General features: G+C 52.7%; 4 protein-coding genes across 4 annotated transcripts in view; all 4 read right to left on the reverse strand.

Moving 5' to 3' along the window:
* Window positions 1-2,498: 2,498 nt before the first annotated feature.
* Window positions 2,499-5,917, reverse strand: FEV (FEV transcription factor, ETS family member; the record flags this gene model as incomplete). Its single annotated transcript, XM_080669450.1, has 3 exons — window positions 5,842-5,917; window positions 5,035-5,109; window positions 2,499-3,085 (listed from the first exon to the last, which is right to left on the reverse strand). Exons 1-3 carry the CDS (start codon window positions 5,891-5,893, stop codon window positions 2,499-2,501), a joined length of 714 nt encoding a protein of 237 aa, XP_080525576.1. The 5' UTR covers window positions 5,894-5,917.
* A 4,810-nt stretch (window positions 5,918-10,727) lies between these two features.
* Window positions 10,728-13,668, reverse strand: CRYBA2 (crystallin beta A2; the record flags this gene model as incomplete). Its single annotated transcript, XM_080671145.1, is given in 6 exon segments — window positions 10,728-10,875; window positions 11,340-11,510; window positions 12,590-12,727; window positions 13,521-13,602; window positions 13,605-13,614; window positions 13,618-13,668. Coding segments are annotated over 6 exon segments (600 nt in total).
* Window positions 13,669-23,140: 9,472 nt separating this feature from the next.
* Window positions 23,141-52,696, reverse strand: CFAP65 (cilia and flagella associated protein 65). The gene is made up of 33 exons (XM_080671146.1): window positions 52,645-52,696; window positions 52,064-52,236; window positions 48,841-49,040; window positions 48,342-48,444; window positions 47,677-47,843; window positions 47,292-47,491; window positions 46,865-47,004; window positions 46,119-46,341; window positions 45,480-45,745; window positions 44,850-45,050; window positions 44,279-44,638; window positions 42,513-42,650; window positions 41,365-41,610; window positions 40,636-40,860; window positions 39,594-39,752; window positions 39,234-39,384; window positions 38,681-38,809; window positions 37,373-37,586; window positions 36,921-37,049; window positions 32,755-32,931; window positions 32,379-32,445; window positions 32,128-32,238; window positions 29,521-29,712; window positions 29,261-29,419; window positions 27,952-28,095; window positions 27,627-27,740; window positions 27,366-27,473; window positions 26,285-26,329; window positions 25,872-26,071; window positions 25,281-25,409; window positions 24,242-24,742; window positions 23,440-23,571; window positions 23,141-23,318 (listed from the first exon to the last, which is right to left on the reverse strand). The coding sequence occupies exons 2-33, from the start codon at window positions 52,190-52,192 to the stop codon at window positions 23,198-23,200; spliced, it is 5,580 nt and encodes a 1,859-aa protein (XP_080527272.1). The 5' UTR covers window positions 52,193-52,236; window positions 52,645-52,696; the 3' UTR covers window positions 23,141-23,197.
* Window positions 52,697-65,331: 12,635 nt separating this feature from the next.
* Window positions 65,332-68,747, reverse strand: part of IHH (Indian hedgehog signaling molecule) — a 6,302-nt gene continuing 2,886 nt past the window's right edge. Inside the window, exons 2-3 of the mRNA XM_080669438.1 lie at window positions 68,424-68,685; window positions 65,332-66,762 (exon numbers count right to left, since the gene is read on the reverse strand). Of these exons, the coding sequence (XP_080525564.1) occupies window positions 66,104-66,762; window positions 68,424-68,685 (921 nt within the window). The 3' untranslated portion in view covers window positions 65,332-66,103. The remainder of the gene's footprint in view (window positions 66,763-68,423; window positions 68,686-68,747) is intronic.

Raw genomic sequence — 68,747 nt, forward strand, 5'->3', positions numbered from 1 at the left:
GGCTGACACTCTATCCACTGAGCCAAACCAGCTAAGGCTAGTTGGGCTTTTGATTCCATTTGCACATGGACGCAAGTGGAGCTTGGGTGAATGGAGCACGTATTCCTGGAGGAGACATGGGTTTGTGTAATTCTAGGGGTTGGGGGAGGGTTTGACATTACAAGCAAGGTTGCCAAAGGCCACTGAGGACTATGGAGAAACCAATCAGAGCAAGTCACTAAGTACTCCTTCCCTGGCTCATCTGCTCCCTGGAATATATGAGCCCACCCTCCCACCCATGATGTCTACATGACATGGAACATCCACCCCAAATGCTAGGCGACTAGAGCAGACTACTGTTACATTCTAAAAGGCAGGAAATTATGACAAAGAGATATGAATAGTAGCCTCTGTATAATGGAACTGTAGGTGACTTTTTCCCATTCTTCATTACACTCTCATCAACTAATGTTTAATGGGGCCTTATGTGTGTATTTTCCAACTTTTCGATGCCGAGTGTGTGTTATTTGGAAAGCCAAAAAAATAAAATGAAACAAAAGCAAGACTCCCTGTGGACCTGGCTGGTTTCATCAGCCCTCTGGGAAGGGGCATTCAGGCTCTGGCTGTACTAACTGTCCAGCCTTCCACCTGCATTTCTCTTCCCTTCCCACAGGCTTAGGGAAATCTCCTTAACTGCCTTGTGGGAGCCCAGGCATTCTCCCACCAACCAGCGAGGAGCCTTTGGTCCAGGAAGAGATGTGCCCTTGGGAAAGAAACACCAGCACCAAGACGAAGGAGGAGCAAGGAGATGGCCTAGTTGTGCAGCTCGAGGTCCCGGCTATCACTTCAGGTACCTTCCCCGGTGTCGTTTCCATCTATGGGAACATGTTTAAGGCAGTTTTCCTGCCAATACGTTTTGTAAAAGGCGCAGAGAGAACGTAAGAGCCATGGTCCCCTTGGGAGCAGCATTCAGAAGGGCCTCTAGATGGTGAGGGAAAGGACCCAGCCAGAAGAAGGACCCACTTGACTCACTTCTCGGACTTCCTGAGGTCGAACCTGGAGTGCAGGGCTGGGGTTCCCTATTTTTCTCCCTCCTTTCTGAAGTGTCGGCGTCCTCCAGCCCTCGGTCGGGGGTTGGGGGCGGGGGGATGGTGGGGGGACACACCTGAGGCTCCAACACACCTCGCCCAGAGCAAAGCCTTCCAAGGTTTAGCTGCAAAACATGGCCCGGACTTACCCTCCTCCAACCAGCAGAGGGCGCGCGCCACTTGCAAGAAGGCGGGTACACAAGCCCTGGCTGGAAGTGGCCGGGCGAGGAAGGCAGAGGGGTCCCTCCTGAAAATGAGGCGGCAGATCCAGAGAGAACGACGGAGATGTGTGGGCAGGGCGGGGCTTGTGAATGAGGGTGAGAGAGAAGGTCTGAGTGAGGGTTAGAAGTGGATGAAATGGGAGAGACTAAGGAAAGGTTGAGTTTGTGTTGTGTGGAGATGAGGTGAAGTAGGATGGAGGTTAGGATGAGATGAGAGGCAGGTGAAGGATGGGTGAGATAGGAAACGGTGAGATGACCATGTGTGTTGGGATGAAATTGGGATAAAGGGTGAAGGTGTGGGTGGAAGGCAGGGTGAGGCAGACTGAGGTCGGCTGCAAGGTGAGTGTGTGTGTGTGTGTGTGTGTGTGTGTGTGTGGTGGGGGGGGGGTGTCTGGAACATGGCACTTCCCTCTTGGCTGGGCCCATCACCATGGGCTCCTCCCTCCCCTCCAATAGCAAGCACCCCAGCCTCTTTGCCCTCACTCTCTCCAGCTCTTCTGTGGCAGGCCTTTCTGCTCAGGCCTACGCTGAGCATCCCACTTCTTTTCTCCCTGAAACAAGGTTCTGGTGAAGCAAGGAATCGAGAGAGGAGGCAGCAGGGAACTTGGGAGCTTTAATGGGTCTGGAAGGGAATAGAAACACAACAGGCCTGTCCAGCGGAGAGAATAGAGGTGGGAGGAAGGGGCCCCAAAGCACCTAGATAAGTCATGGGGGCAGTGGCCCTGACCAAGCCTGCTGAAGTGCCCAGGAGAAGGTGGACTGTGAGAGGCCTCCACCATACTGGGGTAGGGGTAGCTCCATGGGGAAGATAAAAAATGAGAAAAGATTTGGAATTCAAAAGAGAGGGGTCATAATGGAGGGGGCTTCCAAGAGCCAGGCCTAAGCACAGGTGGAGGGAAGGAAACGACAGGGAAAGCCAGAAAACCTCCCTTCAGGGATCTGAGGTCTAGAAGAAGATGGAAGTTAGAGGAAGTTGGGGGACACAGTCACCCTCCCCTAGGAGTTGGGAGGTGGGGTGAGGGGAATCAACTGTTAAAGGAAGATTGAGACGGTTTCAGATCCCTTCCCCCGGGGCTGAGTGCGGCGAATGGAGTTAAATCTGAAGTCAAAGGAACGGTGGGGAGGCGTGGGGACTCCTCCCCAGGACGTAGATGGGATTGAGCGCGGGTCTGGGCGTCTGGGAGAGGCCTCGCGCCACCCCGCCGCTTGTCTAGTGGTAATGGCCCCCCAAGTGCGAGGCGGCGGCTACGGCGCCGAAGGGCCCGGGCGGGGGCTGCAAACCCGGGCTGGGGTAGAGCGCAGCGGTGGCGGCGGCGGTGGCGGCGGGGCCCGGGCCCGGCCAGTAGGAGAAGCCGGTGGGCGCGACGCCGGCAGAGGCGGCCATGAGGTTGAGTTTGGAGAGGCCGGGGAAGGGCAGCGGGGCCAGGCCGGCCGGCAGCTTGTAGAGTGCGCCATCCTGGGCTGCGGCAGCCGCTGCAGCGGCGGCGGCGGCGGCCTGGGCGTGCGTCGGGGGCGGCTGGCAGGCCTGCGCCAAGCCCTGGAAATCGAAGCGGTAAGCATAGCGCTTGCCGTGCACCTTGCTCATGATGTTCTTGTCGTAGTAGTAGCGCAGCGCGCGGCTCAATTTGTCGTAGTTCATGTTGGGCTTGCTCTTGCGCTCGCCCCAGCGTCGCGCCACCTCGTCTGGGTCCGTGAGCTTGAACTCGCCGTGGCCACCCTCCCACGCGATGCAGCCTGCGTTGGCACGGTCCGCCAGCAGCTCCAGCAGAAACTGCCATAGCTGGATCTGCCCACTGCCTGCGGGGAGGGGGTCGTCAGCCACAGGCGGGATGGGGGGCTGAAGGTGGGGAGAGGGGTGAGAAGAGACGGGAGACCGACCCAGCTGGAGCGGCTGGCCAGGGAGGGGCTGATCAGCAAAGCTGTCCTAGTCGTGACCGCGCTTTTCCACAATGGAAACACAACCCCCACTTAGGAGGACGAAGCCCCGCCAGCGCCTGGCTTTTTGAGAACTGGGAGCAAGGGTGAAGCATCACTTCCTCTGCATGGAGGCAGCCATGCAGCAAGACAGTGGGCTCCCTAAGGTGAGCAAGGACAGGATATCAGCCCCTGTGGCCACTTGGGCCAGAGTCCTAATTGGAGCAGAGCCTGCACAACCACCAGAGGGTAGCCTGCCCAGGTGTTTAAAATGCCACATCCCAGCTGGACCACATTCCGAGAGCCAGAGAGAGGAGACAACCGTGCAACAGGACCACCCGGGCCACTGGACAACGCCCAGCCCCAGCCCCTAAAGGCACACAGTCGTTCCACTGGTCGCCTGAGGTGGGGAAGAGGTGGGAGCTGGTTTCTTTGCTGAACCACTCAGACAGGAATGGGGACAGGGGCCCCCTAGGCATGAGAGAAGGGGCAGCCTCTGAAGGCTCTCGCCCCCTCTTCCCCTACTCCTCCCACGGTCTGTTGCGCAGAACGCAGCGCTGGCGCTGAATAGGCTGGGCCTCTTTTTCGGAACAGGCGGGATTCCTGGCCTGCAAAGTTGCCATACTTCCCCGGGGAGATGCACAGCTCTGAGGAGAGGGGCTGAGACTGGGAAACCGCCGCACTTAGCTCCCTGCCTTCTCCCATCTTTGGTTCGCCTCCAGGCTCTTCTGCCCTCTCCCTATTCTGGGGTTGTTGGGAGCGACAAGGAGGTTTCCCCCCAGACATTAGTGTGAGGAGAGTCAAATGCCCAGAACTCCCACTCCCCTGTCTTGGAGCCTCAATCAGACAAGCGGAGACAAATCTTGATATACACCCACCCCACCCCCTTTTAGAATAAAATGGATTTTCCTCAGAGTCTGATTTCATCCTACCGAGCCTGGGGAACCTCTCTTTCTTTTTCAATGACTCACTCAGAACCCAGACGCTGCCCCCCATAATTTTAACCCCAATCCCTCCACAAAAGTCCAGAGAGGAGCGGCCTGGCTCCAGGTAGGGAGCGTTGGGTTTTAGGTCAGAAACAAAGGAGGGTTTGGGTAAAAATGTGCAGCTGGTACAGATGCAAAGCACCATCAGAGGCCTAGAAACACATTCCTGATGGAAGTCCTGTTCCTTTTTGAATAAAACTGTTGCCAGCCTTGTTTTTATGATTACTGTAACCATGAAATTTAGGGTACCGACTGGATGGGGAGCTGTAGGGAGGCTTTGCCTGGAAGGCCAGTCAAGTCCCACCAGCAAGGCAAAGCAGAAGGTAATGCAGCCACCCTCCGAGAGCTGGCCTTGAACATAGGAATCCACAGCAATGACCCAGGGGACTTGGCGGGAAAAGCCTGGCCGCTACCGGTCCGTGAGTCAGGTAGGCGCTGGCCCAAGTGCTAATGGTGCTAGTGGTGCTAGTGGTCAGGGAGTAAACCTTCCGGTCTCTTTGCCCAGTGGTGCCGGGGCCTTGTGCTCCTGTTGCTAGCAAGGAAAGGATGCTAAGCGCCTCAGCCCTGTCCCAAAAGAGTGAGTGGGGGCCAGGATTCTCTCCCTCAGCCCTTGCCTGCAAGTCCAGCGCTGAGACTTAGAAGATGCAGGAGCTCAGGCCAAGTGAATGCCCCCCCTCCATCCTTCCCACAATTATGCCTGGACCCTCAGATTCCTGGAGCCCTGCAGTGCACATCCCTTCCACCCTCTGTTCTGGTAGCGGTGGCGCCTGTCCTTTTCTTGGGTGGATGCCCTGGTTCCCGTCCTCTGACTTCGCCCCCGCCTACCCAGTCCACCAGCCAGCTCACCTTTTTGTACTGCAGGGCTCAGCGGCCCCCACCCCGGGCTCTTCCCCTCCTTGAAGAGACCTTCTCCGACCGGATCTGTGGCAGCAGAAGAAAACAGTCAGAGGGACCTAGGCGGAGGTTGTGGGCTTGACCCAAAGGGCCTGGGGCCAAGGCTCCAGAAGGGGTGCCTTGGTTCCCGGCGTGAGGCTGGGGGTCCAAGCTGCCCGGCTCCTCCTCCCGGAGCCTGGCCCCGGGCGCGCGCCGCGCTGAGCCCCTCCATAACGCCCAAGTCAGGAAACGCGTCCAGGAAAAAGGAAATCCGCTTTCCGAACGGGTCGGCGGGAGCCTTATAAAGCGGAGCCGGGACTGCGCCTGTCGAGCCGGAGCGCGGGGAGCCCATCGGAGAGAAGAGGAGGGCGGAAGGCTGGGCCGGTGGGAACACTGGGAGCACGGAGGTGAGGAGCCACGAGGGTGCAGGGGCGGCGCCCGGCGGACTGCAACCTCCCAGAGCTGCACGCGCACCGAGTCCCCACCACATCGAAGACCGCTGTTCCCCCTCCAGGCTCTTTCAGCCCCCGAGCTGGCGCCCTCGGCCTCCCAGTCTCCCAATCTGCTCACTTCGAGTCTTCTAGACCTCACATGAAAGCCCCAAAGCTCTCCATCTGTCTTTACCGTCCTCCAATGCCCTAGATTGCTCAGTCCTTCCAACGATCCGAATCTCTGGACTGCGCCCCTTCCCTTGGACCCCAACAATCCATTTCCCACGCCCCAGATTAGACTTCCAGCCCTGGGTCCCGGTGCCTCCAGCCCCCAGCTGGTCCCTGGTACCTGGCAGGTACATGTTGATCAGCAGGGGCTGGGAGGCGCCGCTCTGTCTCATCGCCGCCCGAGGCTGGGTGGTGGGAGGTTGTGGGGGGGGGGTGAAAGAGGGGGGACGCGTCAAGCTTTGCGCTCTGGGGTACTGATCCCCGCCCGATGCGATCGCGGGTACTTGGGAGATGAAGACAGCGCCAGGTCCGGCAGGGCCTGGCGGGAGGGGGCTGGCCGGGCGAGGCGGGGATGGAGGGGGTCCTGGAGCCACGCTCCCAGCTACCAGGCAGCTTGGAACCCTCCGGCCCCCGGCGCGGGCAGGGGCCGCAATTTCCGTTTTAATTAAAGCGCTGTCGCCTCGGCCCCGGGACCCCGCCCCCGCCCCTCTTATCGCCCCATCGCAATAAAGTCTCCAACACGCCGTGCTGCAGCCAAGCGCACCCGGCAGCCCCCCGCGCCCCGCAGCCCGGAGACGCGCGGGGGATGGGCCTGGGCCTCGCGCTCTGACAGAGGTCAGAAGCGCGTTTCTTTTCCGCCTCCCTGACTCTTAGCAAACATCGGTGGGGTGGAGTACGCGGCCCCATCTCGGACCTTCAGGGCCACAGTTTCTGCTACCCGACCATTCCCGCCCCCCTCACCGCTTCACTCTCCTCCCCTTTCCTCCTCCCACCCCCACCCGGGTTCCCGTCTCCAGGCTGCGTTATCTGCATCTTCACTTTTAAATTTCCGCTTCCCTCCCTCTCTCCTGTCGCTGCGCTCCCGGGCCGGGCAGCCGTAGCTCCCTTTATCTCCGAACCCCTCCTCCCCAAGCTTTCTCCCTCCTCCTCCTCTCCTACTCTCTGCTCTTCCCTGGAGACCCGATCTCCTCCCTGTCTGCCTTTCCAGGGCTCCCAGGCCTCTGGGCCAGCGCTGGGCGTCTTCCCCACAACTGCTAGTGGGTTGCCCCTCCCCGCTTTCTGGGTCTCTTCTTCCGTTTAGTCTCTCCTACTCCCATCTCTCCTCCTGCCTCCACTCTTTCTCTCCCTCCTGTCTCTCTCCCCCTTTTCTCATTCATTTGTTCCCCATTAATTTGTGGCATACAGTATGCTCATGAACCCCCTTCCACTTCCACCACAATGACCGCCCTCCCAGCCTTCCCATTCCGTGTTATCCCAGCCTACATCCACCCTCACAACTACTGCCGTCCTGGTTATCCCTAAATCAGTTGGGAATTGGCACCTTGCTCTTACAAGAGTAAAGGGGCTAAAACAGGGTTGTGTACTGTACAAGGCCCCCAACTCAGGGGGAGTGGAGGCTGAAATCCACTCTGGAAAAGATGCTGATTGTGTATTAGTCAAGCTGATGTGGTTCCCAGGTGGCTTGGAGGCTCTGGGCACCTAACTCTGGATAGGCTCCCAAGGAGGGGTGCTGGCTAAAGGTTCTGGGCCAGGAGCCACTTGCAGCCATGAATAGTCTGGTGGCTACAGTTGGAATTGGTACTCTTTAGGCCTTTTTCTCCCACTACTTGAGCTCAGGAGGTGATGAGGCCTGGAACTCCAAGGCACATGGATTAGAATGGGCAAGTTTTCTGTAGGATCCTGGTTCTGGGGTGCCTGACTGAGAATGGCTGGAAAGTCTAACGTGGTGGGTTCTTGCTGTCACTGCCAGAGTGTTTGTCTTTACTGATAGAGGGTGTAAAAATCCAAAGGAGCCATGGAGGAGTATGGGGGTCAAAGACTAGGGGGAAATGGGGGGTCCCAGGACCCCAGAGGATCCTAGAGGGACAAGGATGGGGGCTTCAGTATAGGGATGTGGAATCTGGTGGGAGCAAAGATGAGAGGTTGGGATGCTCTTTGAGGACCAAACTCAGGGCTTCACAGGAGCAAAGGGCCTTGAGGGTACAGCCTAAGGTCCAATCCTCCCCCTTCTCCTTCCCCCCGCTCCTCCTCCTTTGGATAATCCTCACTGGAGGATATTTTTCCATTGCTTTTTTAGAGAGAGTGGAAGGGGGGGCAGAGACACAGAGAGAGAAACATCAATGTGAGAGAGACACATCATTTGGTTGCCTCCCGAATGCACCATGACCAGGGCCACCAGGATGGGGATAGAGCCTGCAGCTGAGTATGTGCCCTTGACTGGAATCAAACACCCTCCCCCTTCAGTCCGAGGGTTGATGCTCCATCCCGAGCCAAACCGCCTGGGGCACAATCCTTCTTCTTCCTGTTTTCTTATCACTTTCCCAGATAGAAAATAAGGAGCAGGTGATCAGAGCTGGGAGACACCAAGGTTCAGTGTCACTTAATGCTCTCATCTGAGAGGCTTCCCAGAGTGAGCAGTCTATCCAGACATCCCAACTCTGAACTGGTGATGGATCAACATCCCAGGTTCTAAGCCCTTGCCTCACTGAGGACTCAGGTGTTAAAAGGGTGGGTGGGATGCAGGAAGAATTTGTGCTTGTGCGGGTGTGGGATGAGGGGTAAGTGGGAGGGTAGAGGGTGGGCAGGTGTGGGGGGGTGGCAGATGAGAGTTGTCCTTTAACCCCATCTGGATCTTGGCTGCACCAGTAAGGAATTGTCCTCCTCTACCCACTTTGGCCTTTGGCTGAGTGCAGCCAATGAGCAAGTTCCACGCAGGGTGCAGGTCCCACAGGGTTCTGCAAACCATCAGTCTGCCTGCAATGGGCCTCTGCAGCCCCCACACCTTTGTTGTCAGTGTGGGGAGCAGAGTCCGACCCCCAGGTCTGGGAGAACTTGCTACAAATATTAGCTTCCCCAACTCCCTTGTTGTACAGGTGAGGACACTGATACTTAGAGACAGATAGTGCCCTGTTCAGGGCCACACTGCCAGTTTCTGAAGCCATCTTGCTCTTTCCAGCAGCCACAGGCATTCCCAGAGAGAGAGCAGTTCAGCTGATGGTAGAGACCAGATCTCCCTTTGCCCATTGTCTGCTTCCCAAAACAGGGAGTAGGAAGATGGGCTGCTGGGCTCTGAGGCCAGTTTGTCTGGGTTCAACTCTGGGTCTCATTTCCTAGTGTGACTTTTGGAAAAGTTACATAACCTCTCCACCTTAGTCTCTTCATCTGTAAAATGGGGATTATAGTACCTATTACATAGGATTATAAGGCTTATACAACACATGCTGACTGCTCAGACAAGGCTCTCTTTAATCATTTAGCTATTGTTACTGCTACTATCCCCCAAAGAGACAGTTATAAGCCTGTGTGACTAGGCAGGAACCCCAGGCTCCTTTGGGGCCCAGAAAGGTTTGGAGATTTTCTGAGGCCTGAGGCTTTAAGCAACAGCTCAGGTCAGCCTCCACTTAGCATGGATTGGGGTCAAGAGCCCTTGCTCAAGTCACCAATTAAGTGCGTAGCCTCACTGAGGTTTCTCCCTCTCAGAGGAGCTCCAGTTTCTTCATTGGTGAAATGGATGAAGCACAGAGTGTGTTAGGAGAATCATCTGCAATAGACCCACCTAGAACTCTGTCCCTTGGTTTCTGGGCCTAACTCTGGGATCCATGGGGGGACAGGGGAAGGAAAGGAGGCTCTTAATTGACTTCCTCAGTGCTTTTCCATAACACCACAAGCATTTTCAGGGGGTTCTCATTGAATCCTCCAAATATCCCTGTGACACAGATAAGGCAGGGATCACTAGTCCCATTTTACAAAAGAGGGAATCAAAGTTCAGGGGTGGTATGTGATTGGGTCTGACTTCTGGTGTTCTGACTTCTAGTTCAGGGCTCTTCCCCCAGGGAGCAGATGCCTGACTTTGCACAGCTGGACCCGTGGAGACTGCCAGGTTCCAGTCTGACTGTTTTTCAACATCACCCTGCCTCCCCTCAGCTGGCGCAATGATCTGAGCCACCCCTCTGCATTGAGAAGCCCACTAGGGGCTGGAAAACACAAGCATTCCTGAGGGAGGGACATAATGAGAGGAGTCCCCAGAGCCTTGGAGGCCCTGCCTATGTGGGACTAAGGGTGTTGTTACCTGGACAAAAGAGGAAACTAGGAAGAAACTACATTGGTGGCAGAGGCTCTGGTGGCTGCTGCCACACTCAGTCCTGCCTTGTCTGTGGGCTTCTGCTGCCTGCTCCATAACCCAGGCTCACTGTAGTCAGTGACTGAGGGGTTGCCTCTCCAGCTCACCAGTTCTCCTAAGAGCAGGAAGGAAGAGAAAGAATGAAGAGTGAGTTGTTTGGAACAGTAGAGAGGAGGGGTATGAAAATGCTTGAGTTCAAACAATGTGAGGGATCGTTATTATTCAGACAAAGGGTCTGGAAGCTCTGCTCAGAGAGAGGAAGTCTCCCCCTTAGAAGGTCCTGGTAGCCAGTGAAACTTCCCACTAATTCCTCCTCTCACACTCTTGCTCTTCTGTAAGGCAGAGATTTTATAAGGCTGGGAAGAGGATGCAGGCTTCTCTAGCCAAAAAGGGAGGTAGGTGACAATAAAGACTGGAAATGCCTTAGGGGTTAAAGAAGAACCCAACAGAGCTCCTGCACAGGGGTCCTGCCCTGCATGATGGTGCCTGGCCCAGGACTGAAATGCAGCATTAAACCCTGCTGTGGAGCTGTGTGCACTCCAACCAGGAGATAGCAACAGTGCCATTTGGCCACAGTGCCCATCCCAAGCTGATGGGCCTTTACCAAGGAGTGGTGTGGGACTAGTTGTAGTTAACAGGATACTCAAGGCTCTTACCAGCAGTTTCCTCTCAGCCCTATGAGTCTAGCCACACACATCTCAATTCAGTTATGCTCCATAATCAAGGGTCCTGGAGCCCGAAAGGAGAGTCAGGTTGGCAGGGAAGGACCCTCAGAAAGATGAGGATAGAAATCACAAAGCAAGACACCAAAAAAAAGAGGCAAGAGGGCAGGCAGGTTCAGGAGGCTTTATTGAGGGTCCTCAGGAGAGGTGTTGGGGCCATAGTGCCTATTGCTGTACTCTTTGAATGGACTGCAGCTGCCCAGTATGGACCTGTGTGCTGAATTCACTATAGGTATGGAACTCCCTGCCATGCTGGGTCTGTTCCAATACATACTGGTAACCCTGGTAGCCTGGGTACTGGTAGGCCACCCACCTAGACCAGTGAGGGCAAAGGGTGGTAAGTAGGCTCTGCCCCTGCCCCATCAATGTCCTCCATTAGTAGTAGTCCTCCTTTCACAGTTCCCAACCCCCAGGTCCAATACCACTGCTTCAGTTTTTCCTACATAGATCTCTTTCTGCCCTGCTCACTGCTCCACATCTTCCTATCACCTTCCTGACCATGTCTCCTATTCCCGCCCACCATTGCCTCCTCATTCAAGTTTTTAATATTTTCCCCTATCCCTATATTGTTCACCTGACTCCTATGACCTGCCCCCTCCCTCCCAGACAATCTCCATCTCAATTTCTTCCGCTTCCCCTCTCTTCCCTCTGTCCTCCAGTCTTCAACATCTCTCTTACTATGTCTTTTAGCATGCCCATTACCTTTCCTCACTCTCCTCCCTGGTCCCATTGCCTTCCTGTTCTTCTCATCTCCCTTATTCCAGTCCCAGGACTCAAGCTTCAGAGCTGACTTTAAGGGAACCCACATCCTTACTGGCCCAACCCATGGAGGACAGGGATGGGTAGTCATCACTGTGTTCAAACTTGCAATCCTGGAAGTTGTGCCCCTCAAATAGTGTCATGCAGCTGTCACTGTGGTTCTCAGGCACAGAAAGGTAGAGGTCAGCCCTCCAAAGAGGTGTTAATGGGTACATTCTCAGCACCACCACCCCCCCCACACACACACACACTCCACTGCCAACACAGGTTGTGCAGATAATTAGGCTCCACAAACACTCCTGGCAGTTATTCCATTAGCTTCCTAGCAGCCTGAAAAGCTGTGGTGCTCAGAGATTCCCAGTCTGTTCTCTTCCATGGCTTTGGATTGAGGTGGTGAGACTGGAGGGGGTGTCCCAGAGACCTTTCCAGGTCAGTGGTAGAAAGCATCTTGTGACATTGACCTGTTTTTCACGAGGAAAAATAGAAGTCTTGAGAGAAGTCTGGTCCATTAATGAAGACAGTTTCCTTAAGGGCCTCATTGACTAACCCAATCCCCTGCCCAGAATCCTGGGCAGCCCAACTAATGGGTTGGATGGCAGAGTCAGAACAGATAAGCCAGGACATCAGTGTTGGTTTGGTCTGGGCTTCCATAGTCCCAGGTTCTTCCCTCTGAAAGGCTCCTTGGTCTCCTGGAATGGAGAAGCTTGGCAAAGTCTGCACCTGCTCTCTGCCCTCCACCTCCCAGTCCCTAGCCTCACCAGTAGGGTACCTAAGTCAGCACAAATAGGAAGAGAAATCCTCCCCTTTAGTATATTTAATTTATTACCAACCCTTTCACCACAACACACACACACACACACACACACACACACACACACACTCACACACTGACCTGGGTTGAGTTCCAAATCTCATCTGATCCCCATTTCCACACTAATAGCAGCCACCCAGACCTCACAGGGCTGCGTGATGACAGAGGCACTCTCTCACTCTTGCCCACAACTGGATGTGAGAAACCCCATGCGTCTCAAGACAGGCATGGACTCGGCGCTGTCTGTGGTGCTGATTTTCAGCGTCTGGCTTAGGCCCACAATCCAAACTTAAAGACAGCCCTTTAGTTCCGGGAAGTAATGCCACTACCACCCATCTAAGAGAGATGTGTTTACACACCCCCAGTGAGTGATTGTCCTTTTGGAGGCAGCATGGTGGGACGAGGGCCTGGATCCAGGAGCTAGGAGGCAGAAGAAGAGGGAGAGGGCCGTGCTCACCCGCAGAGCACAGACCGGAAAGAGAGCAGCTGGTCGCTGTGGTGGCCGCCACTGTTGTTCCAGGCGCTCCAGCGAGAATGGTCACCTTTCTCTAGAATGAATTGCTGTCCCTGGAAATTGGGGTACTCATAGGCCATCCTGGGGAAAGATAAGGGGAGCTGGGAAGCATCTGCCCAGCAGCACTATTTACTTCTCCTCCCCCTTGTTGCTGTGATTGAAAAGATTGAGAAACTGATCTTTTCCTCTAATCCCGGGCCCTTTCCCTGACGCATACACTGCATGACAAACGAGCTCCTCTCGGGCTAAAAACCCTGAACAGGGTTTGAGGGGTCCAGGCTTCCAGCTCAGTGCCCTTAGGGCAGACCGAATTTTCCAGTTTAAAAAGATCACCCAACCAACTGCTTCTATATCAAGAGTTTAGTTGTCTGCAAAAGTAGGTGTAGGAACCCTACTGCACCCCAACCTGCATAGCAACCTATGATAACAACAGTCAGCTCGCATGAGGGCCCCAGGCTCTAGGAGACCAAGGTGGAGCCAGTGGAAGAGAGATTTGGCTTCTTTTGTTAAAGGAAGCGCAGAGCCATCTAACTTTGTAGAGAAAAACTTTGGAGAGGAGATTAAACTGGGAACCTGTTTATTGTTCAAGCTGGCTCCATAGCTCCCCCGCGTCTGGAGCAAAGGTTACCTTTTCACTTTTATCCTTTTAGCTCCCACTCTGTCGTATGACTGGTCTTGAGGCAGCTGGGGATTTGGGGGAGGTCAGAGGGTTTCCTGTGTTGGTGGGTCTTTATCAGGCAGGGCTTACAGACTGGGGAACGGAGGGCTGAGAGATGATGTCTCAGGCTTAGAGCGTGGACTAGGGGAGCCCAGAGCCCCCCAGCCCAGCCCAGCCCAGCCATGTCTGTGCGATCACTCACACGCCGCATTCCACCCTGATGAGCGCACCCTTCGCAGGCCTCCGCACTCGCAGGTGTTCGCGCAGTCACTCAGCAGCAGACCGCGGCGGCCCTGGAGTCCTCCTCCTCTCAGAGTGTGAGGCAGGCGGACTCCTGCCGGCCTGGCGCAGGGGTGCAGCTCATGTCGCTGTGGTAAGAAGGACAGGACCAAGTGCCCAGCATCTCCCGAACCTCCTCCGGAGTCAGGCCCAGGCCCATCCAACCCGGGTTAAGGGTGAAGGCCCCGGGGTCTGGACCCGGGTTGCTAGTGGCTTTCCGTCATGTCGCCCTCCCCCGCCCTGAAAAGACCCTGCCCCAGACGGAATATTCACCAGGTGGGTGAGCACGGTACTGACGGAAATGGAGAGGCTGCGCAAGGGCCGGGCGTGCGGGGCTTTATATGCGGCCTCGCCCCGCTCCGCACGCCCTCTCCCGCTGGGCTGGGGAGAGCTGAGTCAGCGGGCAGGCTGCGGTCAGCTCTGCTGTCCTCTGGGGAGCCGATGCCTTTCCCACAGCAGCGGATCTGGCCCGGTCCTAGGGAATTACACTAGAAAGTGCGGAGGCACACGTCCCGCGCACCCTGCAACCAAGGGTGACTCAGCTTTTTCTTTCTGGGGGGCCAGAGCCAGGCAAGATGCACGCGACCTCGAGCAGAACACGCCCTCCCTGGCCCAGACCCTCGGGACTAGAGACCAGGCTATCCAGTGACCCGCTGAAACTGCGCATTTCTGAATGGAGGCACGAAAGTTCTTCCCAGGGTCTAAAGTCCACCTTTTCTTCAGCCCTAGGTCGAGGCCTCTCTTTTGGGCGACGCTAGGGTAGAGGTAGACAGGCTCCCCGAAAGCGACTTTCCTCACACCCTTCAGTCTTCTTTCCCCTGTGAGATCGCTCCATCGCAGCCTCTTTCCTCCCAAATAGAGTTCCCAGATCCGCGCTGTGTTCCTGGATTTTCTTGAGCTGAGGGGCAGAGAGGGGCGCAAGGCAGTGCTGAGCACAGGAAATTTGAACCGCCCAAGGGAGGGCTCAGATTTACAAAGCACCTAGAATAATAGTAACTAAGGAAGTGGCTAGAGTGGTTACCAGCCACCTGACAGCTCCGGGGACTGGGCCGGGGTCCCCTCGTTTCCCTGAGAGCCAGCAGCTGATCACTGATCGCCTAGTTCAGGCCAGGCACTCTGCTCAGAGCTTTACATGCGTGATCTCAGATAATTCTCACACCATATCCGAGAGGTAGGAGCTGTTCTTGCCCTGCACTTCTCAGAAGCAGCAGCTTAGGAAGGTCCTGCGGAATGTGGTGCAGGAGGTGTCCCAGCTGAGATGTGAACCTGAGTTTCTGTTTTGACTGAAGGTCCTAGGCCCTTGCCCCCAATCCCCGGCCAGTTGGGGTGAAGGAAGAGAGGGGAGAGTGGGAGAGAAAAGGAGGTGAAAGGCTTGGGGCCCCAAGGAAGACATTTCTTCCCAACTTGCAGCAGGATTTCTAATCACACAGCTGAATTCATTCCCACATCTGTGCCCTTGCATTTGCTGTTCCCCATTACCTCGAGTGTCTTAGTCACACAATCTTGGCATGGCTGACTTTCTTGGTATGGGTGACCCTGCTCCTGACATTTACTGTCCATCACATCACCCTGTTTTCTTTGTAACATTTGTCACTCTGTAAATTTATCTTTTTCATTTTTTGGTTTATGAGTGTTTATGGGTATGTTAAGTATCTTCTTTTAGACAAATGTAAGCTCCATTTAAGCAGGCTGTGTCAGTTTTGTTATTTGCAAACCTTAGCACCATGCTGGACACAAAGTAGGCGGTCAGTAAAACTTGAGTGAGTGAATAAGGTGGTTAGGTTGGGTCAAATGTCCAATGGGGATGGGGTGTAGAGGAAATTCTACAATGAGAGTGCAGGACTAAAGGTTTGCCCATCCTACCAAGTTCCCCATCCTGAAGTTCTGGGGTGCCAAGAATAGGTGCTGTGGACAGCCAAAGTCTCCCCTCCCCTGTGTCTCTCCTTTACTGGTGAGGAATTGCTCTTGAGGATCACAATGTATGTGAAGGTGAATGTCCTACAACATGGGGAATAAAGTCCAAGATAGGAGGGCTTAAGTCAGAGCAGGGACACCACAGCCAGGTTTGATTGGGGATGGGTCAGAACCATGCCCAGTCCCCTGACTCCCTGCCCTAGAGGAGGTTTGGAGAGACACAAATAGACCATAATTTCTCCAAAACCATAAGGGGGAAATACAAACTATCAAGGGAGGCAAGAACCAGTCCTGGACTCTGTGTCCTGGCCTTTCGCCTTGGCTTCCCAAGTCGGCACTATGGCAGCAGTGCTAGGTGAGGAACACAATTTTTCTTTCCCTCCCTTCTGCCTTTCTCCCCTAGCTCTATTGGAGAATTCTGGATTCAGCCACCAGGAGGCGCGGGCGGGCCGCTCTGGGAGGGAAGCTGAGGCCACCAGGCTGGTGGAAGAGGCAGCTGGTTGGGAGGCTGAGGTTGGGAGGGGCGGCGGGCGCCCGTTGTGAGTGCGTCAGGCTGTGCGTCCTCGCTGGTCCGTGACGTGGCCGGGGTGTTAGGTCCGAGGCCGCGGGGTGTCTGTCAGACTGGACGCTGTGTTTACAGGAGCTGTGGCCCAGGGTCTGGACATGCCCCTGAGGTTGGGGCTCCACCTGGGAGGGCTGTTTCCAGTCCAAGTGTTGGTCAGATCAGAAGACTGTATTCTGCAGGAGGGTGTGTGTGTGTGTGTGTGTGTGTGTGTGTGTTTTCAAAGGCTTGGGGGAAGTGCTGGTAGTAGTACAGCTGAGATCCAATTAGAATTATGAGTCCGGCTGAGATTTGGGGTGGGGACCCTGTGTGTGAGCAGGGCCACTGCTCCTCTTCTAGTCCTAAATTCCCATCTTGGCCTGTACCTCAGCTTCCACATCAGGAAAATGGTGTATAGGTACCACTGCCCCCACCCTACAGTCCATAGCTTTTCATTCTAGCTGTCTGCACATCCACCAAACACTGCCAATAGCTAGTTGCCCAGAAGACCTATAGACTTCTCTCAAGGTCTCTCCAGTCCCCCAGCCCCCTCCCTGATTCTGGACCTCAAAGTTGAGGGAGAAAGGAATTAACCACTGAGGGGAAGGAGCAAGAAAGGGGCTGTCAGGGGGCCCTGCCTGGTGTGCCAGAATGGGACTCTGGGTTTCTGTCCCTTTCCTGTACTATAGACCCCCTCCCAGCTTCCTTTCTTTGTCCATTAGGTTGGTCCAGCTCCAGTCCCCCAGTCTCCCTTCACCCAACCCCCTCCTAGCCCCCTCCCAACCCCCCAGCAGCTGGTCCTGTTTGTTTTCCCAGATCAGTTTTGCCCAGAGCTTCCTGAGGGTGGATGCACAGGTGGCTTTGTTTGCCAGCTCAGCACCCTCACTGCTACCTCCTCCACAGCCACAGCCTTGGCCTTTAGGTGTGGAGAGGGAGAGTTAGGAAGACAAAACAAACAAACAAAAAAAAGTGTCCCCACATCCACACCTCCAAGAGACCTCAAGATCTCACAGAGGTCTCATCACCTCAGAGAAACCATCCAGTTCTTCATCTCTTATAGGGACCAAAGTTCCACAGAGAAATCCTCAGGACCATTCCCCCTCTTATGATTCTACCCAAACACCCATCTCATAAGGCACCCTAAGATCTCACAGAGAAAGCCTTAGACCCAGTTCTGTTTCCTGTAGATCCCACTCATACCCCCATCCTATATGGGGACATGTAGATCCAACAAAGAAACCCTCAGACCCAATCCTGGCCACTTACCCAGGTCCCCATCCCAGTTAAAGGCCCTGAGAATCCCCAGAGAAGTGATGTCTCCTTCATATAGAGCCCCATCCCATAAAAGGCCCAACTTCTCAGTACTGTGGGGCAGCTGAGAAGTGCCTGGTGGCCCATGTTAACCTGCTCCCACCCTTACCTCTCATTTCACTGGGAAATCAGTCAGGGCTTTGGTGACTGAAGATGCAAATTCTGTGAATGGTGCCCTCTTGCACCCTTGTACCATCACCAGCCCCTCCTTTGCAGCTCTGCTCCTCCACTCCCTGCCCCCACCCCAGGTCTGGAGCCAGGAACAGGCAGATGAGCACTTTCCCTGGGGCTGTGAGGTCTGGTCTCCTGGGAGACAGAGATAACAGTGAGAGACCAGCTCAGCCCCAGCAGGGTCCAACAGCTGGGCCCCAAAGAGGTGGGTCTTGAGAGGGTGGGAGCCCCACCCACACAGATGCATTGTCTTATCCTGTTATAAACAGAGCCCCTCAGTAGGGATAGAGAGCTGGCCACTATCCAGGGAAATGGAAGGCAGCTTTTACCACTACGCACTCACCCAGACACAAAGGCACAGGCTGGCACTGGGTGACAGGGAGAGAGTGCATGCATACACACGTTCACACAGTATAGGCACATGGATGGGTCCCACATACACCACAGGTAAACATCCTAGCATTTAATAAACACCTCAAAGTCACACTCATTGATGGGCAGACATTGCTCACTCATTTCTCAAATATTTAATAAGCTGTACTATGTGCCAGGCACTGTGATGAGTGTTGGAGTGACATGTGAGTATGCACTTTCACATGCACATATCCCACTCCCGATCACCTAGAGAAGATCATCTCAGCCACCCACCCATCATCATACAGACACTGAAGATGGGCTCTGGAGTCACACTGCTGCCTGGGTTCAAATCCAAGCTCCACTGCTTATAAGTTAGATGAACTTGTACACTATTTCTCAGCTTTTCCCTCTGTAAAATGGGAATAATAATCTTAAAGACTGTTGTGAAAATTTAAATCCATGTAAAACACAGCCTGCTGTATGCACCCAATAAATGTTAGCTGTTCCTGTTGTGTTTATAACTGGCTTTGCTGCATGGTTCTGCCCACCCCCTGGGGCTGGGGTGGAGGAGAGGAGAGGAGCCAGGGCAGCAAACATAAGTCTGGGATCTGCATCCCCCTTCTCACACTTGCCTGTGGAAGCCAGCCTAGCACTCAGGATGAGGAGCCTTTCTGCCTCACCCCATTCCAGTCACTCTGAGATGACCTCAGTTTGGGAGGACTGGGAAGGTCAGAGGGGAGTATCCCAATCCTTTGTTCTTGTTCAGGCCTCTGCTATTCTGGAAAGAATGCTTGCGAGTGAACCTGGAGATCTGACTTCTGGTCCCCACACCTTTTCTGGTTCTATATGTGGTCTTGAGCAGGTCACTCCCCGTCTTCGGGCCTCAGTTTTGTACCTGTAAACTAAGCTAACTGCTGATCCTGGAGGGGCCTCCCAGCCATGACTTCTGTGATCCTGTGACGCCTCAGGAAGCTTCCCCCCTCTTCCTACCTAGCCTCCCCCCCCTCCCCAGGCCTAGGCAGAGTGAGGGGGCGAGTTGCCTGCTGTCACCATGGGGACTAATCTCTAAGAAGGTCATTGAGCCTCCGCTTCTGCCTTGGCCTAATGGGGATTAGTACCTGGGTGTGAACCCCCCCTTGCTTCCATGCCCAGGTCCCCCCACTCTCTTTTAGACCCTGGGCAGCCTCCACACCCAGAAGTTCCAAGGCTGGGCCAGAATCAGCAGGTGGACAGTGGAGGCAGGGCAGCTGCTATAGTTGTCTTTCTGTCCAGCTGTGGCCAAGAGAGAAAGGGGGAGAGATGGAGTCAGATCATGCCCCACTTATGGCCTGAATCTTGCCCCTCTTTGGCTTCTGCTTCTTAATGAGGAGAGATTGGTTCCCCAAAAGTGGGTGTCACTCCCACCTCCAGCCCTGGCTGTCCCATTTGCAGCCCACATAGAAGCCACTCTTTCTCCTCTTTTAGAGGCAATTTCCCCTCACCAATGTGGGATGGGGTGGAGGCTGTTTCCACATCACCTCCCCCTTCTTCTACATATACTGTGCCTTCCACCTCTGGTTACCTGACCTCTGACCCTCCATCTCTAAATCCCTCCATCTCTCTTAAGTGTACATCTCTGTTATCTCACATTATCTCTGTCCCTCTCTGGTTTCTCTCAGGTGGTCTCTGCCTCTCTCTCAGGCTCTAGCTCTTGCTTTCATTGTGGGTGTATGTGTGTGTGGGGCGGGGAGGGGTGTCTGCAGTCTCTTTGGCCTTGAAATTTGCCCTATGGTTCTCACACACCTTTGGGCAGCACCCTCTGTCTGTCCATCTGTCTTCTGATTGTGTTCTTGGCCCTATTCTGATCCTTCTTCCCAATGCCATTCATTTTCAGGCAGCAGTTTCCTAGTCCCACCACTGCCTGAACTCCAAGCTCAGTCCCTTTTCCTGCTCCCTCCCCTGCCCAGGGTGCTGACGGGGAAGACAGGAAGCAGGCTCTGGCTGGGAGCTGGACAGGCGAGGGGGGATGGGCCCCCTCAAACACCAGCTGCTGAGCACCCCCCTTACAGCAGGCAGCCCAGGCAGCCCGGCACCTGCAGGCCTGCCTGGCGCCTAGAGACTCCGCCCCTGGCCAGGCATGGGAGGAGGGACCTGGATGAGGGGACAGATCCCTGGCCAGGGCCAGGAAATGCAGGTGTTCATGATGGGTGGGGGATGGAGGCCCAGGGAAATTAGGCTCTGGGGGGGAAGAAGAACAAGGGCATGTCCCAGACCACTGGTGGCCTCATTTTCTCAACAACACTCGCCCCCCGCCCCCCCCCCCCCCGCCACACACACACACACACACACACACACACAAAGGACTGCTCTATGTGTGGCTTACGGATCATTCTAGGGGAGACCTTTGTTGTGCAGCCCGGGGATCTGGAATCCCAGCCAGAGGGGAGGAGCTCTAGCCCCTCTCTGTGATTGGGGGAGGGGAGAGGAAGCCCTCCAAGCCATCAGGAGGACTTGCCAGCCGTAGGCCTAGTCCCTAAGAGGCACATCATTCAGTGCCAGGCAAGGAGCAGAGGGCTAGGCCCAGGACAGAAGCCTGGCCAGTGAGGCCAGAATGCGGACTGCACACACCCCAGCCTGGGACCCATGCATCCCTCCTTCCCATCCATGGCTGCTGTGCCCACAGATACCATCTGTAATACCCCCCTCTCCCCAGACCTGCCAGGGATCTGTCAGAGCCATCTCAACCCCATTCCCTTTCTTTCTCTGCAACAAGGACACAGCAGATCCCCATGGGGCCTGAGGGTGGTTGGGTGAAAGGTGGCAGTGGAGGGGGGGTGAAAGAGGGGGACAAGCCAGCAAGCACCTCCAGCAACAGCCAGATTAGAGCTGGAAGGGACCAGTGACTCCTGACCCTTGTTCTCATATCCCTGTGGACTGCCTAGGTGTGTGGGGATACATTCCCTCCCCATGAGGCTTCCTCACCTTAAGGGGGAACTAGGGCTGCATATTGCTGTCCAAGGAACCTTACTTGCACCTCCATCTACAACTAGCCCCTCCATCCAGGGCTGGCTCAGAATCACCATTTTGGAAAGCAGAATGGATGACACCTGGAGTCAAGGACAGACTCAGCTAGGGGCTCAGACTGACCAAAGGCCTTGTGTGGAGCCCTCAGTTATAAGGTCTCTTAGCAGGAGGCCAGGGTCTTGAGCAATCTGTTCCCCTCCTCTATGTCCGATCTTAGCACTTTGAGTCCCTGAAAAGGGAAATGGTCTGTCCCAGGTTTGGGTTGTAGCTAATGACTCATGGATGCCCAGCTATGCTGAGGGCCACACAGACACCACCCCCATCCTGAAACAAGAGGCCTTGGAACTATGATGTTTGGGGAAGGTAGTGAGCTGCTGTGCCTTGGGACCCCACTGGGCAAGGGCTACTGAACCCTGTGTTTGTCATTTCCAGTCAGTCTGTCTGTCTCAGACATGAGAAGACTGAAAGAGGGGCCAGGGAGATGGCAGTGAGTGAACCCTCAAGATGGCAGTACCATAGGGATCTGGAGGAGAGACTTGATCTCCATCACGGTTCTAGCCCACCCCATCCAGCTTCACATCTCACCACTACAGCTTCAATCCCTTTGAGGGCCTCCAACTTTCCCAGGAACCAGAATATGGAGACTCATGGGAGGCCAGACCATCATCCTCATTTTGCAAATGTGAAAGCCCCAGGAGAGGCCAAGAATGACTTGCCCAAGGCCACAGAAGTCGCTGGGACAGAGTTGGACCAGAAACTGGGTTTCTACCTCCGAAAGGCTCCTGCTCTGGGTCACAGCCCCCGATGCCACCCGGTGGAGCCTGCCCTGTGGCCTGATTACCACAATCGAGCCCGGCAGCCTTGATGTTTCGGCCAGGGCAGGACAAGACAAAGCGGGTGAGGCCGGATGGGAGCCGGATCTCGCCTGGGAGCGGCGCACCGCCTCTCCGACCCGTGTAGCGGCGGCAGCGGCAGCAGGTGCTTGCGTGGCGATGGGGCTGGGCCTCCGGGCGGATGCTGACAGGCCGCCCCTGCCTCACGCGAGCCGAACGAACAAAACGCTCAGGTCCGGTTTGTGCGAGGGGCTCGTCGCGGGGCGGGAGCGGAGGGCCCGGGGCCTGGATGTGGCCCTTGGTGATCTGGTACTGGTCTTCCGCGAGCGAGCGCAGTGCTGCACTGCACTCCGCCAGCCGCCGCCTCACCTGCGCACCTCTGCGGCTGACACGTCGGCGGCCAGGGAGGCCACCGCAGGTGCGCACCTGGCCTGCCCCTCCCTTCCTGGTCACTCTCCACCCTCTCGGGCCTGTTTGGCTAAGTCCCCAGCGCACACCTCGGAGCTTGTGCCAAAGGCCGGGCTCAGCGCGCTCTTATACGGCCTCTTCAGTCCCCGCCCCTAGACACACATACACACACGCACACTCACACCTGTCCGGGCGCTCGTTTGCTCGGGGCAAATATTGACTCAGAGGAGGCGGAGCGCCCCAACCCCCTCCCCGCCCCGGCTGGGGCTCCAGGGCCAGAGCTCCTCCAGGCCTTGGCGGCGGGGCGGGGGGGATGTTGGGGGGGGGGGGGGTCGAGGACCTGGGCGCCTCTGGAACAACACCAGATGTCACTTTTCCACCCTCTTGCCTCTAGCGGGGGGTGGGGAGAGAGGATGGGAGGAGCCGAAGAGCTGAAGAGCTGCCTGGCGGAGGTTAGGGGGAGCGGAGGTGGGTATCTCAGGGAAGGCGGGACATCCCTGGTCAGGGGACTCAGAGTCATGACGGGAGTCGCTGGTAAAGAGTGTGGCCTTCTGTCTGGTAGTGACCTACACCGGCGCCCCAGCGTCTAGTTCTTGGCCCTCCTCGACACGCTTCGGTTTCCCTTTCTTTCCAGTCTATTAGCAGAGCCCCAGGAGCCCCGCAGCTGCTGGAAAAAAGGCTAAGAGCGGAGTGGTCAGGCCTCGGAGAGGTCACCTCGACCCGAGGCCACCTGCTGCACTCACCAGGCCCGGCGCTCAGTTTCTGTCCACCAGGCTACTCTGGATTTAAGGCCAATCGGGCCCCAACCAAAGCGCCCTCTCCTGGCCTGACCAGATCCAGCGCCCGGCAGTCAGCCGCGGGAGCTCGGTGTAGAGTGGAGAGGGCAATCTCCCAGCCAGCCCCTGAGTTTCCAATGAGTTGCTGCAGTCCACATCCGCCGCTCCCACCATCTGTTTCGTAGGAAACCGAGTGCGAGTTGCTTCCGCGTTGGAGAAATAAAGACAGATATAGAAGAAGAAGAAAAAAAAAGCTAGATGCTTTACTGGTGGGGTAGTGGAGAGGGGACCGGTTAGAACCTAGCGAAGCAAATCGAAGGGGCTGAGCGCTGACGTCCGCAGAGAGTCGGTAGGGAGCGGCGTCACCAGCCGAGTCACAGCTGTTTGGGGCGCCCCCTGCAGCAGGTCTGGAGTTGGAATCCTGGAAGATAGAAAGCCCCAGGTAGGGGTGAGGGCGAGATTTGGGACCAAGCCTGCCCGTCTCTACCACTCCTCACACCCCTCCGTTGCCGTCCACGCGGCGCTGGCCAGGGTGCCCCCACCTGCCGAGCGGTGGCAGGGCGATGACGCGTGGCCGGGAGGTGAGCACCACCTCCCCTCTGCTCGCCTCCACTAGGATGTTCTGGATCATGTTCTCCAGCAGCGCCTCCTGCAGGTTGGCGAAAGCCGGGAGCCTGCAGGAGACCAGAGAGTTGGTGTCAGCGCTGTCACCCACCACAGTCACATTCTCTGCTGGCCTCCTCTGTGCTGTACCGTGTGCCACGTGCTCTACCTGGATTCTCATTTACCTCCCCACCCTCCCAACACTAGGCGGCATCCTCGTTTGTTCCAAGTTTACCGACACTTCAAGAGCCCAAGTTGCCAAATGTCATGTTGCTGGCACAGTAGTGGGATTCAAAACCCTGGCAATTGTAGTCCCCATCTCTCAGCCACATTTGGGGAAAGGCATCCAACAATGAGAATGTACAGAAGGGACTACATGGGGCCTAGGAAATCCTAACCCCAAAAGAAAGCAACCACAGAGCAGTCCCAGGGAAAGTGGTACAAGAAGAGGTGGTACTTCTTGCCTGGTTCTAGAAACCCATTTAAGAGATCTTGAAGACTATAACTACTCTCCTTGAAGTGGTGTGATTGTAAATGTTAATAGGCAGGTCTTGGAGAGAAAATTAAAGCTCAGATTGCCATTCTGTAAATACTCCCACCCAGGCCTTACCCTTCCAACGGTTAAACACTGAGTTGGAAGAGATGCATACAGAAGGACACTCCAGTATACCACTGCCTTGCAGGAAGGATCCTTCTGCACACAGCCCTCCTCCAAACCCACACCTGGGTCTGGCTGCTCACCTCCTGATGGCCTCCTTTTCATCCTGCTCTCGTTCCTCCTTCATTATGATCTTCAGCTGCTGCTGCCACCACCATTTCAGGGACTCCTGGGACGAAGTCTGCCGTGGGGTTTCAGTCCCTGTCCAGGTCAACTTCTCTTCCTTCTCCTTCATCATCTCTTCATCCTCCTCCAGCTCCTCCTTGCCTGTATCCTCCTCCTCTTTCTTCTCCTCTTCCTCATCTTCCTCATCTTCTTCCTCCTCCTCTTCCTCTTCCTCTTCTTCCCTCTCCTCCTCTTCCCCATCTTCCTCTCCCAGCCCCCATTTGTCCTCCTCCTGCTCCTTGCCTTCCCTGTCCTCCCAGCTGTTGGAGGACAGAAACAGGCCTGGTTCTACGTGCAGGCTGCTGGACTGGGCCATGAACCTGGCTGACTGCTCACTCCAGAACTGGCAAAAGTAAGGAATCTGCTCCACTAGGCTTTGGTCCATGGCTTCATGGAAGGTCTTATCTTCCAGCAGGCCCCTGGGTGGCAGGGAGGAAAAGAAGGTTCTCACTGAGAGGCCTTGCAGCCCCCTGTGAGGTTTTGGTTTCAGTGTTCCCCAAGTAGTGGTTCTTGCCTACTGTGCCCACAAACAGGAGCTAAGTTGGGGGAGGGAAGCCCTTGGTCCATTGCTCCCACCACCATCCTTCTTTAGAGGAAGACATCTGTGGACCCCATGGAGTCTTAGAGGTGAAGATTATATGGTAGAGACAGAGCCAGGAAGTCTGAGATACACAGATGAGGGACAAGAACCCTGAGGAGAATGTGAACTGGCTCTAGACATCATCTACCAGCCGTGGACAGGGCAGAACTCAGGACCCAGCCTTGATGACCCCTCTAGCCAGCTCTATTGGAGTTGTACCATCCTGGAGAGCCTGGGACCACCAATGGAAAGATCTTGTAAGGAAGTTTTATTTTTCAGGAAAGGAAGGGCTAGGACTTCAGCGGCTGTAAGTGGACTCAGAATTGACTGAATGGACTGGAGAAATGGGGGTTAGGGTCCATGGGGTGGACAGTCACCTGATGATGGTGGTGAGACAGTCAACCAAAAGCTGCTTCTTCTGCTTGGAGACAGGGGCCCACGTGTCAAGGAATTCTTTCTCAGAAGCTTCCAACTCCTCCCTGATGCACTTCCTCTTTGGCAGCATCCTGGGGTGAGCCATGACACTGAGTGGTCTGCACAAGCCACCATGCTGGGACTGGGGGCATAAGCAGTGGTGGTGGCCTCCCAATCAAGAGGACATAGATGAGTTTGGGGTGGGCCCAGCCTTAACCCAAACATGGTGCTACTGCATTTGGGAAACTAAACCTGAGCCTCAGAATTGATGCAGGACCTGGAGAGGCTCCAAGTTGGAAAGGAAGGAAGGATGGGGAGGCCTCGGTGGGTTCCCTATGGGGCCTCTGGCTCTTTGCCTCCTCCTCATATGGGCTTTAGCAGTAATGGGGGCATCTTGGGCCCAACAATGCCACATTAGCCCTAATACCCCCCACCCCTGCCACTGCACCTGTTCCAAGCCCTCAGTAAGGGTTGGGTCTGGGCAGCCCCTGTTCTGGAGAGGGAGAGGGGGTAGAGAGTAGAGGAAGGAGACCCCTCACTCCCTGAGAGTTCACCGGTACAAGAAGTGTCGGGGAAAGTCAGAGAAGTTGGCCAGGAAGTAGTCGATGGCATGGGCGCGGGCCGTGAGGCCCAAGTAGAGCATGCCTGGCGAGGGCGGCTGGGGACATGGCCAGGATGTCTCCTCCTGTGGGATCTTAATATTCCAGCAGGTGGGTGGGTCGAAAGACTGCTGTTTCTTGATTGGGGGCAGCGTCTTTGGGAAGGGGGAGGCATGATGGCAGGGTTTCAGGACTGTACTCCCATCACCAATGGGTCCCCATCCCACCAACCAGGTCTTTTGGGCCATGCAGGGGTTTGACTCTACCCTTCTAGGAGGCTGGACCAGGGGTTGGCAGTATCTTTGAGAGCAAGCAAGGACCCTCTCTCAAGTTATCCAAGGAGATGGCCCTTGGGCTTATTGCTTTACCTTGTACCTCCTCACAGGTTCATAGGCTGTATAATATGCCCTTTTCTGTGGAAGCAAAGAGACACCTGCTTAGGATACAAGAGGCCTAGAGGCCTGAAGCCAATGCCAGGACCTGCTGCCCTCTTGGACTTGCCTAAGAAACACCTTCTTCCAGTACCTTCCCTAGGGAAGTGCAACCTAAAGACAAGGAAAATCTAGTTATCCAACTGAAAGAAAGAGGAGGTACTGCCAAATATGTGTAGGCTGCCCCAAAAGAGCTTGTCTTTGTGCCCTGGAGCTTTGTGGTTTGGTTTGATAAGGAAACAGCCTCTCTTATTAAGATTTAATGCAGGAAAAAAAGGTTTAATTCAGAAATCCCTTCTTCTGTGGCCTTAAGATATGATTTGCATCCACAGTTGGGCCAGAGCTTTAGAGGTGAGCAGTACCTCCTTTGAAGTTGTGTGGTGGACACAAAGGTGATCAAGGAACATGAATACTACCATGGGAAAGCTATGAGATTGGAGGAGGAACCAAGATATGTTTTGTCTTATGTTTATCATTGGTCTCCCCCGACAAATGCTCATAGCATGTTTAACGAATGCTTACTGGGGGGCAGGCACTTTACATGTATTAACTCCTTTGATCCTCCCAAGAGTGCTCAAAGCAGATAATATTTTACCTTAAAATATTTTTAAAACTTTCAATTTTAATCTTGGGAAATTTCAGACATATATAAAATTATACACAAAGAATCTTCCATTACCCACCACCCACCTTCAACAATTAGCAACTCACAGCCAATCTTGTCTCATCTCTACCCCACCTCTGAATTATCTTGAAGCCAATCCTCTGGTCCCTAATACCCCAGCACTTCAATGGCACCTGTTAAGTACTAGCTACATGAAATAGGATGGTCAGCCAGCCTTCTGTATCCAAAGAGTCTCTTGGGGAGATGTTATGATTAGTTTGATGAAAGAAATCTACCCTCTTAAGGCAGGCTGGCCAGTTTTGCATGTAAGACCCCCTCAGATCACTACTTCTGTCATCTCTGGTAAGGCCAATCAGAAATATCTATGGTGTTTAAGGTCCACTCTGCCCTCACCTTCACTTTCCTATCTGTGATAGTGAACTCCACTTCCTGCCGCACCTTCTCGTCCTTCCACTCCTGCAGTTCCTTATGGAACTCCTTCAGGAGTTCCTGCCGGTACACCTGTGGCCCAGGACAAGGAAAGAGAAGACCAAGGTCTGGCAGCTTGCTGTAGAACCCCTGTCCTTCCAGGAGCTGGTTCGCCCTGGGGATCTGGGGATCTAATAGGGCTGGGAACTGTGCTCTAACTCAGCTTCTTTCTGGGGCTGATCCTACCTTGCATACCAGGTCCATGCTATAGAAACTGGCATGCACTGAGGCCTTCAGAGTCACCACAAATGGGATCGTCTCTTCCGGAGCCACCTTCCCTTTCATGGGGCTCACAGACACCTGTTGATTTGGGGAAGGAGTCTCTGGAGCTTCATAGAGATGGAATGGGACAAGATGAGATGGTATGGGATGGAGTGGTATGGGATGAAGTGGGATGGGATGTATGGATGGAGGGAATAGGATGGGGTGGGATGAGATGGGACAAGGTGAGAGGGGGGTAGGTCTGGAGCTCTGCTGGAGGTTCAGAATCTGTGGACACAGGGACTCTCACCTCCCCGAAGTCTAGAGGCTTCAGCTGCCAGGCAAAGACAATTGTCTCATTTTTGGAGCTGTTGCTGAGGAACAGCAGGCGGCTGCACTTGCTCTGCACGGGAATGTTTCCCAGGGAGACGTGGGACTGGGACAGGAAGACATTCTGTTGGTGGAGACAACACAACAGCAACTTTGGGAGGTGAAAAAATAATAATCAGAGCAACTACTGCCAATTACTGAGTGCTTTCAACAGTCCAGGTACCATGGTAGGCAATTTACATGCATTTGATCCTCCCAATAGCCCTATGTTACAGGTTCTACTATTATTCCCATTTTACAGATATGCTGCTAAAGTTCAGACAACATAAATATTTTCTCCAAAGATCTCTCACAGGTGAAGCTTTGGTAAACCCAATTTTACTCTGAATCCTATGATTTTGACCATTAAAATGGGCTTGGAAAGGCTGAGAAATCAGAGTTCGCTTAGAGAAGACAGAACTAAAGCCAACATAGTTTGAGGCCTTGAAGGATGGTTATAAATTAATGGGTGACCAGCTGTTGTTATTGTCACTGGGCACAGAACAGGAGCTGTGTTGTAGGGGTGTCTGGGAAGACTGAGGCCACATGAAAGGAGCACTTTCTCACTGTCCAGACTGAGTGCCTCCAGGGCTGGGACTTTGTTGGACTCTTCTCTGTGTCCCCAGGGCCTCTACAGTGCTCATCCTGCAGTAAAAGTCCAAAAGGGTAGTGGTGGAAGGGTGGACAGGCAGGAGTAGGAGTGGGTAGTAACTAGATGGTGCATGGAAGGATGGATGGAGAACTGCATGGATGGATGGATACATGGATGAGTAAACTGGCATACAGGTCAGGGAGGAGATGGATAGATGGGTGGATGGATAAATGGGTCAGACCTCCCAACAGTGAGGAGTATGTAAACTAAAGGTAGTGTTAGTGACTCTAAATATCTTTCAGCAAATCCATCTAGGTCCAGGGGTGGGCTGTTCTGTTTGAAAATAATACCTTAGAGCCCTAGGTATTACCTACCCCTTCTTTCTATGCTTTCTAGTAACCTCACCCTAATGCTGCAAAGAGGGTGGAGTGGCTGGAGCAGGAACACCTGTGGTCACTAGGTGGCAGGGTAAGCCTCCCATGGAGCTGGTGCTGCCTCCTAAATCTGGAGGAAGTCTGATTCCAGGCTTCACCTCTGTTTCTCTCCATTCTCAACATCATACAATTTCCTTTCCAGCCTCCCCATTCCCATGCACTGGCCACTCTGGCCCCTCAGGCTCCTCCTAGGCCTCAGACCTTCCCAGCTCCCTTACTCCTACCTGTCCAGGAACCATCAGCCTTGAATGTGTGGAGCTGTTGTCCCATGAGGAGATATTGTGGAAAGGGGCTGTATCCCCCAAGGCATGGGGGTCATAGCCCACTCCCTGGAATTGGATTTTGGCTGAGTGCCATCCCAGGATGTGGATGGGCACCTCCACCTGGAAAGTTAGGAGGGTGGGGGAAGGGACTGGTCAGAGCAAGTTCTGCTGAGGAGGCCAATTCCAAGCCCCGTCCCATGTTAGCCCAGGCTGCTACTCACTGTGTAGGTCTTGGCCTCAATAGGTGAGAAAATCCACAAGATCTGAGCAGTGGTGCCTGGCTGGATCTCCCCTTCGGGGTTGAGGCAGCAGAAGATGGGGTGGTCAAAATTTTTTGCCTGAACCTGAGACAGGATGTCGGTCTGGATCTCATATGTCACAGGCACTGAGCCACCATTATACAGCTCATATATCTGCAGGGGGTGGAGATGAGGAAACCTCCATATGGGCTCAGGGCTGCAATGCAGAGAGCCTGGGATTCTGTGTCCACTGCGGGAGGGCAGGTGGATCTCCATAAGTCACACTTACAGTCCCAGAGCTCCCCTAAGTACCTCTGATTTCCCTTCTGGCTTCATCATCCAAGAAGTATATAACTGTATTTTCAGCCTGTGATATTTTAAGATAATCTGTAATCTTCATTTTATTTGTTCTCAACTTACCTTTGTCAAGGTATAAGGGGACACTTAGCTCGTGTCCTTAGTATTGGAATTTAGGGAAATTGTCCAAGCAAACACCATCCTGACTTTTCATCATTTTCTAGGCTCTGGTTCTAGACACCTGTGCGGCTGCCACTTTCTACATCTGCTATCACAGGCATTCCTGCTTAAAGGCAGACAAGGGAGAGTAGAAGGAAGGCATGTGGCCCCCCAGGAATAACTTCAAAGTTTGGGAATCACAGAACGTTCTGGAAGAGACCAGAGATCTTCTGGTCCAATCATTCATTTTAGAGATGAGCAAATGGAAGCCAGAGAGAATAAAGTGTTCATCTGGACTGAGGCCCAGTCCTCTCATCTTCTTTAGCACCCACTACTGAATATGCTGACTTTATTTCTCTAGCCTGGACAATCCTCTGAGCGTCAGACCTGTACCATCTTCTACTGGACAACCCCTCTTGGTTGTCTCACAGGCATCTCAAATTTGTCCAAAACCAACCTCTTCACTCTAACACCTGTTCCTCCCTGCAGTGTATCTCCTTTTTTTTCTTTTTTAATTTATTTTTATTGATTTCAGAGAGGAAGGAAGAGGGAGAGAGAGAAACATCAATGATGAGAGAGAATCACTGATTGGCTGCCTCCTGCACGCCCCCCACTGGGGACCGAGCCCACAACCTGGGCATGTGCCCTGACCAGAATCGAACCCAGGACCCTTCAGTCCACAGGCTGAGGCTCTATCCACTGAGCCAAACTGTATCTCCTTTCAGTAAATGGCACTACATACTCCCAGTAGCTCAAACTAGGAGAGCAATACACCATCCATCCCTGCCTTTCTCTTTCTCTTTTTAAAATTTTTTTTTTTTACTGATTTCAGAGAGGGAGGGAGAGGGGGAGAGAGATAGAAACATCAATGATGAGAGAGAATTATTAATCGGCTCCTCCTGCCCACCCCACACTGGGGATTGAGCCTGCAACCTGGACCTGGGCCCTGACTGGGAATTGAACTGTGACCTCCTGGTTCATAGGTCTGACACTCAACTACTGAGCCACACCAGCCAGGCTCCCTCCCTTTCTTACTTCTCAGATCCAATCCCCAGCAAGTCCCAATGATTCTACCTCCAAAATGTAACTTAAATCTGTTCACTTCTCTCTCTTTCCACTGCCCCCTTGCAGGTCCAGGCCATCATCTGTCATCATGAACAAAAGAGAAAGCTTGGACACAGTTGTGGAGTTTGGTTGAAGGCACAGCTGGGTCTGTTGGCTCCATGCCTGAGGGCATTTTCCATTGTTGCCATTCAGGGCCACAGGAGAGTGATCTGGTCGCTCTGGAAAGCTCTCCTGGTGCACATGAGCCTTTGACTTCCTTTTTGAGAGTCTGGACCTCTGTAAGCTTGGGCACGCCCAGCCTCGGGTGGGGCTTCTGGGAAGCCAGTGGGGTAGAGGGTGACATAGGGAAGTGAACAGAACTTGGGGCTGGCGACTCCATCTCAGGTTGTCATTTCTCTACCTCTAGGCTAAATGGCCAGAGGCCCCTGCCCAGAAACACAAGGGCTTCTAAACAGTTAGAAATTTCAGAGCTATAAAATATTTAGGAAAATACTATGCCCCCCTCTTGAAGATTTCCGATGTATGTTTTCACAGCAAAGGAACCCGATTCCCTCCTACTTATAAAGAAAATCTTATAGCTTCAGGAGAATTCACAATGCAAAAAGATGTCCCTCTCAAAGCAGTGATTTTTAAACTGTGGCTGAGACCTATTAGTGAACAGGTCATGAAACCAATTTAGTGGGTTATGTCCAGCATTTTTTTTAAAAAGGAACAGAATATAATAAAACAAACCATCAGAGTACTTTGCATGTATGTATTGATTTGTGATCTGGGATGTGTTATGTAAGTACTGGGTTATCAGTGTGGTTTGAAGAACCCTGTGCTAGAGGAACAAATATAATAACCCTTCTTTTGCATGGGAACGGGGCCTGGCAGAGGGCTGGGCACCGGGCACCAGGAAGCTGAAGCCTCTTGCCTTGGGTCTCTCGGGGTCCAACCTGCAGGCCCACCTCTTAGAGTGAGGGCTTCTGGAAGGCAGTGTCTTTGTCACCCTGTCAAGAACTTTTGCAGATACACATAGATCAACAAGTAGGCCTCTTGGTGAGCAGGACAATGTAGACCACTGACCTGGCGCGGGGGCAGTGTGTCACCGATCCGGACAGGGATGAACTGATGGGTGGTGGACGTGAAGTGCACGTACTTCTGCTCCAGGTTCACTGTCACACCTATGAAATTTATCTGGAGATAGACAGCTCATGAGTAGCATCCCTCCCAGGGAGGAAGTGAAGCCCCCAGCAGAGAAATCCAGACCCCATCTCCTTGTGGGTATAAGTCCCTGCTCCTCTCTTGACTGTCCAATGACAGGGCTGGGGCCTCACCAGGATCTCTCGGCCATGGGACACCTTGAAGAGCACTGGGAGGCGATCAGTGCTGATGAACAGGTGGCTGGAAGGGAGGACACAAGTCCAGGATGAGTTAGGGAGCCCTGATACCAGTGGGAGAACACATGATCACAGGACATCAGTGGCTTTGAGCTGGCTTGCTCCTGGGAGCATGTGGAAGCCCCTGAGTTGGGAAGGGACAAGAAGGGAATTAAACCTCCCCTGCAGGTGGGAAGGTAGGGTCCTCCCAGGGTGGTAGCTGCCCAGGGTACCCTGGAATCACACAGTACAAGGCTAGGATTCCAGGAGACAGGGGAAAGGAGGGATCTCCAGGACTGGAAGTGCAGGGGGGGGGTGGGAAGGGGGGGAGCACCTGTATTTGAGCTCCACCACCTGCTCCTGCCCAGGACTCAGGCTCCCAGTCTTGGGGCTGATAGAGAATATGCAATTGTCCTGCACGCGCATGTGGTGCAGCTCGGTGCTGTCAAACTCTGTTTGCTCTGCCCACAGCTCTAGGTCGATCTGCTGGTCACTTGGGAAGAGAAAGGCCCTGGGAGGGGGTACAAAGCAGGAGGGGTGAAGCCTCTTAGTCAGAATAGAGAGGAGGGAGCTCTGAACCCCAGAAGGGATGGGGGCAGCCTCCTCCATGCCTCCCTGCTTCATCCCATCTGGCAAGCTGTCCCATGCATGGCTGGGCAAACGTGGCTGCTGTAGAATGTCATTGCACAATGACTAAACAGGAATTGAAGGCCGGGCAGGCTCCTATTGTGAGTTCAGGGGCTCAAGGGGGTCGCTTATTTATGTGGGTCACTTAGAGTTGCCCATTAATCCTGGAAGGTTTTCTGTGACAAAACTCCTAGGAAGGTCCATTTGAGGCTCCTAAGAATGCCAGCAGTACCAACCCGGGCCCCCAAGAGGGACCGTGTCCAGCTTGGGCACAGAGCAGAGAACAGAGGTCCCAGCAGGACTTTCATTCTGGAATCTGAAGAAAGGTTAATGCCCCTTAAATGCCTGGTGCTGTAGTAAAGTAGATTAATGCCCCTGAAATGCCTGGTGCTGTAGTAAAGTAGACACTGCACTTGCTGACAAAACAAGTGACAAAGGGGACCCAAGATCACAACCTGAGATCTGGCACAGAGATGTCCCCAAACTGACAGAGGCTATGAACAGGGAGAAGTCAGAGGGAAAGAGAAAATGGTCAACAAATCTGAAAAGGCTCAATGGGAGATGGAAAAAGCAAATCAAAACTCCCTCCAGTTGATCTGAAATATTTTCACATCAGAAATGTGAAGAGTTACATCCAATGCTGTTATGTCTAGGAAGAAGAGATACCCTCAAAAGTAGGTAGGGAGAGAAGAATCTGCTGCCACCTTTTTTGGTAGGAATTTGGAATAAAAAATGTATATGCCCTCTGAACAGAAATTATATTTTGGGAAAGTAACCTGCAGAAATAAATGCTCACACACAAAAAATGTTTATTACAACCTCCTTTGTAGTAGCAAAATAAAAAGCATGGGGAACAACTAATGTCATCCAATAACGGAGTGGTTTAATAATTTATGGCCATGTAATGGGATATTATGCAACTACTAAAAAGAATGAGCTAGATCTGTATATTGATCTGTATTTATCTAAAGGGAACGTTATTGATATAATGCTGAGCAGAAAGTATTATGTAAAATGTGCTATTACTGTAAAACAGAGAGAGAGAGAGAGACAGAAACATCCCCTGTAGCTTTCGCTGGGTCTGTATGCTGTGGAGGAAGCTCTCATCACTTCAGCAGGGCGGACCTGAAGGGGGCAGGGGAAGTTCTTACTTTTCTCCCATCACCTTGTATTGGTTGACTTGTTACAGGTGAATAAACGGCTTTTGTCATTTTTATCTGGGGGATATTGACCAGTGGAGATCTTATTATTTTGGGGGTCATCTAAATAGTTTCAATACTTCTCTTTCCCTCACTGCCTTCACTCAGTCTCCCTCCAAATAATCCTGAGCCCCTTTTCCCTGATGATCCTCTGGTGTGGGCTTCCCCATCTGGGGACTGCAGCAGCCTCCCACCTGTCCCCCTGCCTCAAACTGCTAATCTGCTTTTTCTCTCCTCAACCCAGACCAGAGGACAGGCCTGGTAAGTAGATGATGTCTTTGCCCTTCATCCCAGTTTACATCCCATCGATGCTCTTGGGAAGAAGTCCAAACTCTCAGAGGGAGAAGGATTCTAAGGCCTAGACCTTGGCCCCTGCTGGATCCCCCCGGCCATATCTGAGGTCCTACCCTGCCTCCCCATCAATGCTCCAGTCATGCTGGGCCCTTTCCTCTTACCCACGTACAAGCCAGGTGCTCTGTTGGAAGGCTCTGTGCATCTCCCTGCACTTCTCCGAAGGCTGCAGGCCTAGCTTAGTGGTAGCTTCCTCCAGGAAGCCTTTCTCACGTCCAAAACGGAGTGAGGTGGCCTCCTGTGCTGCACACTTCTTTCACAGCACACATCACCCTGCACCCCAGGCTTGTCTACCCAGAGAGCCTTGCTGCAGGGCCTGGGTTCGCCTGCATTTCTATCTGAGAGCCAGCCTGGACCCTGTGCCTAGGAAGCCCCAGGGAAAATTTAGCCAATGACCCACTAAGTGCACCAGGAAACAAATGAGGTTAGCCGGCCCCTGTATGGAATCTCCCCTTAAATACTAGGCCCCTAGTATTCTCTGCACCCAGGATAGAGGCGTCAGGGGAGGCGTCGAAGGGAAGTGGCAGCGGTGTGGCTCCCTGTTCCCCCCATGCTCTCCTCATCCTTGGGATTCTTACTCCATCTGCTCTGCTGGCTGCTGCCTCCAGGCCAAGTCCACACTCCCTGTTTCTTGCTGGTCTTGGCAAGAATAAAACCTTCAGTTTGTTCTTTATAAACTCAGCTGAGACCAGCTAGAATTTTCAAAAATAGCCTTCTAAGGAAGGGAAGGGAAACACAACACACAAAAAGCCTAGAAGAGTCCAGCCATCCAAGGAAGGTTCCCTGTGCCTGGGCTCCTGGAAGAAGCATAGACTGCTTCCTGAACCTCCAGTGATCTCCCGACGGATGGGCCCCGTGCATGGGCACTCTGCCTGGGTTTCCTCTCGCCTCGGTTTCCAGCCACCTGGATCCTCTCCACAGAGAGTGGGAGCTGGCTTGCTCCTTCACAAACACACATGCACACACAATCCACCAAAATACCCTGCTCCATGCCAGGACACAGGCCAGCGCCGCTTTTCCTGCACACCCCCTCCCCCCCACCCCAGCCATTGGACCTGGCTCCTGGCCACTAAAGAGCCAGTGAGTGGCGGATCCAGAGCTCAAAATGGGCCCTAGACCTTCCCCATTGGCCAGCAGCCCTGCCTGCCAAGCTTCCTTTGTCATTCAGGGCCAGAGCCCTCAGTTACTCAGAGTCCAGCCCTTCTCAGCAAGAGCCGCCTGGGGAGCCAGTGTCCCCAGCAGCCTCCACAGGGAGGGGCAGGGTAACCCAGAGTAAGGGGCATTACACCCCCAAGACTCTCTGCTCAGGCAGGAAGGTTCCTGAGGTCCCAGATGCCTCTGCCTGAGTATTTTCCACCTCATCCACCCACTGTCACGCCCAGGCTGGACTCCTGGCTCTCTCCCCGGCCTGACCCAGATGGGACACTTCTCCCTCACCTCCATTTAGCCAAGGAAAGTTGGAAGTCATCAAAAGGAAGTTTACTAGGAAATCAAGGCGCGTGGCAGAGACAGGGAGAAAGAACAAGAAAAAGCCCTGGTGTGGAAACGGGATGTTTACTGGGCACAAGCTCGGGCCCCGTGGGAGGAAAGCCAAGCGTGAGGGTTGGGTCTCTGGCCTGGGCCCCAGGTGACTAGCGAAGTGCAGCCTGCTCCAGGCCAGCCTCCACCCTCCCGCAGCCCCACGGGGCTTCGCTCAGTCACACCTTCCTCCCTGACCCCATGGTAGCAGCAGATCCCTGTCTTTCTCCCCCACTCCCCACCCCACCTGAGACCCTCTACTCACCCCCATGCAGGCCCTGTCCTCACTGGACTGGGGCTCTGTCAGGGGTGCCCTAGTGCCCAGCACAGTGCCTGGTACACAAGAGCAGTTCTAAGCCTTGCTGACTAAGTGGCAGGGGCCCTGGAGTTGGACAAATCTGGGGTTAAACCTGGCTGTGATGAGTGCTTAGCCTCCTGTCTGTGAACCAGTCAGCAAATGAAGACTTCCCACATGGTTGGTGTGAGGCTTGGAGGAAAAAGGCTTGTGAAGCAGAGCCTGGCATGGAGCAGATGCTCAGTGGACGCTTCTCATTAATTAAATATTGAGATGACGGTGCCATCTCCAGCAGGTGATGCCACCACTTTCCAGTCTGTGGTCATGTCTCAGCCAGTGACAGGCCCTGCATCCTGCTGGGCAGCCACAGTCCCACCCTGGCCACCACAGCCCATTGATGGGGTGCCCGCTTTCACAGATGCCAGGCAGCTAGGTCTACCAGCAGCAAGTGAGGGCCTCCAGCACCTGCCCCCTCCCCAGACCCCTAGCCACCCCCCACACCAGCCCTACCAGTCCAGGGGCACCACTCCGCTGTTCTTCAGGGCCAGGAGCACCACAGAGGGTGGGGCATCTATGGGCGCTACCCCAAAATTGAAGTCGAGCTTCAGAGGGGTGTAGATGGGGGGAAACAGACTTGTGCTGTGTGGAGCAGAAAAATGGGCTCAGAGACAGGAATAAGAAGAGGGGGGCCTCCCAGGGGCTTGGCACTCATCACCCTACAGGTGGAATTAGGGATGCTGGGACTTGGGCCCTGCCTTCTCAAGGCCTCTCTAGGTAGGGACTTGGGCAGCACTTAGGATGCTAAGCGGATCCCTGCCTTCTCAAGGCCCCTCTAGGGATGAGCAAGGATTTGGGGGGAGTTAGAGAGCCACTTCTTGGACAGGGCCTGGTGCTGAGGGTGTGGACAGAGAGCTCCAAGAATATCCCCAACAGGCCCTGACCCCCTCCCAGGCTCGGCTCACCTGTGCCGGGTGGGCACCTTGTACATGAGTTCCCCGGGGGTGGGGTCACGCTCCAAGTAACTGTTGAGCAAGTCCAGGGAGAAGAGATACCACAGGTGCCTGCGGGTGATGCCCTCAGCACTGCCCAAGGAGCAGACATCCAGGACGGAGAGTACGGGGTACACAGCTGTCAGGAAGACGCGGCACAGCTCCCGCTTCTCCCCAATGTTGTTATCTGGGGGAGAGGGATGTGGACGAGAGGAGTGGGCTCACCTCCCGGCTCCCCTGGGGCAGAGCCTGCGGGACCCCTGGGGCCCTGGTTAGGAGCAGCAGATGTCTCCCAGGCTGTGGGACATTTCTAGCGACAGCCAGCCCTTGTCTGATGCTTGCACGTACCAGGCACGGTCCTAAGTGCTTCACGCACACCACTGTGTTTAATGTGCACCGTACTTGTGTTCAAACTAGTTCTTACTATCAGTTTTATTGGACATAATTTATATGCCATAAAGTTAACCCTTTACCGCATACAATTCAGTGTTCTCTCGTATATTCAGACCTGTGCAACCATCCCCACTATCTAATTTTAGAACATTTCCATCACCCCAAAAAGAAACCCAGTAGCTGTCATTCCCATTCTCCCCTCCCTCCACCTCTGATGCCCCTAATCTACTCTGTTTCTGTAGATTTGCCCATTCCGGATGTTTCACATACATGGAACCATATACTATGTGGCTTTTTGTGAGTGGATTCTTTCACTCGACATGTTTTCAAGGTTCTTCCATGTGGTAACATGTATCAGTACTGCTTTCCCTTTTCTTGCCTGTGCACTGTTATTATCCCCAGTTTACAGATGTGGAAAATGAGGCACAGGGAGGTTAAACAATCTGCTAAGATTACATAGCTAATAAGTGCAGGGGCCAGATCCAGTCCCAGGCAGTCTGGCTCAAGTCCACACTCTGAGCCACTCTTCTTGCTGCCCTGAATGCTGTCCCTTGCCCCCAGGCAGGCTGGGAAAGACTCCATTCCACTGAGGAGGAAGCTGAGGCCCAGGGCAGCTGAGGGTTTGCCTGAGATCCCACAGTGAATCAGCACAGCTCTAAACTCTTCACTGAGCCTCCACAGTTCAGGTGTCGCATACACAGACACCCACACAGACAGAGGTAGTTGGTATGACATACACACACCAGGCACCCAAAAGTGCGCCCTAGGACACTCACCCTTAGTCAGCTAGCTCTGCCTGGACCCTCCGCATCTCCCCACCCAAGTCCTGCTCACACAGCCCTCCCCCTTTCCTCCAAGCCCTGAATCCGTGTCAGGTGGTCCAGGTACCTCTATGCGAGAGGAGAGAGTAACTGATGGTCCAGGAGAACTGGGATCGGTGGTTGGGACAGGCGGTCAGGCAGATGGTGTCCTGGGACCAGGGTGGCATGCTCCCCTCTGTGTGGTCCAGCTGAAGAGCTGCTCAGGGATGACCCGGGGGGGGGGGGTCAAGGGCAGAAGGCCCTCAGTGCAGGTCAGAGAGGCTCTGCCTCTCCTGCTCCTTTCCAGATATCCTCCCGGGGCTGGCAGAGCACTGGCTGCAGAGTAGGCTCTGAGCCAGAAAATGGGGAGCAGAGTCCTTCCTCCCATACCAAGACAGAGGGCATCTGACTTTGTGTCATTGGCACCTTGCTAAACACTTTGATCCACCTAACAGCCTGTGAGATAGGTGCTGCCATTAGCCCCACTTTACAGATGAAGCGGAGGCTCAGAGAGGGCCAGCCCAGTGCCATACATCTAGAAAGTAGAAGCACCAAGTTTTAAGCTCTACTTTGCCTGCCCACACACCGTGGTCTGATTACCCAGTCTTAACCAGTGCCCGCCTCCCTGGCCCAGCCAATACCAAGGGGGTTGTCGCTGATACTCTCAGGGCTGTGCTGCTCCAGGAACAGGCGATAATCGAGGGTGCAGTTGCCTTCGTTATGGAGCACCAGCAACCTGGACTGCTGGTTGTTCACCACCACATTCCCAAAGTCCAGCTCCTTCTCCTTTGCCTGAGGGCCAGAGTCAGCCAGCCAGGGCAGGGGGCTCCCCCAGGCTCCCAGCCCTGGCTTTCCCACCCCTGATTCCCCAAGGAAAGGCAGTTCCAGGGGTACGGGCCAGGGGCCAGAGGGCTCCCATCACCTGCCCTCTCAGAGTTGGGTCCCCTGGGATACACTGACCCCCAGCACTCCCGCCAACCCACCGGGATTCTCCCACTCACAGAGATGGTGCTGGTGATGCCCATGCCCACCAGTCGGATAATGTAGTGGGTGGTGGTGTGGGGCTTAGTGTTTGAGGGCAGGCCGGCTTCCCAGACCCACACCCCCACTCGGAACAGATACTTGGTCTCCTCCAGAGGGCTGAAGGTCCATGTCAGCATCTATGTCACAGAGATTCTCCCTGTGTGGGGCCTTCGGGAACCCCCACTCTCCGCCCAGGCTGTCTGAAGTCCCATTGCAGGACATCAAGCGATGGTAACCCTTCCTGAGTGTTTACCTTACACACACACTATATATCATGTTATTTCCCAAAGCCTCTCAATCCTTTGTCCCCACCAGGGAAGTGGTATTATTTTAGTGCCTCATTTTCTGGTGAGAAGCTGGAGATTCAGAGAATTGGGGTAACTTGCCCAAGGTCACAGAGTGGTGAGGGCACTTGATGGGAGCTGTGTGTGAACTCTCAAGGCTGACTCCAGAGTCTGTCACTTGCCTTGCCGATTACTACCCATACATTTGTTAGTGGTTTATGGCCTGTTTTGGCCTCCCAACTAGTTTATAAGGCCCTAGACCAGGATGCTAGCTTGGGTCCCAGCCTGTGCTCCCCTCCAGACAGCCACTGGGACCTCTAGGAGTCCATTTCCTCACTCCTGGCCCAAATCCAGCTGCTCCAAACCACCTCCCAGTGATCTCATGGTTTTGGGTGACCATGGGTGGAGGGTGGACTCATCCCTGGGCAGTGGCATCAGAAACCCTGGCTTAAGTCCCAGCTTTGTACCTCCTAATTTGTAATCTTAGTGAATGGATTTTCTTCTTTAAGTCTTAATTCTTCTTTATAAAATGGGAAGTAATGATAATGGTAACAACCACATCTATTTGTAAGACTGGGGGAGGTGACTATGGATTGAATAGGAGGTGACTATGGATCAAGTGGGAAGTGCACATAGTAAGCCTGGCCCCTGATAGGCATGAGTAAGAGATGATGGTTGAGGTGAGGGTGGCGGGTACCCTTTCCTCTGGCCTTGGGCAGTGGGGCAGGGAACTCACAAGGCTCTCATTTGGTTGGATAAGCCCCCTGGCGGGCTGGACGGTCAGCATCTTTCGGTACTGCTGGGAGACCCTCCACTCAAACTCCAAGGGCAGACGCGAGGGGTTGCGGAAGGTGAAGAGGCTGGTGGAGGAGCAGCCCACTCGGGTGGGCTTGAAGAAGATGCTTTTGGAGGTGTCCAGCTTCAGCTGCAGTGGCTCCTCCCGGCTCTGCATGATCACCTCCTGGGGCCAAAGGAGGGAGGTCAGTACCCTGACTTCACCCCGCAGCCCTGGATCCCCTGAATGTCCAGAAAGCCATGGGTTGGTAGCTCCAAGGGGCTGCAAAGGCACTCTGCCAGCCTGGGCCTGGGCAGCTTCTGTTGAAGGCAGAGTGCATCGGGACTGACCCAGATGATTCTTGGGAAGAGCTCAGGGACTGATGGTTCCACCACCTCAGACTCTTTCTCTGGCCTGGCCCTTTGTACCACCTGCAGATATGAGTCTTATGTTGCCTTGCTCCTTCCTGTTGAACCTCTGAACCCCTTTTCTTGACCCAGACCCCACAAGGGGCCTGGAGTGGTGAGAGAACTGCTCACCTCCCTGCCATGTACTTCCTGAAGGAGCAGCAGACCCTTGGCTACTTTAAGTGAACTTCAGAGGCCAACCCCAGCATGTGGCTTTGAAAAGGGAGCAACCCCAGACTATGGCTCACTCCCAAGGACCCAGGCCCCTACCCCTGCCTCCTACCTTGAGATATTGGGGGCAAAAATTGAACTGGAAGTAAAAAACGTGCTGCTTCCAGGCATTGCCCTTGGGGTGGGTACAGATGAAGAAGATCTGGTGGGCCTCAGGGGCCAGGAGGCCCGAGCTGGGCCGCAGGGAGATGTCTGGGCTGCTCTTGGGGTCCAGGTTGAAGGTCAGCAGCAGGGAGCCTTTGTTGGTGAGGAGCAGGCTGCGGTAGGAGGCCTCACTGGGAGACACTGCAGGAAACAGCTGGGGTGCGAGAGAAGAGAGACCCATGCTCAGATCTACAGGCCCTCCCACCCCTGACACACACACTCAGGGAGTGGAGGGAGGCCACAGCTTGGCACCAAAAAAATGCTTCAGTCCTACAGAGACTTCCAGATCTGGAGATAGAGTGACCATAGGAACTGGCCCCAGGAAACAGGCCTCCAAGACCAATCCTCAAGGTTAAGGAGTTCTTTCATTTTAGGGCACCCTCAAACCTTCTTTTCGAAGAACCTACTTTCAGAGGTCCTGGTTCGGGAGCTCTGGGATGAACAGCTCCTTCTAGACCAGCCTTGGGCAAACTACGGCCGGCGGGCCGGATCCGGCTGTTCTATCCGGTTCTCTTACTCTCCCTTCCGCTCCTTTACTTTGAATTTATATTAGTTCACATAAACACTCCATCCATGCTTTTGTTCCGGCCCTCCGGTCCAGTTTAAGAACCCATTGTGGCCCTCGAGTCAAAAAGTTTGCCCACCCCTGAGCTAGATGATTCTTCTGCAGGTGGCCGAGGGGAACCCACTTTGAGAAAGTGAAAGCCCCAGCAATCCCAGCAGGGGCTCATTCTTGGGTGTCCTACCCCTGACAGGTGTTCAGTAAATGGGGCACAGACAAATGAAGGAGCTGGAGTATTTTAAACCTGAGTGAGAGGACAGGGATGTATTTCAGATGGAGCAGGCAGGGACCAGCTGTCTAAGCCCCAGGCTCTCCTCAGTTCCAGGGACGTGGCCCAGGAGAGAGTCCCCAGGGGCTGGCGGTGAGGAGGTTGGGACAGCTAGGGAGGTTGCTGGGATGCGTTTCTCAGACCATCAGAGAAGGGAGAGGGATCTGAAGGCCATGGCAGAAGCCAGGCTCCTGTCCACCGCCCACTATTGCTGGGCCATGCTCACCTTGGGGGCGTCCAAGGAATACTGGGGGATGTGGTGCTCCAAGGCAGCACAGTAGCTGTGGCCTCGCGCCCGGAGTGTCAGGCACCAGGATGGGCACACAGTGCAGTCCTCCTCAATATTATTGAAGCTCTGCAGCACCTGCAGGGGGGCCAGATCCACGGACAAGCTCAGAGTCCTGTGTCCAACCCTGTGTGGCACCCCAGCTTGCCCCCCTGCACTGCAGAAGTCCTCATCGGGCCCCTCCTGCGGCACACCTGGCTCCCCACACTGAGCACTCAGCAGCCACCCTTCAGCCCTCACACCAGCCCTAGGACATCCTGGGGAAATGTGCTTAGAGAGACGCTGGCCAATGGAAATATGAGAGCCACAAATGTGAGCCACAGACATAATTTTAAAGGTTCTAGGAATCACATTAATAAAGTGAAACACATGAAATTAATTTCTATTATGTTTTCTTTAACCCAATAAAATCTTATTTCAACATATAATCGGTATATGTGATTTGCAAAGTATTTTACATTCTTTTCATGCTAAGTCTTTGAAATCCAGAGTGTCTTCTACCCTTAAAGCACATCTCAACTTGGACTGGCCACATTTCAAGTGCTTGGTGGCCCCCTGTGGCTGGTGGCTGCTGTGTCGGGCAGCACAGGGCTAGGCATGCAACTGAAAATCTGATGTGCTGCCCGGCTGGTGTGGCTCAGCAGTGAGTGTCAACCCAGGAACCAAGAGGTCACTGGTTTGATTCCCAGTCAGGGCACATGCCTGGCTTGCAGGTTCAATCCCCAGTAGGGGGCATGCAGAATGCAACCAATCAATGATTTCCTCTCATCATTGATGTTTCTATCTCTCTCTCCCTTCCTCTCTCTCTAAAAATCAATAAAGGAAAAAAAAAAATCTGATAGGCTCGGCCTTGGCCAAGGCAGGTGTCCACAGCCTCATTCCTACAGACTTCCACATTCCACTGCAAAGGTATTAGAATGGAAATAATTAAAGACTCAATTTTAGAAAGACTTCTCAGAAGTTTGGATATGACTTCGTTTATAGATGAAAAGACCAGGGCTCAGAGACATCAAGGGACTTGCCCAGGATCACATGGCTGGTAAAGAACTCTAATGTTGACTGCACTGCTCAAGTCTTCTCTGGGCCCCATCTCCCAGGCCACTGGGCAAGACAGTGAGGTAGGCAGAGCTGAGAGGGGAAGGGAGAGAAAGGACAGGACTGACTGGAGATGAGGAGGGAGTCATGTGTGCCTGGGACTGAGGCTGGGCTGAGGTCAGCCTATGCACGGAGTTTCCTGGCCAAGGGAAGCTGTGCTGTGCTAGCAGCCCCCCCCCCCCGCCCCCGACACACACACCTAATTACCTGGCGCCCCTGTCCCCCAGGCCCTGGTTCCTGTCCCTAGCTCCTTTAGAGGGACTTCTTCCTACTTCAAGGACTAGAAGAGAAGCCAGGAGCAACTCCTCCTACAACAGAATTTCCCTTGGGCTGGACCCAGCTGAGCTCTCCCTCTGAAGGGGGTGGGAGGCCACACATGACTGAGACATAATCACACAAGACAAGAAGGCCCTCAGCCAAGGCAGGCCCTGAGCCTGGGAGAAAACAAACCAGTGAGGCTACTTTCCAGCCAAGAAGCCAAGGAGAAGAGCCTGGCAAGGAGAAAAGAGGATAGATCCTATAGGACCCCTCTGTCACCCCCTCAGACCCCTCCCTGCCATTCACTCTGGGCCAGAGAACCCGCCTTCCCCGTCCTGTGTGCCTGCACACACCTTATAGATGGCGAAGGCTTCGAGCTCCACGGCATAGAGAAAGTTTGGGTGAGGCGGGTGGAAGTGTAGGCGCATGGCTGTGGACTTGAGCGGGGGCACATCGCAGGTTTCTGGGGTCACCCAGAAGGGGCAGTTAGACCTGTGTGTCCAGACCACAGTGATCTTGCCCTTGGTGTGGTTCACCAGGCACAGTGGGACAGGGTTGGGATTCTCAGGTCCGGTGCAGGCACCAAAATCCACCTCGACAGGCTCCAGGCTGACAGCCGGGGGGAAGACGGCCAAGTCCTTGGTGCCATCGAAGAAGTACTCAGTCATGGGGGGGATGACGGGATACTGCAGCGCCGGCACATCCTCCAGGTCCTGGTGGGAGAGACAAGCGGGTAGAGGCCCAGCTGCATTCCTCCTGCATGCCCCTCACCTGTATGGTTCTTTCTGGAAAACGCTGCCAGAACTCTGCACAGGTCACCTCCACCATGCTATGGGGGCACAGGACTGCTCAAGAATTGCTAGAGAAGGGGGCATGAATCTGGGAGGGTAGCCTGCCCCCAGGGCCCAGTGGGGTCCATCGAACCTCCATGGGAATCATGAGGGCCCCGTTCTTATCCTGTTCCAGCTTCTTCTCGCTCAGCATCTGGCCCAGGATGTCAGGGGGGTAGAGTGTCAGGCCCCGAGCCAGGTGTGTGCGGTACCAAACGAGGTGCTGAGGCTTCAGGATGGCCGGCTTGGTGCTGTCTGAGTGGCAGGTCCCGATCAGGTCCAGGAACAGTGGGTCCTGTGACATTTGTCCATGTGAAGCTGGATTTCAGCCCCCACTCACCACCAGCTGGTCAGGGCACAGTTTGAATGAGCTTGCCCAGGGGTGTGGGTTGGGGTGCTCACTTCAAGGTTATTAGCCCTGCACGTGCAATGTGGGGTAAGGTCCAATCCCCCTCTCCCTAGCAACACCATCAGAAAAGTCCCTGGCCTGGAGCAGTCAGGGCAAAGTGGGCACACCCACATGACTGAGTAAACTTCGGGTGCCTCTGGCCATGCTGTGGCTCCAAAGCCAAGCTGAAGCTCTGGAGGAGACGATCCAGGCAGACAGCCTCAGAAGTTCAAGACAACAGAGGTGAGCACCAAGCGTTGTCTTTATGATGGGGCCTCAGATGGGTCCCCCCAGCTCCCAGGGAAGTCCCTCCTTGACCTCTCCCTCCCCACACACCTGGTGGTGGATGAGACAGGCCACCCGCCGAAAGTAGATGATGGGGTGAGTGGGCTGGAAGGCACAGAGCAGGGTCATGCGGGCCTTGCCCACCAGGGTCCCGAAGGTGGGCCTGATGCTGAAGACACTCTCCTGGCAGTCAATGGCAAACTGGAAGTGGGCCGTGCAGTCCGATTTGTTCTCAATCCACAGGGGCTGCTCTGAGCGCTCTCCAAGGTGGATCCAGCTGAAATTGATGCAGTAGTGCTGCAGGGACACATCAGGACCTGGGCATAGGAGATGGGGTCCCAGTGAGTGGGCCCTGCCGCCTGGGTGGGGCTGGACTATCAGCCTCCCCAAGGGTGTCTCAGAAAGGGTCCCACTGATGGGAGCTGGTGCTGCCTGGAGACAGAAGGCCAGGCTGGAAAGGCTGGGAGCCCAGCAGCCTCAGCAGACCTCCAGGTCCCCAGGAGTGAGGGCAGGCACATGATCTCCAGGTGTCCTCAACTGATTCCTCACTGAGTCCACCAGGGGGCAGCAGACACAGAGGCTGAAGGGCAAGGAGGCAGCCGGCTCTTAGCAGGCACGGAGCATTTCCCAATCCTAAGCATGGGCTGCTCCTGTCCCCAGAGAATTGCAGCGTCCTGGGATTGCCAGTACCTCTACAGAAACCAACGACTTTGAGCAGGGTTTGGGAGGCACAACCAGAGGGCATAACAGTCACGTAGTCCATAGTTCTGACGTCCAAGGTTTTGGGGTGGAAAAACACCGACACATATTTCTTCTTTCCTGGGGGCACGATGCCATAGGCCGTGGAACATGAGAAGGCCTGGTCTTTGGGCAGCATGTCTTGGGCCACTTCAATTCTGAAGGGGGCACTCACCTGTGGGCCAGGTGAGGACAAGAGGAGTCAGGTCACAGGATGGGACAGTCTGTCATTACCAAGGTGCCTAGCCAAGGGGGTCAGGGCAGCTGGCATCCAGCCTGTGCCTCACTTGTCAACTTTGAACATGGTGACCCTACCTCCACCAGGAGTAAGGAAGGGGACCTGCAGTAAGATGGGGGAGGCTCCTTGTTGCTCTGTACTGGGACTGACCAGAGGGGTACCTCCCCCGGCCAAAGGTACCATAAAGGCTAGCTGTGGTTCTGGGGTCAGGACAGTCCTGGGGCTAATCTGGGGATTGATCTGGAGGATCAGGGAATACCGAAGCCCAGTCCCCCAGCTGAGAGGAGAGGACGACACAGGTTGACACATATGTGTATCAATAGACATGGGTTATGTGAGGCTTGGAGCCAAAGGTGTGGAAAGGGGGAGATTCTGTACGGGGGGGGGGGGTGTCAGGAGCACCCAGCCCTGTGGTCCTGAGTCCTGCCCTCCCTCCCACCCCCCTGCACAGGATGTATACCACTGATGGATTATACAGCTTGATTTGCCTCTCGGCGGTGCAGCCCACAGCCACAGAGCCAAAGTGCAGCACTTTCTGGAAGCCCTCGACGTCCTTGTCCTCTGGTCGCTTTATGCTCACTAGCAGCTGGGCACATTTGCCTGAGGCAGAGTTGCGAGTGGGGGGACTCTTGGTGAAAAACTGACCAGGGTCTTTGTGGCCCCAGCTGAACAGCCCCCTGAAGAGGGTAGGTGAATCCAGAGAAACACTCGTCTATGACATCAAGGAAGGCAAAGCCTGCAAGGCTGGGGGTGGGCAGGAAGCTGGTGGAGGTCCCGTGGGGGCCAGGCCAGGGCAGAAGGTGGGGTAAGGGGGGCACATGGAGGCTTTAAGACCCAGGGCAGTGCAGCAGGTGGGCTGTGGTGACAGGTGAGAGGCTGAGCCTCACCTGCAGCCTGCAGCTGGATGCTGCTCTTCTGCTTGCTGCCCTCCCCATACCAGCACGTGGCCTGGACTTCATAGATGATAGCCATAAGAGGCTGAAAGGTCACCTTGATCTGGCAAGCCTGACCTGGCTGCAGCAGGCCTGTGCTGGGCAGCATCTGGAATGGGCTTGAGAACTCCCAGGTGAAGAAAGTAGGCAGGTCCCTGGAGGGTGGGGCAAGTCAGAGCCACTGGGCTCCTTATGCTCACTGCCCCTGCTTTAGAAAGGCAGAGGTGCTGGGCAGCACGCTTTACTCCCCCTACCCTTTTCCCCACCAGATGGGCCAGTCTCTCTTCTCCCAGGTACCCTCTTGCTCTCCACACCTCTGAGCCTCAGCCACTCCCCTCACCCTACATTGTCCAGGCAGAACCAGGCCTCAGCTATGTCCCCCATGGCACACATGGGCAACTGCAGGGACGGTGGGCAGATCAGATTGTGGCAAGGCAAGGCGGCCCTCAGGTCCACAAAGAACTTCCCCTCTTCTTTCTCAAACCACAGCTGGTCCATGTACTCCTTCTGCAGTATGGGGGAGGGGGGCAGAGGCAGTCCTTGATCAGTCGTACCTGGGTGGTACTCAGGGACCTTATATTCCTCCCCAGCCCATGGCCATCCCCCCAGTCCACTGAGGGGTGGGCTAGGCTATGGCTCTTCATCTCAGTCTCTGAGGAGAGGTTTGGTTGTCTGTGCTCTACCATAGTCTTGGTCTCAGAGATATGGGGCCTCTTTTGTGGGGAACAACGTATTTAGGGGGAACATCCTGAGAGCAGGAAGAGGCCAAGGAACCTGGGACTTTCTAATGACCAGTATAGTAGTGCAGCCCACATCCAACTGGAATGAGTTTAGGCTCTAATGAGTTTAGGATCTAAGCCTCTCCAGGGCTTCCCCAGCTGGAGTTTTGCTGCAGTTGGCAGGGGTGTGCATGGTGCGGGGGAGGGGCTCCTTGTTGCTCTGTCAGTTCCAAGGTCACTGTGCATGTGTCCGTCATTGCCCTCTGCTCACCATGGTGAGCCTTACCTCCTCCAGAGGCCGGAAGATGATGGGGAGTGTGAAGGTTATGCCTGGGCTCAGGAAGATGGTCTGAGGCATGGCCGTGAAGAAGAACTTGGTCTTGGGGGGCCTGCAGTAGAGAACCAGAAGACAAGCACTTCAGGGCCAGGGAAAAGTGATAAGGGAAGACCCTGGAAAGCTGAGAGAGGTTGAATCCTTGAGACCATAAAGGGGAAAACCCAGGGCTCTGTCACAGGAGGACCTGTTTCCCTTGTTTTACTATTCTTCTTACAGACCTTTATAGGTAGGGCTAGTGTTCCAATGGGGAGGGACGTAATAGATGGAGCTTTGGACACTGTTATTCCATTATTTAATCTGGCCACATGGGTTCCACTTTCGATAATTCTTCAAACTGCACGTGTTTTATACAGTCTTCTGAATTCACCTAACATTTTATCGGTAAACGTTTTTTTAAAAAAGAGTGCCTGCTTTGGGGGCTTGAGAGATCAGGGGCTGGGTCCCTGACCACTCATACTCATACCTGTACGTCATCTTCTGGATTTTCAAGGATAGATTTTTCAGAACCAGGTTCTTGGTGATCTCCTTCCCTAGCTCCCAGCCTTTCCATAGCAGCTCCTCAGCCACCTCAATGCCCCAGACGACCTTCTTCTTCACTTTGTCCTGCTTCTTTGAGAAGCACACCTGAGTGTCCCTGGAGCTGGTTGGCTGTTCAATTTCCAGAGACAGAAGGACGAATTATTGGAGCAGGATTCAAAGATCCTGAGTACAGGCAAAGATCTGTCCACCTCCAGAAAGTAATGAATCACACCCCAGCCCTGAGGGGCAGGCAGACCCTGGAATCAGATATTATCTCTACCAAGATTACTAGAATGGTTTTCCAACTAGATTCCTGCCCCTAAAGCCTTCCCTGGGCCACCTCATCTGGTCCTCCCATCAGCACTCTTAGTGGTCTTAGCTAGCCTTTTGTGTGCCTCAATGCACCCTTAGATACCACTCCTCTCAGATGCTGCCTCCTCCTCCTTCCTCCCCATCCTACCCCTTTACTACAGAAGCCTCTGCCAGCTGGAGTGGTATATCCCAGGCACTTTCCAGACCACAGTGATACTCCACCATTCCCTCTCCTCCCTCAACTGGCTGGTGGAGCAGAGGAAGGAGCCAATTTGCCTGCAAGCAACCCCCACCCCACGCCCTGACTTTGGGGCCACTCCAAGCACTCCTGATGACACTGGAGGTGCCATGTGCCAATGCTTCCCATCTGTGATCCCTATCTATTTGAGGAGGGAGGGGTATGGGCAAACCCCTGGGGGGCAAGGTGGAAGGAGGATGAACCAGGTGCCTCTTCCTGCCACCGTCATTGCTATGAAGGCTCAACTCATTGCCATTTTATCTTTGACCAAGGATCACTTTTATACTGTTACTAGAGGCCAAGTGTATGAAATTCGTGCACTGGTAGGATCCCTAGCGGCTGCCCGCTGCTGGCCGGGTACTCCCTCCCTTCCCCCAGCAGCCTGCCGCTGCTGCTGCCACTAGCCGAGGGCCTCCCTCCCTTCCCCTGGCCAGCCCTGCCTCCCGGTCAAACTCCCATTCAACTCCCAGTCAAGGGCACAATTTGCATACTATGCTTTTATTATATAGGATATAGCATATGGAATATTCATCTGTTCAACAAATATTTGTTGACTACCTGTTATGAGCCAGACACTGAGCTAGGAGCCAGGACAGCAATAGTGAACACGACTGGCAAATCCCTCCTCTCTTAGAGGTTATACTCTCAATGTCAATATTTGCAGAGAGTGTCAGCTGGCCAACATCGTATTTTCTTTCCCAATTTTTCCATGGAGAAAAGGTGACATAGATGAGTGAGGGTAATTTATTATAATTATCAGTTGGTGCATCAATCAACCAGGAAAACAGAGGCCACTCTGGATATTTAAAATAAAAAATTAAATGTACAACCAGAAGATAATAAAGTAACCCGAAGTTAGAAACATCAAGAAGCTGCAACCAGCCCTAGACGGTTAGGCTCAGTGGATAGAGCATCAGCCTGGGGACTGAAGGGTCCCTGGTTTGATTCCAGTCAAGGGCACATACCTGAGTTGTGGGCTCGATCCCACAGTAGGGGGCATGCAGGAGGCAGCCAATCAATAATTCTCTCTTATTGATGTTTCTGTCTCTCTCTCCCTCTCCCTTCCTCTCTGAAATCAATAAAAAAATATTCTATATAATAAAAGGGTAATATGCAAATTGACCCTAATGGCAGAATGACCAGAACAACCACTGGACCAGTCACTCTGAGGTGCACTGACCACCTCTTGGTCCCTTCCCCTGGCCGTCAGGCACCGATCACCCGATGGCGAACAGGGAACCGGGGGTGGGTGGTGGCGGGGGGCAGGGCCAGCTGTGGCAGCTGGGGAAGATGGCCCTGATCACAGGCCAGGCCTAGGGACCATACCCGCACATGAATTTCATGCGCCGGGCCTCTAGTATATCCTATCTAATAAAGAGGGAATATGCTAATTGACTTCTCCACCCTCAAAGATGGAGGCGCCCACAGCCAATAAGGAAGGAATATGTTAATTGACTGCCACCCCCTCAAAGATGGCGGTGCCTATAGCCACAAGATGGCACGCCCAGCCCCCTCAGCCCCGCCATGGTGGCAGGCATGCAGCAAGGCCAGGCCCAACTGGTGGGCCCGGCCACTCCATAAGCCTGCCTCCAGGGATCCCCAGTCCCCTCAGTCCCCCAGCTGCCCAGGGCCAGCCTGATGCGCAGGCAAGCCTCAGAGGGCGGCTACTCAGCCGCCCAGGGCCGACCCGAGGCACAGGCAAGCCTCAGATGGCGGCTGCCCAGTTGTCCAGGGCCGCCGGAAGCTCAGTTAACCAGGGCCAGCCGAGGTTTGTGCTGCCGACAGTGGCAGCAGCAGAGATGTGATGGGGGGGCATCGCCTTCCCCTGATCACTGGTCACCCCCCACTCCTGAATTTTCATGCACCGGGCCTCTAGTATATATATAAAGAAGCTGCAACCACACCTAGGTTAGATGAGGTGGTGAGGTTCTCTGAGACCACAGGCCTGTCCGGAGTGCATTGGAGTCACAGGAAGATGCAACTGTTATTGGAGATGGAAAGGGTGGAGAGGGCAGAAGAGAAATACTCTGGCTTCTCCCCTCCTCCCACTTTCCAATCTCCTGCCAGCCCAGAGTAGAGCAGGGAGGGGTAGTAAGTGAATCTTTAGGCAAACAGGCTTGGAATGGCACAGATGGAGGGGTGAGATGACCCTATCCACAGGGAGGCAAGTGCTACCACCACCACATCTAAGGATTCACAAACACAGGCACACACTGCCACAAAGACAAAGCCATATCCTGTACTCCCAGTGTTAGACCACCACTCCCCACTCCTGCTCTGTCACATAGAGAGAACCCTACAAGCTGCAAAAAGTAATCAACATCTATGTATTGGTCAAAAACAAAGTCCTAGGGGTCATGACAAGAAGAGCCTTCTGAAGGAAAAGAGAGCTCCTGGCTACTCTATCAGCCTCCAACTCACATCACCCTAGAGCCCTCCCACCACAGTCACTCACTGCTACCACCATGCCAGCCAGTTTGGTGCTCCATCTGTACAGGGTCTAGATCTGGGTTTAGACAGAGAGTCAGGTCCTTTCAGATTCCTACCCACCCCTCCCCTGCCACCCCTCCATCAGCCCTAGCCCTATTGTACCCTGCCTCACCTGCCCCGGATGTGGGCTCGCACGGGCACTGACATTGCTACTGCTGCTGCAGGCACTCATGACAATACTGCTGCCAGTGACTGTAGGAATGGCCATTGTGCTGGTACTCAGGTATGATGTGGAGGTCATGGTATAATCCCTGCTGTCCCTCGTCCTTGTGATGGGGCTTGGGGCTACAAAAAGTAATCAACATCTTCATATTGATAAAGCACAAAGTCCTAGGGGTCATGACAAGAAGAGCCTTCTGAGGGAAAAGAGAGCTCCTGGCTAGGCCAGATGTTCCTGCCAGTCTGGAGCTGGGAAGAGACCAGAGGAGAGACAGGCGGGACATGAAAAAGAGAGGCCAATGGAGTAGACTCCCCATGGCCATCATTATCACGGAAGAGTGCCTGGTTCCCAGCTCTGGCAACAGATGTGAGATGGCACCATGAGGAATGAGCCTGAATGAGATCCAGGGCTTTGCCTGCGAGCCTAGAGAATCATCGTTCAGCAAAGGCACCTGGAGGAGGAGCCCTGTCCATGGCCATACTTGGCGTTTCCTAGAAAGCCCCCAGTGAGACTTACTGAAGCATATGCATTACCTTTGTCTGGCTTTCACTCTCTGTATCTTTCCCCTGAATGTGTCTTGATCCTGTGAGGAGAAGAATAAGGAGCAAAAAGGCTAATGAGACTGGAGGGCTCTCAGTCTTCTGGGTTTTCTCTATCAGTATGCAACCTGTAGCCCTGGTTTAAAGTAAGCAGTCACTGAAATAATGACTCCTTCCAAGGATAAATGAATCAACTTTTAAAGCAAAGGAATCTATGGGTGGACTAGAGCTACAAGTTATATGCAAATGTATAGGCAAATTATATGCAAAATATCATGTGTATGGGAATGTGAATTTTTCCAGGGAGAGCGTCCACAGCTTTCACCAAATACCCAAAATGATGCTTGGCCCTCCTCTAGGGGAACAGACAAGGGTCCCAAACTGGCTGTGGCTCCAGCTCCTCAAATACCCTCTTCCTTTAGCAGACTTTCTTCAGCACACACACCCATGTGTGGCTATCATCAATCTAATATCTTTTTTGAACATATGTATATTTTGCAGACAACTCAGTATCCTTCCCCAACTCTTTGAATAACAATAACAAAATTAGTAAAAAAAAAACAAAAAAACTTCTATTGACATTTACTGAGAACTTACCATGGGCCAGGCAGTGTTGTAAGGCCTTCACATGTACTTTAATTCTTAAAACAGTTTATGAGTAGATGTGGCTTGTCTTTTATTTGGCCTAAAATTATCTCTTTTTAGGTTTGGGGGTCAGCTCCTTATTATAATATATTACGCTTTAGTAGACAGTGTTATGGTCACCCTTTAGAAATTTACATACTTCCATCAGACACTCTCCCAGCTCGTGTTTTCACTTGCTCTCCCCACATGGCTGGTAAAGGGGAACCCCAGAACCAGAACCCATTTGCACCACCCACCCAGAGCAAAAGATTCTGTTCATTCAGAATCTGTTCATTTCCTAATTGGCAACATCTCCAAAAACTCTGATTAGATTCATTCTGTCTTAGATTCATTCCTTCATTCATTCATTCACAAAGCGTTTACTGAATGCCTGTTAGTCACTGGACAAGAAAGGTAAGGCCCCTACCTTCAATTGTGAAGTGTACGTTCAAATGGAATCAAAGAAATGCAAGCTGAGGAAACAGAGAAGAGGGTCCCCTTATTTTTTGCTACTAGATGGCTTTGTAGTTCTACCCTGATTCATTAATGGCTGTGACTTCAGGGCTCTGAAAAAGTCTCCAGTCAGCACATGGAACATCCCAGTGAGTGTAGAAGAAATAAGAGAGGATGTGATAAAAAGCTGGTCCAGGTCAGGGTTTAGGGCTTAGAAGAGTGAGCACTGGTCCTGGAACAAGGAAAACTGGGTTCCGGTATCTGCTTAGATTCATTTGAGATGGGAAAGTTTCTCCAAATCCCCGAGCCTCAGTCTCCTCACCTGTAAAATGAGGGTTAGGCTAACTATTTCACAAAGTTAATGCCAAGCTCAAATGAAATAAAGGATTTGAAAAAGCCCTAGATAAACTTATGTTACTATAATTAACAACCATAACCTCCACATTGGCCTGTACTACTCTTCCAAAAGACACACATCTGCAGTCATTATGCAAGACGGTGGTGTTTTTCAATCAAATTTTCTAATTTCAAGGACTTTAAAAAATATATTGTCAGTTTGCTTTATTTTCTAATTTCCAATCTGAAAATTCCTAAATGACCAGTGGGAAAAGTGGCAGATCGTTGTGTAGAGTTGGGGGAGGAAGAAACAGGTAAAATGAAGGGACAAAATTTACTTACAGCTGTTCCTCCTTTCTCTTGGGGATCCTAGTCTGATTGATCTCGTCCAAGTCTGAGTTCCACGGGACTCTGAAGGGCAAGGAGGGGACCCCGGGCCACTTCACAGAGGAGGCGATCTCCGGGGCAGATAACCTTCCCTGGCCACTCGCGCAGCTCCTGAGTCCCTGAGATCAACGCTCAAAACTCACGCCGCCGCCTTGTTGTCGTCTCCATAGATACAGGACGCCAGGGCGCGTCGATTCCTTGTATCCTAGGGCAACTACGGCAGCCCAAATGAGTCATGGCTCAGAGAAGGCGAAAGCGCTGCCCAACTTTTAAGTCCTACCCTCATTGTTAATTTTACGACTTTCCTTGCAAATAGTATTGGGCTTCTACTAGTTGCAACATGGTATGTATAGTCCCTTGTTTATCGTGACATCCTCGCAATCGTGACTTTAATTGACGACCAAATTCATAGGAAGCTATTACATGGACTCATCACCTGAATGGGAGTCGTTCCAGTTCTTTCACAACATGAGTTGGTGACACAAGGTCAGAATCTCAAGCGGAACTTCATTCTGTGATTGCAATTGTTAATTTAAAAGCGGCCCACAGCATTTCTCATTTGCACATTCCTTTGCAAATGGCTTCCTTTTGCTGGTTGGAGAGAATGTGTCCTTATCTCCTAACCAGCACGAAGTTAACTCTTTGAAGGGATCTGAAGGTTAATGTATGAAGAAGGCATTGTTATACATACTATCGATTTCTGGACCCTTTGTTCATTAGTCTGGATGAATTGTGGGGGAGGGTCTCATTTGGTGAAGATGCCTTTGACGGTTGAAGCCAAAAGTCTCAAAGTTCATTCGTGGACAATTAAAGATGTTTCACTACCCAGGACAGTAATGGGGACTGGTGTTAAGGGGAGAGACTTTAATGAGTCTAGGGGTAAATCCAAAAAATAAATTCTCATTTTGGGAAAGTTGGGGTTTACTTGTGAAAGGTAAAAGATAGACTTTGTTGACAAAGTGGACTGAGTTGGAGAGGCTTAATCACAAGGAACAACAACAGCCTGCAATTATTGGAATCAAGAGTCGGAGATCACATGGCCAGATGCTGGCTGGACTGGAGGGAAGGGACAGGCCAAGGGCCTGTTAAGTTATGCAAGCACAGTTAGGTTTGGAGTTTACTTGGGGTCAAGGAATGTAGAACTCTGAGCTTTGAACTGGTTTTAATGTTATTCTCAGAATCTGAGACCTGATATTTGGGCATGATAACTTTTATGCTGTTTATAGTTTCTATAATGATTTCATTTTTGTTTTTCCCTATGCTCTTTTGAAATGGCCAGCCTGACTCAGCTAGAACGATGGGACCTGTTTGTTCATTTTTAGGTCAAAAAGAAATAGGGAGCAGTGACTCTGGGGCAAGGCTTGGTGGTGGCCTCAGGAATCCCAGAGACAAAACCACAAGCAGAGCCCTAGCCAGTTTGGCTCAGTGGATAGAATGTCAGCCTGCAGACTGAAGGATCCCCAGTTCGATTCCAGGCAAGGGCACATTCCCAGGGCTGTGGGCTGCAGTTTCGGGCTCGATCCCTAATAAGGGGCATGCAGGAGGCAGCCAATTGATGATTCTCTCTCATCATTGATGTCTCTATCTCTGTCTTACTCCCCTTCCTCTCTGAAATCAATTTTTTAAAAAAGTAGGAAGAAAAGCTCATGCTAGGAGCCACACATCCTTGTGCCTCTTCACTGGGGGACTGTCCTTCCAGAGATCTACCCAAACCTTGGTGGATTCTTGACTTGGGAATTCTTAGTAGCGTTGACATAAGAAACGTCCAAATGTTTTTATGAATTTATCTGAGCCAAACTGGCAGAAAGCAAAATCTCAATGAACTAAGAAAAAACTGCAGAATGGCAGTTTTGCAGCTTATTTTATACATTAGAATAAAAGGAGGAGACATAAGGAGGGTTACATAAAATACATAGATGGTAAATTAAGGGAGCAGGAGAATGCAAAGTAAGTAAATCTCTGGGACTGAATAAAAAGTAAAACAGAGAGATGCATACTTCTTTTACATTGATGGGTGCAGCATAGTTAGTAATTAACAATTACAGCACATAGAGATGGTATTGGGGGAACAAGATAACAATGAGGGGGTCTATGGTCTCATGCTCTAGTGTGGAGATTGTGCCTTCAGAGGTCTGGGAAAGGAGATTACTCTGACATTTCAAAGGTATATCTTAGATGCAAAAAGAGACCCAACCTGGACTTTGCCGCAGGAGGTGAACAGTATGGAAAAGAGCATGGCAAGGAGTTGAGCCTGAGGATGGGAGAGGATGTCCCCGCAATCATGACTTTAATTGAGGTTTGCTTTAGAAGCCTCTCTTTTCAGAACTCCAGAACCTATCTATATATATGAAAGCCTTAGCAACCATTCAACCGTTTGACCATTTGGCCAGTAGCTATGATGCACACTGACCACCAGGGGGAAGATGCTCAATGCAGAGGCATGGAAACATGGAACAGACTGATGAATCTCATAGAGAAGGGGGGAGGGAGGTGGGAGGGAAGAAATTAACCAAAGATCTTATATGCATACTAGAGGCCCGGTGCACAGATTCATGCACCGGTGGGGTCCATTGGCCTGGTCTGTGGGGATCAGGCCGAAACCAGCAGTCCAACATCCCCTGAGGGGTCCCAAATTGCGAGAGGATGCAGGCCAGGCTGAGGGACCCCACCGGTGCACGAATCCGTGCACCAGGCCTCTAGTAGGAGATAATGGGTGCTGGGTCTTAGTGACTATATCCTTTTTTTTTTTTTAATATATTTTATTGATATTTCACAGAGAGGAAGGGAGAGGGATAGAGAGCTAGAAACATCGATGAGAGAGAGACATCGATCAGCTGCCTCCTGCACACCCCCCACTGGAGATGTGCCTGCAACCAAGGTACATGCCCTTGACCGGAATCAAACCCGGGACCCTTCAGTCCACAGGCCGACACTCTATCCACTGAGCCAAACCGGTTTTGGCGTGACTATATCCTTTATGGATCTAAAAAAGACAATGGGGGTGGTGTTATTTGGTTCAAGGTTATAAACAAAGGTGAGTGATAATTCAGGAAATTGACAAAGACCAGGATGTAGGAAAATGGGAGGAAGAAGGTTAAGTAGGAGATGGACTCAAATCCTTCCAGTAGGAAGCTGGGTGTGGGGGTAATAAAGATAAAGCACACTCAGTGATTTGGGCTTCAGTGCACACACACAAAAGTATCTTTTCTAAGCATTTTTTCACACACATCCACACCACCCATCACTCGCTACCCCCAACTCCCATGACCATGGAATAGAGAAGACTTTGGTCTGAGAAATCAGGCAGATCTGATATTAATCCTGACTCTGCCTCTTACTGGCTGTGGCTTTGGACAAGTCACATGACCTCTCTGAGCCTCATTTTTCTCATCTGTTAATTATCAAAAAGCTGGTGATAATTATCAAAAGGCTGGTGTAAGGACTGAGTAATCATGAATGTGTAAAGTACTTGACACATGCTAGACAACAAAGTTACACACACACACACACACACAGAGACACATACACAGAGTCACTGATTGAATAGGAGGTCCCTATAAATAAACCACTTGGCCTGTGCACCCTCCTCTCTTACCATCTCCCAGCCTCTCTGCTGCACTGGAGAGGTGAGAAGTTTTTCTCCTCTCCACATCCTCCTCTTGTTTCTCCAAGAAGGAGGCTGCCTTTCTGCTCCAGGGTGGAGAAAGACAAAAGGAGATGCCAGAGTAATCTGCAATCCAGATGGCAAGGCAACCCAGCTCTAGCACTTGCAAAACTCTCTCCCACCTTTCTCTCCCTGTGACTGACTCCATTTGGAGTGTTGGTTCGGAAATCAGGTCTTCATCCAAGGCATATTTAATTTACAGGAAGGAAATAAAGAGGTGAAATTAGTGGAATAAATATTCTAAGCCCAGACCAAGGGGTGGAGAGTGAGAGAAGACTACAGCCAAAAGGTCCATTGGATTGATTCAGGACTGTATCAAGGAGCAGGCATGGAGCACTCTCTGCATTAGAGTGTCATGTTCCCCTAAAGCAGCAGGGGGTGGGGAGAGCATTAAGAGACTGATGGCACCTCCAGCCTGAAACAGTTACCATGGCACAAAACTAGCAGGAGTTTGGGGTAGGCTGCCATATGGCAAGAGAATTCAAAAAAAAGTGTTTTATTCTGCCTGGGACTGCCATAGGGTTTTCTGAGTCTCCTGGGCCAACCTAAGCCCCCTAGATAACCTTCTCCTACTATTCTTCATCCCCACAAAAAGTAGATGGACATGCAGGCCAATCGTAGGGAGATAAAGGGAAAAGGACCTGAGGTTTGATCCAGAAGACTTGAGTTCAAGTCCTGATTCTAGCATTTAGTAGCTGAGCAATTTCAAGCAAATTGTTCAACATTCTAGAACCTCACTTTCTGCATCTGTAAAATGGAGATAAACAGGGGTAAAATATTTAACAATTGGTAAGGTATGGGCATGACCTATGAGAAGGGGCCTTGGAACCAAAGCAGAGTTCTGGGAGCCCACATTGTGCCAGGCCTTAACCCTTTAGTTGCTGGGTCATGGGGGAACCTGGGAGTACAGGGAGGGACTGAGAAAGCAGCCACCACAGCAGTAAAGGACTCAGTCAGTGATTATTTACCAACTAGTACCAAAGTATTTCCAGATTTCAATAATCAGTATAGCTATACTGAATACTATTAGTTGCAAGTTAGCCCTAAAGACAAATCCTACCTCATTGGCTTCTTTCCCCTCTAATTCCTCCTCATTGGTGAAGGACCTGTTACCACATCTAACTGCTCTTTCCTTCTACTCTGAGCAGTGCTCCTTCTCTGTGTGAGACCTCCCAGCTGTCTTCCCTACACCATCTCCTGCTGGCCCTCTAGCTCCAAGTCTTTCTGACCAGCACCATGGACAGCTCCTGATGACCAGCCCATCCTAAGCCATCCACTTCCTCCTGCCTTCTATCTCCTCTTTCCCCATCCACAGTGCAGAAACCTTGAGGTACGAACTAAATGAGGGACACCCCTGAGAAGACAGTACAGTGGAGTGATTGAGAACAAGCTCTGGAGTAAAGCAGATTGGATTTGAATCCCAACTGCACCAGCTTTCAGCTATGATCTTGTTCTTTCCATAAGCAGGGAAAACTTTAACAGCTCAAAGGTTGTGAAATTTAAGTGGAATAAAATATTCAAAGAACTTAGCACAGGGCCTGGCTCATTACAGGCTCTGAATGAATGAAGAACACCATTATTCTGTTACTTTCCATTCTTTCTAATTTTCTTAAACCCATATATATATTTTTAATTGATTTTTTACAGAGAGAAAGGAAGAGGGATAGAGAGTTAGAAACATAAATGAGAAATATCGATCAGCTGCCTCCTGCACACCTCCTACTGGGGATGTGCCTGCAACCAAGGTACATGCCCTTGACTGGAATTAAACCTGGGACCTTTCAGTCCGCAGGCCAACGCTCTATCCACTGAGCCAAACCAGTTAGGGCCCTCAAACCCTTTTCTAATCCATTTCTGATCAGGGTCTTCTCTCAAGTAAAGAAGTCATGACCACTGGCTTCCTCTGAGTATGGAAGTTGGCTTGAACTTCATGTATGCTAAAGGAGACCATCTTTGACTGGTCTATGAGATTCTATTTTTTAGATGTTTTAAAAATTGTGAGTTAATTTTAAATATACAGAAGAGTTACAAAAATAGTACAGGGAGTCTCATAAACCCTTCACCCAACTTTCTCTGAGGTTAACATCTTACATGATCATAGATCATTTCTCAAAACTAAGAAGTTAACCTTGGTACAATAAATACCGTTGATGCAAGTATAGAATTTATTAGATTTCACAAGTTTGTCCACTAATGTTCTTTTACTGTTTCAGCATCTAATCCGGGATCCCACCTATGCATTTCCTGAGTTTTCCTAGTCTTTCATAACCTTGAGTTTTTTGAAGAGTACTGTCCATTATTTGTAAAATTTTCCTCAATTTGGATTTATTTTTTATAATACAGTGAGGTGTCCATTATGGAGAAGCATATCAGAGAGGTGATAAACAGGGATTGTATCAGAGGGTACATGATGTCAATACGTTTTATTGGTGATGCTAACTTTGATCACTTGACTAAAGTGGTGTCTGCCAGAATTCTCTACTGTAAATGTGCTATTTCCCCATCTTTATTAGATTTTGATCATTCCCATTTTGTGATTTTTCAGGATTATGAGTTCAAAACCAAGAAATCTGTCCTTGAACTAACCATTCCACCCCTACACTCCCAATCACTCCCCAGAGCCACACCCATATCCCGTTATATGTCTGATCACTTTCCTCTGAATTTACTTAATTGGGCATTTGGAGGTGTGTGCAGAAGCCAGATGCAGATACACCTGAAGTTTAGTAAGGCGGCAGGGTGCTTCTAGTTTGTTTTCATGGACATTTTTGTCCAGGCCCTGCAAGTTTCTGCTTGCAGGGGTACTCTGGGAAAATGTGGCCAACTGTCCACAGGACAGTCCAGCTCTTTTCCAGTCTGTCCCTGATCTCTGAGCACTTTCTTCAACTTCTACACTGGGTTTTTAAAAACCTCTAATAGCATTTTCTCCTACTTGGCTATGTATAACTTCTTGCTGGCCACTGGCCCAAATATATGAGCTTCCTTTCTTCCATAAAGTTCTTTATTCCTTCAAGAGTTTGCTATCATGAGAGATCCTGCCACCAGAACAGATACATAAATAACATTTTTCAATAAGTTGAGTGTGAAGAGATGTGTTTATCAACTCTTCCCTTTGTCTCCATCTCTATCTGCCCCAAGTTTAGTCAATGTGCCTTCTCATGCTGCCCCTTTAGAAGATGAAGAGGCACTACACCTCCTCCAACCTCATGCAGGCTCCGTTTTAAAAAGCTTTTGTGTAAAAGTGTATTAAAGGCCCTGGAAAGCATTAGAAGATGCCTTCATCAGTTCCCATTTCTTCTTTGCCCTTTGTTCTGTTTACTATTGCTGCATAATAAATTATTCTAAACTTCAAGGTTCTAAATAATCGTTTTATTTTGCTTATGCATTTGTGGGTCAGGAATTCAGGAAGGGTGTGGCAGGCAGCTCTCACTTGGAGTCTCTCATGTAGCTGCATTCAGAAGTTGGCCAGGCTGCAGCCATCCAAAGGCTCCATGGGAATGGTCGTTCAAGATGGTGCCCTCACATGGCTGAAAGTTTGTGCCGGCCATCAGCTGGGCACTCACTAGGCTGTGGATGGGAACACCAATCTATAGTTGCTTCAGCTTGACAATCTCAGGGTAGAACCAGGAAGAAGCTACGTGGCCTTTCCTAGCCTCAGCCCAGATTCAAGGAAAGAGGAGAGTCAAATAATTGAGGACTTATTTTAATAATTGCCACTCCCACCAAAATGAGATTTTCTCATAGTATCTAGAACATTATTCCTCCAAGACTACTTTCCCTCACAGGTTCTTGGCCACCCCCAGCCTCATCAGATCTTTTAGGCTGATGCTGGGAGTGACTTCCTCCCATCTTTCTGGGATGATGACTCATCAGTTCCTACCTCCCTCAGTTGCTGCTGCAGGGGACTTGGGTTCTGGTTCCAACTAGTGTGCCGCCATGGGAAAGTGACTTCACCTCTCTGGGCTTCTGGACTTTACCTTTCTGCAAAGTAGGAATTAGGAACAATTTCACTTTGCAGACTGTTAAGATTTAAAAAGATACCGTAAATAGCAGACCTAGCACAATTGATGCTCCTGACTGTGGAATAAATAACTATGGGTGAGTCATTTTTCCTCTTGGAGACTTAGTTCATTTATCTTTAAAATGGGGATAATTCCCTTAGCCTGCTTCCCCATCCAAATGAGAGGTCTTAAATGAACAAAGGGAGGGTCAGCCCAGAGGTTAAGGCTTCCAGACCCAAACCTGGGCAGGAAGCATCCTGCATTTATGCCAATCTGAGGGGAGTTCAGTGTGTGTGCAAGGCAGCCTGGGTGTGGTTTGGGGCTACTATTGGCCTGACTCAGCCTTATCAGGTCTGGGCTGGCCACAGCTTGTCCCAGTAGAACAAAGAGGCTTTGAGAACCAAGATGGGGTATGGGATGTGGGGCCAAGCCTCGGGAGGTGCATCCCACCCAGAGGGCACAGCAGGGTTGGGGGAGCTGCCACCAGGAAATCCAGACATGCTGCATACCCTAGCATGCCCCATGCACAAGGGTTTCCGGGGGCCAGGCCAGAAGAGTTGCCTTTTCTAGGTAGATCTCCTCAGGGGACATTTTTAAATGGAGAGGTGCCTATTTCCAGTTCCCACACCTGAGCTGCTGTGTTAGCAGCAGGCCTGGTTGCCTAAAGGATTGGTGCATTGGGCTCAGCCTTTCCCAGCACAGCCCCATTTACTGTCAGATGCCATCTGCAGGCAGGCAGCACCTTCAGGCTGTGTTGGGGAGAAGGGGGAGTGCAGGCCTACGTGGCTTCAGAAGAGCCATGGCCAAGGTGATTGGGTCTTTCCAAACACAACAGAGGAGCATGCAAGGACAACTTGGGGATGAGGATCTGAGGAGAGGCCTCTGCACAGGGTACAGCGGCCTCTACGTGGAGGTAGTCTTCCCAGGCTGCTCCAGAGGCCTCACAGCCAAGGTGGGATCTCAGGCTTAAAAACCTGAAATTGACTTGGGCCCTTTACTCACCCTTACTGCTCATCCAAATGGGCTTCAAGTCCTGGCCATTTTCCTGCCAAAATGTCTACAATCCGTTGCCTTTTTCTGACCCCACAGCCACCTCTTCAGTCCAGAAGTTAGTGAACTTCTTTACCCAGTATGTAGACTCCTGCTTCCATAGCTGCCTTCTCTGGTCTGTCCTCCACACTGCAGCCGGGTGAGCTTTCTGAAACAATCTAGTTGCAAGTTCTCCCAGCTTCAACCCCTACAGGCGTCCACCAAGCCCTCAGGATAAAGTCCAAATGCATGGAACACAAGGCTCTGTGTAACCTAACGGCCACCCACTTGTCTACCTCAGCTTTGCCAAACCCACTGGTACTGAACAGCTTTGCAATGCTGACCTGGTGGTGGTTCCTTCAAACCCCCAGCCTCACGCAAGCCTTAAAGCCTTTGCCCTTACTGTGTCCTCAGCCTGGATCCCTTCCTTTACTCACCTGCCATCCAAACACCTCCTTGCCCTCCCTGCATAATCCTCATCTCCAAGACATTTTCCTAGCTCTAACCTCTCTGTGGCACTCCAATAGCCCCTGTAAGGATGTCAGGCACAGCACTCAGCACATGGCATGGACATCCCTCTCCCTGTGCTGCTCCCTGCCAACCAGTTCATTGAGAGCAGGGACTGCCTCTTTCCCTCATCTGGCACAGCGCCTGACACATGGTGCCCAGTAAACAATGACTAAAGGCTACAACTGTGAATGAAGGTTACAACTGTGGATGCAGCAGCCTTGGCCAAGGACTGAGCGTGAGCCACGCTTTGGACCAGTAGCTGCCTGGGCCTAGGCTCTATGATTGACCTTCCATTGGGCCTTGGCATCGTACAGAGCTTGGGGCAAGCTGGGTTCTGGAGAGAGGGATTAGGGGCCATCACACTGCAGAGGTGGAGGGTGACTTTTTAGGTTGGTTTTCCTGGTCTCCCTGCTCACATAGTTTCCTTACACCTGAGGCCAGGATTCCCAGAAAAGTTGCAGGTCTCCACCTTCACTCCAAGTTGCATAGATTCAAATCCTACTTATCACTTGTTGTATCATCTTGAGCAAGTTACTAACCTCCCTGTGCTTCTGTGTTCTCATTTGGAAAATGGTAATATTATAGTATATACCACCGTGGGCTGTTATGAAAATTAAATGGGTGCTTCATATGAAGCACTTAAAACAAAACCTGGCAATGGGGAATCTTCATTAAATGATAGCAGCTTTTATTCATTATAGCCTTGTGGGGGGCTATTCCCCCAGATGACACAGTTCCCGGAGGAATGAAGTTTTCTCTGGAGTTTTCCTCTATGGAGATGGGGATTGGTGAGATAAGAATCTGAGCAGTCACCCCAGCACAGTAATCTCCGTAGGAAGTTAGAATCTTGGCAGTGGTATGCTCTAACAACCAGCTCACCACAGTGTGAGGAACCCTAATTTGTAGCATACACCAATTTCCATGGTATAAATAGTCCCACCATGGCCTATATCAATTGGCTCATGAAGTTCCTGAAAATTTAACAATTGTACCACTCAGCCTGGGAATCGGCTAACCTGCAGTGAGCACAGGGCCCCACCTTCACCCCAAGATTGGTCTTTTGGGCAGTGCTGGCAAAAGTATCATTCTGTTTTGGCAATAAACTGGGCCTTGGGCCATCTGCCATGTTTGTAGTGTTTGTAAAAATAAGTTCCTGGGCCATCACTCTGGATCTATTAAAGCAAAATCTTGGAAGGAGGGCCAAGAATAATTTTTAACAAGCTGCCTAAGTGATTCTGAGGTTTTAGAACTTCCAGGTTAAGAACCCTGATTTATCCAAGAAGTCAGAAGGCAGATGTGATGTCTCCAGAATAATTTCATACCATGGTCCATGATCACAGTGAAGAGTCAGAAACCCAGGCCCCAAGAAAGACTTGAGTCAGCAGGGAAAGCACTGTGACCAGAGGGTGGTGGTCTAGATGAGCAAAGTGACCATGAACTAGTTACCTCACCTCTCTCTCTGGTCCAACCTTGGGGTCAGCATGCTAAGGCCTGTCCTGGCATGAACACAGCTTTCTTTTGAGACTTTGCAGAGCTTTGATGAGAATGGACCTGCAGAGGGGTGGAGTACTGGAGGTTTTGTCCTCAGAGGAAGGTGAGCATATCCCTGGACAGGACCACCCCTGACTCCAGACTATGCAAGTATTGAACCCAGTCAGCATTCTGGACTCAATGGCTCTAACAACTTAAATAATTTTTATTACAAAAGGAAGAAAAGACCAAAACATCCCTCAAATTCTCCCATGGGCTTCCCCCTTGGCGCCAATAAATAAGGTGGGGGAGACTGACCAGAGGAGGGGGAGTCATGGTTCAGCAGAAGAGGGAGCTTAGCCTGGGCAGGGGTTGGAAGGACATCCAACCCGCTCCCCTGTCCCGGGCCCTACGGTCACATTGGCTGGAACACAGAACTCTGCCCACTGACAGCAATAGTCTCTGGATGTGTCGCAAGGAGTGTGGCCAAGGAAGAAGAACATGTCTCAGGATGGCCAGGATGGCTGCCTCACCCTGCAGCCTTCTCAGTTCCAGGCAGCATTGAGTCCAGCCAGCTCCCTGCTGGCTCCCAGGGAATCTAGCAGCATCAACTGAGGTGCAAGCCCACCAAAGGGGGGCCTAAGACAGATGGAATGGGCTCTCCCCATTGAGGGAGGCAGGTATGAAAAATCGTAGTGAGAGCTGGCTGGATTGGGACCCACTGTGCAAGTCTAGAGGTCTATAGTTGGAAGGACAGACCACCCCCTTGCCAGCTCAGCTTGCAGCTCTGTCACTACACCAAGATGGTGGTGGAGGACTCTGGCATTGCCCAGTCAGGTCTCAATGGTATATCTCTGTAGAGGAGGCAATGGTGGGATCCATTACCCCCGCTCAGGTCTCTTACAGGGCCAGTGCCCTCCAGGTAGGGAGGCCTTTGGATCAAGTTGGGCAGTTCCAGGAGGACAGTGGAGGGATCTTTTCAGCTCCCTGGCCCAGCCATGCCCAGTGAGTGAAAGCTGCTCTCTTCCAACAAGAGCTGTCCCAGGCGGTAGAGCAGCTGGGGGTACCAGTGCACACCCTCCCCCAGGGTCCAGCTGCCCCACGTCAAGCTGTGAAACAGTCGAAAGGGCCAGAAGGCCAAGTGAGCCAAGCGGTGGTCAGCCACGGCCGCGAAGCAGGAGGCCACCACATCCTCTACCACCAGCGTCCCGTGCCTCGTTAGTGGGGCATAGGCTCCAAGGGCAATATGTGTGGAGACAGCTGCCACTCGGGCAGGCTGCAGGCCTGGCACCCCAGCCACCAGCACATACTGGCCAGGCTGCACTTGACTGGCAAATGTGGCCTGGAAGTGGGCCGCTGGTTCTGTGTGATTGTTGGCAGTGAAGAGCAGATGGGCAGGTGTGAGTGCCAGGCGTCTCGGGGGGTCCTGTGTCTCGATGACCTGGAAGGCCCTCAGCTTATCTGGCTCACGATCCAGGAAAATGAGCACATCACTGAAGGTGGGGTTCCCATCCTCCCCCATGGCCAGCACCCGGTCTCCTGGCCTCACAGCTGACAAAGCCACACGTGCCCCACTCTCCAGGCGCACCTGGGCTCCAGCAGGGAAGCAGCCACCTGTCTTGGCTGCAGCTGAGTGCTCTGTGGGAAGAAGGGACATGAAGGTGTTACTACTGTGGAGCTCAATTCCCAGTCATAGCACCCTTCCCAAGCCCAGCCAGTGCTCCCTCTTGCTCCCAGAGAGTCCCCATCACCATATCTTGGCTCCTATCCCCACTTCCAATGCAGCCTTGAACCCATTCCAACCCACAATGTGATCTCTGCTCTTCCCCCCAGTCTAATCCTTTGCCAATGAGAGGAGCATATTGTGGCTCCAGTGAGTGAGAAGGAAAAGGCCATCCTGAAGCCCAGATGAAGCCCCCATCTGTTTTCAATCCTGACAATGTTGTGCAGCAGTCAGAGAGGTCAGAGGTCAGCTGAGCCAGGCAGTGGTCAGCTGTGATTGACACCCAGAAAGCTGCAGTCTCATGGAGAAGGTGAGTCACTTAGCTCCTCTGGGGTCTAAATGTGCCATTATTTCTCACTTCCCCAATGGTGCCCTCTCAGACTGACATGCCAAGTTCTGTGCCAGAGCTGGCCCTTGGAGTCTATATGGAAGTGAAAGGAAGACCAGCCGTGGGGTGAATATAGACTCCAGGGAAGCCTGGCTCAGTGGCAAGGGTAAAATCACTGTCTCAATTCATGTGCTGGTACTTATGCAGGAACAGGACACAGTGGCATCAGTGGGTGGGATGGAGAACAGTGTTTGGGGGTCAGGAATAAGGAATGGAAGTGGCCTCTCTGAGAGCTGGCACCGGGCCAGTATTTGCAGGTGAAGGGTGGATGTGACTTGAAACAGATACCATGGGCAAGAAAGAGCTGAGGAGAAGGGCAGTGTGGGGGTGGGGTGGGGTCACCCCTGTGGGCCCAGGTGGGATCAGGAATAGTAAAAAGGGGCCTGGTCTCTATGTGCAGGGTCTGTGCATGTGACTATGCCTGGTACCAGCACGGAAGGCTGAGCCTGCAGCCCTGGGGCCAGGAAACATTTGAAGCATCCATGACTGGATTCAGTGTGGTGACAGGGATGCTGACAAGATTTGAGAGAGGGGCAAGGCCCCAGTGCCTGCCAATTCGGATCAACAAGGCGGCAAATCTGGGAAAATACACTTTATTGAGTCCACTCTGTTTATTCTGGCCCTCATGGTTGGCTTTGCCCCAAAATGCCCAGTTTCAGGGTCCTGAGGGAGAGGTGGGGACGCCTGCACCCCCTGGGAGGAGCATACATAGTGCCCTAAAGGGCCTGGCCTGCAGCCCCGTTGTAGGTTCTGAACCTCTGGGTTCCTGGTTCCTGGTCAGACTTGCTGATGTCTGGGCAGCCCTGGCCCCTGCCCCTCACCCCACCCGCCTCATTCTGCACCAGGCTGGGTGGGGAGGCTGTCTCTGTCACAGCCTGGGTTCCACATCCGCTCAGCTCGCTGTCTTGAACCTCCTGCCGCAGGCTCTGGACTATGGACCTCAAGGTCAGCACCCAGCAGCGCCAGGACAGGGCCCTGTCTCACTAGGCTCCCAACATAGACACTACCAGGCACGGGAGGAGCAAGCGGTCACAAGCGGAAGCGGGGAGCGCCGCCGACGTCCTCTTTCCCGGGGTTCCCGCCTCCATCCCCGGGAGGGTCTCTTCTTCTTGGCCCCAGCGGGCCCTGCGCCGCCTGCCCACGCCCTGCGGCCCCGGCCCCGGGCCCAGTCCCCCGGCAGCGGCTCACCGGACTTGACGGAGCAATGCACGTGGGCCTTGGACTCATAATACACCCAGTCGAAGCCGGCCTCCACTGCCAACCGCGCCAGCAGTCCGTACTTATTGCGGTCGCGGTCCGAGGTGGTGATGTCCACTGCGCGGCCTTCGTAGTGCAGCGACTCCTCCGAATGGTGCCCGTCTTCGTCCCAGCCCTCAGTCACTCGCAGCTTCACGCCGGGCCACTGGTTCATCACCGAGATGGCCAGGGAGTTCAGGCGGTCCTTGCAACGCTGCGAGAGGAAAGCGCCGAGTTAGGGGGAGGAGCTGGCCCGCGTGCAGGTGGAGTCGTAGC

Source organism: Plecotus auritus (assembly GCF_963455305.1).
Source record: "Plecotus auritus genome assembly, chromosome: 5".
NCBI classification, from domain to species: domain Eukaryota; kingdom Metazoa; phylum Chordata; class Mammalia; order Chiroptera; family Vespertilionidae; genus Plecotus; species Plecotus auritus.

What these genes read in the sequence shown, in the direction of transcription:
- CFAP65 (XM_080671146.1), bottom strand. Translation starts at nt 52,192, where the DNA reads ATGACCTCCACATCATACCTGAGTACCAGCACAATGGCCATTCCTACA. An exon ending in CGAGCCCACATCCGGGGCAG is followed by an intron (nt 49,041 to 52,063) that starts GTGAGGCAGGGT and finishes GAAATTGAACAG; the next exon opens with CCAACCAGCTCCAGGGACAC. An exon ending in AGCTGTATAATCCATCAGTG is followed by an intron (nt 46,342 to 46,864) that starts GTATACATCCTG and finishes CCTGGCCCACAG; the next exon opens with GTGAGTGCCCCCTTCAGAAT.